Raw genomic sequence first — 72089 nt, forward strand, 5'->3', positions numbered from 1 at the left:
GGCCGGCTAAGCCCCTGCACCACTAACTACCACTAACTACTAAGCCCACACACTTGGTAAGATCCCACACGTCACAACGAAGACCCAACTTAGCCAAAATAAATAATAAATAAATAATGTTTAAAATAATAATATTTTAAAGCTAAAGGAGTTATATTCTATTTTTTTTTAAGAAAAGAAAAAAAGTAATTGTGGGAATCCATTTGGATGGGTAGTTCTAGAAGCTTCTGAGAAATGTTCATATGAACCAAGAGCTAAAGGATAAGAACGAGCCAGCCTTGCTGAGAGCATTCCAGGGAGACGAAGGGAGCACGTATCAAGGGCTGGAGGCAGTAAAGAGTCCGTAGAGTCCTACGTGAGGAAGGAGGCCAGTGTGATAGGAATATGACTCAGAGAAAAGAGTCTTCCATGGATGTCAATGTCAGTATAGACCTGGATGTTGATGGAGACCATTTGGTTTTGCCTGCCCAACTTCCTACTCCCTTTTTCTGGGTTCAGAATATCATCTTCCTTTGAATAATTACTCTTCCACTATTCTCATGCCATGAGGTTGAGTGGGTTGACCCTGTTCCCAGCACCAGAAGTGAGCAGGAAAAGCATGCTTGGCTCATGATTCCCTGCCTGCCTCTACTCCACATCATCCCACCAACTAACCCACCCACCCACCCCACCTGTCTGGACACCACGTTATTCAACTAGGCCAATAAACAAGACTTCCACCAGAACTTCTGGTAAAGATGTAAGCTTGGGTTGTGGCTGGGGACCATCACATCACAGCAAGAGGAGGACGTGCCTTAGAATAAACCACCCCAGGGCAGAGCAGAGCTGAGAACGCGTCCTGCAGCTATTGTCTGAGCCCCAGGATCCAGCTGTACCTAAACTTTTCACCTTTGTGAGTCATGAGATTCATTTTTTTTCTAAACCAAGTTTGAGACAGAGTTTCTTCAACTTACAACTCATGCATGATCCACCCGTACACAGCCATACTGACTGCCAGGCGGCAAACTGACCAAGAAGGGACAAGAGTAGACCCTTCCGGAGGCCATCTGGGCATCAGGAGAGCAGGAGCCAAACTTCCACCCAACAGCATCCGGATTTTTGGAGCAATTGATTACACTGAAAGTTTGGCCATCTGTATGCTGCATCCCGCTCACAGGTCAGGTTCACCTGAGATGGATAGAGGCACCCACACTTCGCGTGTGTTCCCTCCATCTGCCAGGATCACTGTCATACTCTAGGTCTCAGTTCAAATGATCCTTTCTCAGACTGGCTTCCAGGAAATCTACCCGAGTCGACTCTACACTTCTTCTTTTAAAAAATAAATATTTATTTATTTATTTTGACTTACCAGGTCTTAGCTGCAGCATTGAAACTCTTAGTTTCAGCATGCAGGATCTAGTTCCCTGCCCAGGGATCAAACCTGGGCCCCCTGAATTGGGAGTACAGAGTCTTAGCCGCTGGACCACCAGGGAAGTCCTCTCACCAGTTCTTTTCTATCCCATCAATTGGCTCATGGGTTCACAGCATATTGCCATGGTCCATAATTATCTTGTTTACTTATTTGCTTGTCCCTTTAGTCTGTCTCTCCCAAGGCAAGTTTGAGGAGGACAGGGACATGTCTCTTCTATTCAGCTCCCCTAGCTATTGTGTCTCTTGCTCCTAAACACAGTCGGAATATAGCAAGCGTTCAATAAATACAGTCTGCCCATCTTTTGACCCCAGACCTACTCTCCTGACAATTATTCCAAAAAGGCTACTCAAAAGAAATCATTTAATAGAAACACAGATAGTCCTTTCAAACAAAATTATTTCAAAATCAAGGTCCTTAGGTGAATAATGCCATAACCACAAAGTGGTTACTGCAGTCTGAGAGAATTATAAAGATTTAGGAAAATGTCCTCAAATAATATCAAATGATAAAGGACGGACTAACACATTATCTGGATTGTGCTTGTATTTAAAAACAAACACCTACCTGTAATCAAAAGCTAAACACACGTGGAAGAGTACAGGAAGGGAGGGGAGTACAAAAATAAACAGGTGATGTGGAAGGTGTATGGATCCAGGTCTTTTTTTTTTTTTTAACAGTACTTCTTATCTCCTTCCAAGTGCATTTAACAGTAAATGGGCAACATGGAATTGTGCAAAACGACCAGATTCAGAATAAAATACTATAAGACATAGGGCTGTAGGAATAATGTCGACCACAGAACTCTCATGACATTTACACAGGATCCTGGATTTAGAAGCACCCAGTCCAGGTCTGGTATAAATGTTTCTTCCATAAAATTTAGTAATAAAAGAACTACAATAAAAGCATAATGCTGATAAGCATTATCATCTGAAGGTAGGAGGATGGGCTCCACTCCTACCTGTGTGACCTTGGGGAAAATGCTTAACATCCAGAAGCCTCCGTTTCCCCACGTGTAAAAGGAGATGATGATAGTATCTACCTTGTCCAGTTCTTTTGAAGCTTCCTTGGATCTGGCAAGCACTCAGAAGAGATCATCGCCATCACCGTCAGCATCAGCAGTAAGAGTCGTGAGGAACAAAGCTTCAATCAGGCCTATATTATTCCATCCCTTGATCTGGTCGAGGCCCGAAATCCCTTTACTGTTGTTAACTGGGTGCAGAGAAAAAGGCTTCAATGGACACAGACGTGTAGGAAGACATGAATCACTGACCCTTCAAGAGAGGGGATTTTTTTTTTATATTATTCCTATGTCACATCAAAAGGGCACTTGACTCTCGTAAAATGCTTTGCAATCACTTATTCGCTGCTGGCTGGGAGTCGAGTGGGGGAAGCCTAAGTCATCTGCCCTCTCTCCTACAGGCCTGCTGTGCTCCTGAGCTCCGAGATCGGGCGAAGAAGCAGATGCTGCCCATGCCCAAGAGGAGCTGTCTCTCCAGGTACAGAGATGCATGAGAAACCACTGAAGGGGCAGGACCGCTTTGCACACGATCCATCACTGTCTTGAGAAGCAGACAGAGATCTAATCCATCCCATGTGCCAACGATTCGTCCTCTTAGCGTTGCTCCCAGCTGTCTCTGGCTCTCCCTGTCCTCACCCCAAGCACCTTAGAGCAGTCCCTGGACCTCCCTGACCTCGTTGGAGGAACAGGTTTATAGTCAACCTGCACCTCTATTTAAATTCTAGCTCCGCCTCTTCCTAGCCGTGACTCTGGGCAAGTTATTTCAACTCTCCAAGGCCGTTTTCTGCTGAGGCTATTACAAAGATTAAATAACATTTGGGGATGATGCCTAGCACAAGTTCTGGACATAGTGTGTGTTTGAAAAGTGACAGTTATTAATTTTTTAAAAAAAGTGACAGTTATTAGTAGCAGCAGTAGCAGTAGTACGAAGACTCGAGAGAGGATATCAGAAGCCAGTTAGGAAGTTATAAAAAATGAGAGAACGAAAGAAAGGAAGGGAGGGAAGGGCAGGGGATGGGGGGCGGAATGGGACCACAAGCTTCCCCAGTGTAAACCCAGCCGGTCAACCCCCTTCCTTTACAGGATGAAGTCCATCCTCTTGACAGGCCCCACGTGAGGGGCTCCAGGGTCCAACCTGAGCCTCCCTCCCAGGCTCCCCTCTTGCTGCTCTCAGCACTCGGACACTCTGCTCCAGCCGCACCGAGCCCCTTGATGCTCTTCCAAAGCATCATGATCTCTCATGGCTGGGCTGGGGAGTCTCATCTCTTGCTCCCTCAGAGCCTGTGTATTGCACTCAGGAGACACTTAGACACTGAGCTTTCAGGAGACACCTAGCTGTCAGTCTGCCCTACTAGTTCCTTGAGTCCCCTCTTGCAGATTTGCATCTGATTGATTTCCCTCTCCCATGTACCTCTTGCTGAGCTCAACCTGCCTTGGATTGAATGGATATATGACTAACCGTGCATTGTGAGGCTGAAACAATTCTGGTAACTTCCCTGGTGGCTCAGAGATAAAGAATCCCCCTGCAATGCAAGAGACGCCAGAGATGCAGGTTCAATCTCTGGGCTGGGAAGATCCCTAGAGGAGGAAATGGCAACCCATTCCAATATTCTTGCCTGGGAAATCGCATGGACAGAGGAGTCTGGTGAGCTACAGTCCATGAGGTCGCAAAGAGTCGGACATGACTGAGGAACTGGACACACACAAGGAAAGAGTGAACAATTGTCAAGGAGACCCTGGTTCAACTGCTGGGTCGGGAAGACCCCCTGGAAAAGGGATAGGCCACCCACTCCAGTATTCTTGGGCTTCCCTGGTGGCTCAGCTGGTAAAGAATCCGCCTGCAAAAAAAAAAAAAAAAAAAAGAATCCGCCTGCAATGCGGGAAATCTGGGTTCAATCCCTGGGTTGGGAAGATCCCCTGGAGAAGGGAAAGGTTATCCACTCCAGTATTCTGGCCTGGAGAATTCCATGGACTGTATAGTCCATGTGGTAGCTAAGAGTCGGACACGACCGATCGACTTTCACTCACTCGAGCAAAGGCTCTGCATTTACCAAGGAGCCTTGTTCCTTACAACCAGCCGCAGCTCTGCCCAACAGGGTGAATCAGGTCATCTGCCTTCCACCCTCGTGGGTGCCCACAAGGAGCACCCACAGGCCTCAAGCCACCACTCTACCCTGCTGATTTTCCTCACCCGAGCTTGAAGGAAAGCAGAATGAACAGCATGTCTGCACATGCTAAAGGTCAGAATAACCATCCCCCATGCTCCAAAGGTCCTTCAACCACTCTTTTCTTTTTCCCAACCACTCTTTCTGAGGCTCGGGAATGGAGGAAGGGGATGAAAAAGAAGGAAAGTGAAAGTGAAATTTGCTCAGTTGTGTCCAACTCTTTGCAACCCAATGGATTATACAGTCCTTGGAATTTTCTAGGCCAGAATACTGGAGTGAGTAGCCTTTCCCTTCTCCAGAGGATCTTCTCAACCCAGGTATCAAACCAAGGTCTCCCGAATTGCAGGTGGATTCTTTACCAGCTGAGCCAGCAGGGAAGCCCAAGAATACTGGAGTGGGTAGCCTATCCCTTCTCCAGTGGATCTTCCCGACCCAGGAATCGAACCCGGGTCTCCAGCGTTGAAGGCGGATTCTTTACCAACTGAGCTATCAGAGAAAGAAGGACCAGATATTAATGGGGTACTCCTCTGAGAAGCAAAAACACAAGTTTCAAAGAGTTGGAATCGAAGACCTGTGTGCTGAGAATTACACTATCACAAAAATGCTATTTGCTTGCTCGTGACATAAAAACAAATTTATTCCCCCAATTCACATCTTCATTTCTCCCCAGAAATTGATCACAAGCTCAAATCCTTCGGGGCTTGATATGATTATCCCTATCCACCTGCAAAGACATTTTCCTGAAGATTAGATTTATTGTTATCTTCTATAAATACAGTGCTTTGCAGATAATGAGGTAGGAGCCAGTTAAAGTACACTAGAACATGTACAGGAGAACTGAAGATTATCACTACTGTTCCTGGGCTGGGTCATAAAGCTGAACAGATGCCCAAATGAACGCCAATAATCACTCTGCATAAATGATCATATATGCCTATTTTATACCTCAATGTGAATGTTTGGTTTTCTTTAACTATGTAAAAAGGACAAGATGTGGCCATTAACATTTCCCACTGTAACCTACTCAGTGGACATATCTATTGAAATCAATGCCATATAAACCTAGATTTTCTAACAACAGCTGGAATAAATCTCTCCTTCCCTGACACATCTCAGAAGACTTGAAAATAACTGACGTGACACATGTGTGGCTGCTGAGGTAATGAGATTCCTATAAGGGAGTCTGTGTGTGTAGAACAACCAGAGTGTTTGTCAATTAGAACAGGACTCCTCAGAGGCGGCCTGCCCACCACCCATTGTGCTCCGAGGGGCTGGCATATGGGAGGGAGGCGACAGGTTTGGATGAATGAATGAGTGAATGAGTAGGTGGAGTAGATCGTTTCAAACATGAGCCTGCTTATCTCTAGGATTCACTTGAAAACGTAAAGTTGAATTTTAAAAACATATCCTTTCCTCTCCCTAATCCTAGGGTTGCCCCTACACCCATTGGTCAAGCACTCACAGTTTAAAGAACATATATTAAATAGGATGTTTTCAACAGCAAAGGATAAGTCACCCAATTTAAAGTGGCTTAAAGAGTTAGGACAAGTAGGGACTTCCCTGGTGGCTCAGTGGTAAAGAATCTGCCCACATTGTAGGCCACATGGGTTCATTCCCTGGGTTGGGAAGATGCCCTGGAGAAAGAAATGGCAATCTGCTCCAGTACTCTTGCCTGGGAAATCTCATGGATAGAGGAGCCTGGTGAGCTAAAGTCGATGGGGTCGCAACAAGTTGGACAAGACTTACTGACTAAACAACAACAACAAATGATCTCAAATACACCAACTACTGGGGCGTCAAAGGTTGTTACAGAAGAGGTCCTTCCCACCCCCACACACTATTAAGCATGAGTGCCCATTAAAGTAAGTTTTCAGTTGCATTATGCAAAGGTAGAGAATCTTATTGAACTCAGAGTAACCACAAAAGGCAGGTGTAGATCAGAGCATGTGTCTTAGTAAGGCTCCCCTAAACTTACACAGCTGTGTCACTGACTTTTCTTATTCATAGCTTGTGTCACTAGACTAGAGGAATTTACATCTATGGCTTCTGTTCCAAGGGAGTATTCAAACCAATCACGAGTGAGTCTATTTCCTCACCTGCAGAAGAAAGCAGAGTCTATGCTCAGAAGTCCTCAAACATCACTCTGCCTTCAGTATCACAGAACACCAGAAAACCCATTTTCTCATATTTTATTTGAGAATTTTGATACAGAATGCTAGCACACTGATGACAAATCCATTTTTTCCAATTCAGATAACATGAAGATGAAAGAGGTAGGGGGAGTTTGAGGTTAATTTGACAACTTCATCAAGGATCCAGAATTTTTCCACATCGAATATATCAACTTTGTTCCCAGACTGACTCCCTTCATGGTCACAAAATGGATGCCTCAGTTCCAGGCATCATAGGAACAGAAAAATATCCAGAGACAGAACAGAGACTAATCTTCTAGTTCCCTCTTTTGAAGAGTTGAAGAAACCTTTCCAGGGAGCCTCCCAGCAGCTCCCCCTTTGTTCTATCTCTTAGGCCATAGTAGATGATACACCTGCCCTAAAATCCATTGCTGAAGAGGCAAAGGGTGATTACGGTAACTAAGTAAATGAATGACAATTCACTGGAGGTAGATACCTTCCACTACCAAACTGAGATTCTGTTAGAAAGGGGGAGTAGGCAAAGTCCAGGCAAGTAATAGGACCGGTACAAATTGTTCCCCATAAACTGGGACCTTTCTGATTTGAAGCTGTCTGGGTTCTAGGCATCTCTTCAGGCAGGGAGGCTATGGGCTCCCTGAGGGCTTAGGTACTTGGGTCACCCATGTCTGCTTCTGGCTCCTCTAGAGGCCTCAGCCAAGTCTGTGGTGGAGGAGTGGGGGGGAGCGCTGGTGTGATGATTTCTGGCAGGGCGGCCACTGCTAGTTGTTCACCTGTCTACAACACTTCCCCAGGCTTCCGCATCTCGCAGGATATGATAGGAAAAGATACAGTCAGGGTACAAGAGCAAAGGCAGCCACTTTATTGGGTACCTCCGGGACACACGGCATTTTTTTTACACACCAGATCATTTAATTCTCACAGTAACTGCCAGCTAAGTTGTCACCAGCACTCTGTCATAAATGAGGAAGCTGAGGCATGATTAAACAACTGCCAATATCCCACAGCTAGAAAGTGGCAGAGCCAAGCCTCAAGCAGCCTGACTCTAAAACCTGCAGCCTCTGAATGCAGACGTGTTACCCTCCAGTGGGGGACGGAGTACCAAGCCACCAGTGATAAGAAAGAGACACACACAGAAATTGTGAAGTCAGTATAGGAACATTGCCAGAAAAGCTGCAGAAAGAGTTAATAACGTTCAGGAACCCAGAGGTTGGCATCACATTATGACCCATGAACAGATCACACACGCACAAGGTCCAAACAAGGCACCCTCCACTCCCAAAGCCGCATCCATGGGTCATCACAAGTGGATTTCATAAGACCTCCTAAACCAGTGTCACTCGCAGAATGGTCCATGGACCCACGATGGGACACTAACTATTTGTTTCCAACTTAAGATAAATACAGAAAGGAAAGCAAGTAGAAATCTTTATAATGCTTTGACACAGCTGTGATGCTCAAGCCCACAATTAACAGACTCTCATGGAACGGGATCTGTTTGAGTATTGAACGCTGCTTGCATCTGCCACACGCTGCATTCTAGTACTGGCCTGTGATGAATTTTTAAAATGTTTACCGAAAGTAAATTAATAAAATTTTTTAAACCTCACTTCTTTACCACAGAGCACTGGAAAAGCACCGCCCTAATGTTCTCTGGGTAGACATAATTACTCCCATTTTACAGGCGAAAATAATGAGACTCAAAGAGACTGAGTCACTCGCCCAAGGTCAACACCAAGGAGCAGGAAAAGACAAACTCTCTCATTCAACCAACAAACGAGAACCGTGAGGTCTCTCAGCTCCTGGCAGTAGAAAGGGTGTTGGCAAGAGGAGCTGTTAAAAGGTAAAAAGGTAGAGGCTTATTTAAAAAAAAAAAAATTTTCCTCTGCCTCTTCCTTTGCCAAAAGTCCAGCTAAGATGCCTCAGGGAAGAACTGTCTATAGAACAAAAGGGAAATGGATGGCTTCATTCCTGACAAAGACCAGTCTTTTGCACCCTGATGTACAGATGGGCTTACTAATTGTTACTGCAATTGCACATCCACAAATCAGGAAGGACTCTTGAAAATCCTCCCAGTCTGGCTCTAGAACTCACCAGCCCCATCACTGAGCCTAGGACCAACCCGACCAACCCACCCACCTCCTCAGAACTTGGCCCTTCCTAGAGTGGTCTACTGTGACCTCTTTTTGGTCCCCAATGGGAAAAACTCTGCTCTGCCTGAAAGCATTTTTAGAATAGATTATTGTTAGAGCAACACTCTGGGTTTCAAGAACTAAGAGGCCTTCAGGGTCATTTTCCTTTTTCATATTTTTTAACTATTAATCTTTACAGATACTATATTTATTGAAAAAAAAATTCACATATCAGGTAAACTTGTGTAGTTCAAACCTGTGTTGTTCAAGGATCAAATGTGTTTGTGTGTGTATATATTATATATATATATAATATTTTTTATTTATAGATCAATAAAATAAAATCTCTATTTTCATATATATTTGCTCTTGTTAAAAACTCTCAATTCCTATTTTCTTGAGTATTTTTATCTTCCAAGGATGTTGTTCTTATGGAAGGCTTTTTCAGCATCTATCAAATTTTCTTAGATTTTTTAATATTTTTTCTCATGGGTTTTTTTTTTTATTAAAGTATAGTTGATGTACAGTGTTTCAGGTATACAACAAAGTGATTCAATATTCCCTGATAGCTCAGTCAGTAATGTAGGAGACCCTGGTTCGATCCCTGGGTTGGGAAGATCCCCTGGAGAAGGGAAAAGCTATCCACTCCAGTAATCTGGCCTGGAGAATTCCATGGACTGTATAGCCCATGTGGTAATAAGAAGTCTAACATGACTGAGCAATTTTCACTTCATTTCACTTCATAACTGATATATATATATATCAGGTTGTTTTTCATTATTCAAGTTCATTTTAAAAGAGGGGCTATATAGTGGGGCTGCTCAGAGGTCTCCTAAAGATACCCCAAGACAGGAGCAAAAGTAGAGGATGCCACTGGGGACTGGAAAACCGTTGCCACCCAGGTACCTCTTGCTCCCTCTCTCGTGGAGACCCCCAAGAGAAGGCAGAGTCCCAGGAAACTCTCTTGCACTTATTGTCTCAGCTTCTCTCCACCTGTCGGCCCCAGTCTCCTTTTCCTCCCATGATCCTCTGTTTATCTATTATTTTCCTGCCAATCAGAGTCGTCTCCCAACCTCAACTCTACCTTGTAACTTTGTAAATGCAGTACCAGTGCCAACCAGATTCATCTCTATTCCCAAGTCTAACTTCCTAGAAAAGGACTCTGCTTGGCTGAGCACATCTTTGTAATCGAGGTTACTAATCAGTGGTCACCAGCCTACCTGAGAATCAGCTGTCCTGGGGTCCAAGGTCAATCTCTGAACTCAACAGCCATTGACATTAAAGGTCAGGTGTGTGATATGGAGAATGTCTGCTTCTGTGAAGGAAGCTTTAAAAAGGCAAGCCAGCACTGCTAACATGGTCTATGTAGGAATAAAGGAGAAACAAACGCACTCCTATTCATCCTTCAGTTCCCAACTCTGGTGACACCTTCTCTGGGAGGTCTTCCATGATTTCTCCAGGTTGGCTTTTACTCCTTATGTTCTAGCAATTCAGTGCAAATCCCTCTATAGGAACACTCTCCTTGTTAACTAGAAACTGCTTTCCTGGGGTTCTGCCTTCTCCATCAGACAATGAGGACTCTAAAGATTTGGACCATAACCTGTGTTTCCTCAGTGTGTGGCATGGCATCGGGTACTGGGTAAGAAGGAGCTTAATAAATGAGCCAGGAGTAAATGAATAAATGAACACCTGAGTCAGCGCCTGAATGAAAGACTGGACAGCAAATCATGCTATTCATCTTGACAAATCTAAGTCCCTCTGCATCCACTCTAGATAAGGGGGTGAACGGAGAAGAGGAGGAATTAAGAGGTCGGAGGATTCTACCAGGACAGGTAAAAAGAAAGAAAATGAGCCCCCAAAAAAGTGACTAAGAAGTAGGTAAACTGCTGGCTGTGTTGCAGCATCTTTTATTTCCAGGCGCTTCATTTCAGGGTTGTTAGATTCCTTGAAATAGCATTTGAGAATAAAGGATTAAGGTTTGGATTCAGTATCCCCGTCTATAAAATGGAGCTAATAGCAGCTGCTTTGATGGGTGGCTGAGAGGATAAAAATGAGGTAACAGGTGAAAAGTGCCCAGCAGAGCACCTGGGGCAGATATAAAGTGCTCTTGGGTTCTGGGAAGGGTTTTAGACCTGCTGGGAGCATCCAGGCAGTCTCTCAATGGCAGAAGCTAGCTTGTACCGGGACTTTCGTAGGGAAGCACTGAATCTTGATGAAATTGTTCTTCCCCTTAGGGCTTAGGGCACCGGGGAGCGGACAGCAGGGTGTGCTGCCCAATGACAGCAGGAGGCTGGAGCAGGCCAATAACAGTGTTACGACGTTAATCATTAAAGTGCTCTGTCTGTTTTTGTCTGGGGACGAGGCAGGCCGATCTTTGTTCTCCCTCTATTAAGATGAAAGGTGAGGTGCTACCAAAGGTGGTGACTCCAAGCTGAGCCAAGAGGATGGCAGGCCTGCCTGGCCACCTGCGAGGCAAGGCACTGTCTCCCTCAGTCCCCAGCATTCTTGGGGTCCTCGGAAAGGACAGCTGAGTAGGGAGGAAAAGGGAGGGAAGGCAGGTAAGTTCCTCCTCCCGAGAGGCCAGGCTCCACCCAAGCAAATGAGAGTCTTCCTTGCTGGCAGAAGAGAGTTGAAAAGCAAGAATAAAAAAAATGTTAAATAATGTTAAAAATTAAAATAAATGTTACAATTTTTAATTTTTAAAAACAAAAATAAATTTTTAATTAAAAAAAAATTGAAAGCAGGTGAAGATCTATACCCCAGAGACATGAACCGTATCTTCACGCAGAAACTTGGACACAAACTTTCACAGCAGCATTATTCACAAGAGCCAAAACGTGGAAACAAGCCAAATGCCCATCGACCGATGCATGGATGATCAAAATATAGCACATCCACACGGTGAAGTATTATTCAACAGTGGAAAGAATGGAATACTGACACTACAAGGGTGAAGTTTGAAAATATAACGGCAAGTGCAAGAAGTCAGTCGCCTTCCCCTAAAAAAACCCCACACATGCTCTGATTCCATTTATATGAAATGCCCAGAATCAGCAAATCTATGGAGACAGAATGGAGATTAGAGTTGCCAGGGGCTAGGAGACAGGGGGCTGGGGAGCAGACCCTAATGGGTACATTAGGGCTCTTGTCAGGTCCCTGTTGACTGAGACTCCCTAGAGGCTCTGCTGTGGCCTTCTCCTCTCTTTAAGGGCCTTCTGGCTGGCTCTGAGCTCTGTTGGCACTGATCTGAGTAGGAAGCTTGGTGAAAGAAGAAAACATGATGCTGTTAGTAACAGCAGAGGCTTTAGACTCAAGCATATCTGGATTCCGGGCAGACTTACTTCTACTTCTTCCTGGCTAAGTGCCCTGGGGATGGGGCTTCTCACCTCTAACCTCCACTGTTAGCCTTTTACAGAAGAGTAAACGGAGGCTCAGACAGTTAACGTCAGGTGCCCATACTGCCAGTTGATGAAAGAACCTGGATTTAAACGCAAAACATCCAGGGACTTCCCTGGTGGTCCAGGGGTTAAGACTTGGCTTCCACTGAGGGGGACACGGGTTCATTCCCTGCTTGGGGAACTAAGATCCCATGTCACACAGAATGCAGCCCCAAAATATAAATAAATGAACCCAATAGATCTGGCTTCCAGAGCTTTTGATCTTTACCACCACACACTACAACATCTCACAAGTCTGAAATTGGACAATAATGTCTGTGTAGTGCATGTTTTGTGAGAACTGACAGAGCTAGTCTACATAAAGCATCTTGGTGCTTGAAATACAGCATCCGACACATGGCACCAAGCCTGCCACCTTACATCCCTGGCGTTTAAAGCACGTTCTGCTGTTGGAAGGGATTTTTTTTTTTTTTTTTTTTTTTCGGATTTCCAGGTGAGGTGTGTCTAGGGAGAGATGGATGACACTAACTGTCTGGTATTCTCTGAAGTTCCCATGGGGTCCTGGGACTCCCCCTGCAGAACAGACCCAAGAGTTGACTCACGCTTTCAAGGGAAATTGCTGACATCAACTGCAAGGGACCTGGACCTGACAAGAGCTCTGAGCTGGATAAGGGCTTCAGTGGCTAAGCGGAGGAATGGGGAGGGCTCCCAGGAGGAGAGCTGAGGGTCCAGTCCGCTTGGCCCTGTCAGCAACAATGGTTCTCAAAGTCAACCTGGAGGCAGAAGGAACTTTCAATGAGAAATTGTAAAGGAGCCTAGAACCCCAGCTTGGAAATGAATGAGAGGGTATGGCACTTAGTCAAAGGAGAGCTGAATTTCCCCCTTTTGGGAGCAGGAGTTAGGAAAGCAGCAGAGAGACATGGAAGGAACCTAAAATCATTTCTAGCACTTACCAGGAAGGAACTTCTAACTGTTCCCAGACTCTGTTCCTCTATTTGCGACATGAAGCAAATAACACTGACCTTACAGAGATCAGAGCACCAGATACATACAGCAAGTGTCAAGCACAGGGCAGGCACATAATAATAATAATAAAATCTATTTGATTATTTATTTACTGTGCTAAACTTTACAGGTGCATTTGATATTCTCATTGAATCCCCACAACCACTCTATGAGGGAGATCTCATTATTAGCCCCATTTCGCAGATGAGGAAACTGAGGTTTAAAGAGTTACAAGATTGCATGTTCAAGATCATACAGCTAGGGAGCTGTCAAGCTGGGATTTGAAACTGGGCAGTGAGATCTCCGAGCCTCCATCTGAATTGGTTCCACTCTCCCTGCCTCTTCTCAAGAGATCACACAATCAACCCAACGCCAGTTCACAATAATGTGGTCATTCACGGCAACTTGGACAGTGTGGAGGGATAGCCGAGACCATTTATTGACTTTAGACAAGACCAGCTCCTTCTTTACAGAGGTGATGCAGCATTATCTCATCAAATCCTTGCAACAGTTCTGTGTTGGTGTTATTCAGTTGCTAAGTCATGTCCAACTCTGTGACGTCATGGGCTGCAACACTCTAGGCTTCCCTTGTCCTTCACTATCTCCCAGAGTTTGTTCAAACTCATGTCCATCGAGTTGGTGATACCAGCTCTGTGAGAGATGTAATACATTAACTTCACCGTGCAGACGAGGAAACAGAGGCAGAGCAGTGAAGTGAATCATTCAAGGTTATGGTCAGGCAGTAAGAAGAGGAATGAGAGCCCACTTCAGCCTTAGGTTGGGTTCCAGGGAAATAGTTGCTAGATAATAAGTTATCTCACCTCTGGGAGGCCAGGCAGCCTTGTGTCTACACAGGAAAACAAAAGTAGATAAATGCAGGAATTCACAGCCCTATAAAAAATGAATTAAGATAAAATACGTGTACCCTTACTACTTAATGAGGGAGGTTTATGAACACAAATGCATGACAATGACTCAGAGGAGCATAATTATCTTATCATAAGTTAAAGGCAATCAATTTTCATTTCTAAGTAAACATCATATTTCCTTGATCCCAAAACACACCTTTTTTTTTTTTTTTCACATTTGGTCATTTCTGAAGTCCAGGGATAGGCACGTTGAATTTGTGTCTTTCTTCCCTCCCATAAAAGCTGGTATTGAAAAAAAAAAAAAAAAAAAAAAGCTGGTATTGAATGGAGACTGGGTCAGAGAATGGATGTTGCCTTAGAATCGAAGTTCCTGCTTCTTGCCTCTGTCCTAGGTGAGGGCTCCCCTCCTCCTGTCTTCATTTCCTTCTCTCAAGTCAAAAAAGGAAAAGTGGGCATCCTTGTTAGGAACAAGAGGTAGCTAGGGGACTCATGGAAAAATTAAGTGGTTGGGGATAGCATAAATAGAAGTCTTCTCTCCCCCAGCCCAGGACTCCCCCTATACCCTGATCCATAATGCAAAGACATGGGAATGGTTGACTGAGCCTGGATCTACCCATCCTAGGCTGGAGGAGTGTGGTCAGTGGAGAGAGGGTCTTTGTGAATCCAGATGCTCCAGACCCCTCAGCAATGCTACAGCAGAACCTGGTCATCAACCTGAGATTCTGGGTCCCCAGAGTGGATGCTTCTCATTCTACTGCTTCTGACTGGTTCTCTCAACATCCCTGTGGGGAAGAACCCTCCCACTGGCCCAGGAAAGGTGATGCTGTCCTCCCCGAGGCAGAACAGGCTGCGTGCCCCGGGCAAGTCATTTATCCCAAATGCCCCCAGCCTCACCCTGCCCCAGGCTCTTTCTCTGGATTAACAAGGGGCCTCCTTCAAGGACCTTCAGTCTTAAATGTGGGATTGACCGTGATCATGGGCCCTCAAGGTTCTCCTTCTCTCTCCTGAACTCTTAAAATATAAAAGAAAGAAAAGACTCAAAGAAAGTACCCAGTCAGGAATCAGAAGCGCCGGGTTCAGTCCTGAGCCTCACCCTTCCTTGTCTGTGAAATGGGCACAGCCCTTGCCTATCTCTGAACCTGATTTCCTACTTCCTTTCCAGCCTGGTGTCTGAGGCCTACAGGCTGTGACCCCAGAGCTCCCGGCAGCCTCTGCCTGGGCAGGGACTTCTGATAAAGCCCCTGGGCTGTAAGCTCTGTGGGGGCAGCCTCTGGCCTGCCTTGTTAATGTGTGTTGAATTGAATCACTCAGAAGCCACACTCTGGCCTCCTTTTAAATAGCAGACCCCAAAGACAGACAGATAGAACCTCAGTGTAGGCCTGTTAACAAAACTCTGGCCCAAGGAGCTTTGCCTCCACCCTTGGGTGCAGAGCCAAGTCTCAGCCCAAGCTGTGGGGGATGGTGTGGGGGGAGGGCAGGAAAGGGAGAGCAAGGGGGTGGATGAAGTCCCCAAGAGGGGACTTCCCCAAGGATAAGTCTCATCAAGGCAAATGGCTGGTGGCACCCAAATCAGCTGGGAACCACTGAACCCAGCCAGCGCTCAGCAAGCACACAGCTCCCCGGGGCAGTGGGTGCTGGGTGAGAGCCAGGCTACTGGATTCACTCTGCCGCCTACAACCCGTCTGACCTTGGGCCACAACTTCACCTACCCGTAAAATGGGAGTAAGTAGTACCTGCCTTCTAGAGCCGTGGAATGATCAAAACAATGCTAGCACAGAGCTAATTCTATGGTATTGTTCGCTGCTATTGCCTGCCCGGAGGCTCACATCCACTATTATCTCATAGAATCTTCAGAACAAGCCTGGGAAGAAATAATTGTTTTCTAGACGAAAAACCTGAGGCTCAAGTCACACTGCAGCTTTGCAGCAAGGCTGGGATTGAAAGGTTCCCTGTTTTTGTTCATTTCAAGTTCCATGGTCCCAGGTCCCCTCCCAGGAGGAGGGAAGAGTAAAGTACAATGTCATGGGAAAAGGAAAAGAAAAATAATGAAGGGAAATTGATGCCACTGAGAAAGGCTCAAGGTGGGAGAAACTGGCTGGTGAGCAGGCAGATGGAGCATCTTTTCCCACCGTGAGCCCTGCCTCCCAGGGAGGATGCTGGCTGCAGGCTGAGGGTCTCTCAAGAGCTACAGGTCTTTCCCAGCAAGACTGCTGGGAGTCTCTGAGGCTCAGGAAAATACCACAGAGCAGCATCCATAAGGGAGGAAGGAGAACAGGAGGAATGAGGGACTGTCCTCAGGCCCTTGGACAGCAAGGAGATCCAGCCAGTCCATCCTAAAGGAAATCAATCCTGAATATTCATTAGAAGGACTGAGGCTGAAGCTGAAGCTCCCAATACTTTGGCCACCTGATGCGAAGAGCCTACTCATTGGGAAAGACCCTGATGCTGGGAAAGATTGAGGGCAGGAGGAGAAGGGGATGACAAATGATGAAATGAAATCACCGATTCAGTGGACATGAATTTGAGCAAACTCTGGGAGATGGTGAAGGACAGGGAAACCTGGTGTGTTGCAGTCCATGGGGTCGCAAAGAGTCGGACACAACAACAACAAAAGGAGAGGCCCCAGGCTGGCCCCAGGCTCCTCAGGTCCCAGATGTTTCATTCTGGAGAGGGGACTGGGGTGGGGGTGGCCACATGGGCGGGTGGACAGGCAGCATCCCTTCCCATCCCAGCCAGCAGCAGGCAAGCCTGTGGGGAGGCAAGCAGGAGTCCAGAGGGCGGGCAGCTGTGACCACAAGCCAGGCATCTTTCTAGCCACAAGGCTTGGCAAAGGGCAACCAGACTGCCTTCTCAAACTGCAAAGAGAAGGTGTCTCTTCAGCTCAGAGGAATTCCTGCCTAGTGCCACTGGTCTATTCCCAGACTCGCCAAACATTGGAGCAGGAAGGGGTTTCCTGAGGTCAGCCAATGGGACCTTCTCATGTGTGGGGAGGAGAGGAAGGTCACCCAAGACGGGAAGGTGTAAATGAGAGCAGAACCTGGGTGCTCCAACACCAACGCCCAGTCCCATGGCCTTCGGGGGAAGTTGCTGAGACTCAGCTCTGAGTCTTTTGGAGAGCCAGAGCTCTCCATGACTCTGGCTGTGTTCCCAGCCAGCAATCTTCTGGAAGCACCCTACAGCTTGTAGATTCTATAGTTCTGAGATAGAGGGTGACCGGCATGCACCCGGGTGTGCGTGTGTGTCTATTCATTCAACAGTAAATATTTATCGAGGTCCTTGGGCCAGGCTCCACTTCAGGCCCTGGAGATAAAGCTGTCCACAGAAGAGATGAAGCCTCTCCTCTTGGGGGCCTGACATTCCAGGGAAGAGACTTACAGTCTGTGAGGGTCTATGTAGAAGGACCCTCGTGTATCACTGGTGCCCAGAGGCTGGTAGTTCGGGAACGTCCCATCCATACCATCGAGAGTCACACCCTTCTCCAGGCTTCCTTGTGCATCGCAGCGGACTCGGACAAATCTTGTGAAAGCATTTCCTGGGCCCTCATCCCACACCCTGACCCCCTGCTCCCACAGCACCCCAGACTGCTTCGTCTGACAAGCCTTGCAATCACCGATTCTGTTTGCTGACTATGTGAACAACCTGAAAAGAGCCTGCATCACCGTCTCCTCTGGTCCCCAGTGCCTGGGAGACAGGAGTTCCCTGGAACCTCTTGTTGAGTACAAGTCTGATTGAATGAAACCATTGATTCTGAGCTCTGATCGCTCATCTGGAAAAAAACAGGCGATCACTATCTGGATGACTCCTGACTGTCCCACAGATCAGATGAGACAGGAGATGAAAGGACCTTGGAACCAGCAGGCTGTTCTGCCAGTGATAGTTCTTATTATCCCCCATAAAAATGGCACCAGTTAAGTGCCTCTCTCTGGGAAAGGACTCAGCGGTGGTGATCCCGGCCCTGGCGGGGCCGTGTGTGCTGGTGCGGGAGTGGCACATGTGTACACAAGGCCCAGGGATGCTGTGAGGAGGACCGGCCACCCAGGCCAGCGGGGCCCTGCTGAGTCAGCCCACGGCAGAGGGCAAAGGGGAGGAAGGGAAGGAGAGCAGGCACCGAGTCGCCATGGCCATCCATCCATCTGTCTGCCGCAGCCAGTAACCTCCAGGCAGGACGGAAGCACTGCCCGGCCGTAAATGACTGCTGGCTCCAGGCTGGCCACCCGCCCTGGCTGCCCGCACGGAAGGGCCGGACTTTACCCAGCAAATCGGGAAGGAACTGGAACCTCTGAACTTGGGACTTGGGCTCCGTCGATAAGGCCAGTGGACAAACAGAGGGCCGGGGCTGAGGTTCCCCTTTATACACACAGAAGCCCGGCTCCAGGCTGATACTGCCGAGATCTTTGCCCTTTAGTTCAAACAGGAAATCTTAAAATGGAAAATGAGCTGCTGTAAGGAAGGGGCGCGGCCACCAGCTCACAGGGAAGACGGAGCAGGTTGTTCCCAATAGAGCTTTGAACGGGGAGGGATCCAGCCAGCGGCACTGGGCAGGTGAGAGCAGCCTCAGAATGCCTTCCTTATGGGGTACAAGGCCGCTGGAGGGCCAGGGAGAAGCAGAAGTCTCATCTGAGCCACAGTACACCACCTCTTCCTCGTGGGGCTTGTGGGGCTTGAGTTCACCCGTAGGAACCTCAGTTTCTCCATCCATAAATTGGGTTAGTAATGCCATCCCCATCAGAGAGCAAACAAGAGGATCCGAATGAAGGCACGAGTGTGTGCTTGCAAATTGCAACGGGCTTGACTGGCATCCTGACAGAGCCCTCGTCCCCAACACACACACCCCCCTGCACCCCACCAGCCCCAAAGGTATTTCACAATTGAGAGGGGAAATCCCAAATAACATCTCCTGCTCCCCAAGCCACCCCCATACACCCCCGTGGTAACAGTTCAAAGAAGAGAAAATTGAGAGAAGATAAATAATTAGAGAACCCCAGCAGTCTCCCTGCTGAGGTTTCCAAGTAATTATTCATCTGTAAATTACCCCCCTCTCGCCTTAATTCTATCTCCAGATCCTTTTGACAAGGTAAATTCATTTATTTACATCTCTAACTATCCTGCTTTGGTAAACATTCCAACAAGCTTGGATGGCCCATTAAAGAAACAAAAAGTTGGAAGAAGTAAGGCCGACAGGAGAGAGAGAGAGAAATTAACTCATGGTCATTACTGGCACTTACAGAATTAACCTTGGAGGGTAATTAATGAGGACTCCAAGCCAAGGCAAACCTCAACCCCTGCCAAAAGGGAGCCCGTCACAGCGGGGTGGGAGCTGCCGGAGGCCCCTGTTCCACTTGGCCCATACCTCCCACCAGCAGTAAGGCTGGAGGGGAGATGACTGGAAGGTTCCAGGCACTGGTGTGGGCTGCACTTTCATTTTCAGGAAGAACACTCCTTATCTGGTAAAGTCACTTCCCTCTCATTCACCGACCCCCAACCCTGCCAGACCACCCCCCACCAAGGCCTGGTCACTTCTGGACCTGGCACATTTTAGCTGCTGAATGAATGGGTCAACGTACTGTTCATTCTGGTGTCTTAGGGCATGTCAGATGTGTCCAGTTCCACAGCTGTCCCTCTGATGAAGGCCACCATCCTCCCTTCCCTGGACCAGTGCTCTCAGCCTCCACACAGAATTATCTCCTTAAAAAGCAAATAAAAAAAAAAATCAAGCAAGGTAACACACTTTGGTTCTGACCACCAAGGAGAAAGTTATGGTTAAGACAGGGAGCCCTGTGTGATTCTCTGGTGCTTAGGTGGTTAGGGTCTTGCAGGAGGTCCAGCGGTAAATAATCTGCCTACCAATGCAGGAGACACAAGAGACATGGGTTTGATCTCTGGGTAGGGAAGATCCTCTGGAGAATGAACCATAGTCAGTGGTTAGGACTCAGAGCTTTCACTGCTGGGGCCCAGGTTCAATCCCTAGTCAAAGAAGTAAGATGCCGCAAGCTGTACCGCCCCCAAAAAGACAAAGATCCCTGGGCTTGAAGTCTGGGACTGAACAGACCACCTGTGAGGTCTTGGGTAAGTTACTTGACATCTCTGAACCTTAGCTTCCTCATCTAAGAAGAAAATAACAATAATATCTATTTCTTTACAGTTGTTGTTTGTGTCATAAGTTAGTGAAGGGATGCTGAGCACTTAATACATACTAGCTATCAGCAGCAGCACAATTATTATTGTCATCATCATCACCGTCATCATCACTGCTTAAAATGCCTTCACTGTTTTCCCACTGTCTTTGGATTAAAAGTCAAGCTCTTTAGTTCAGCACCTGGACCTGCTGGCCTCCCAGCCTCAATTCTCACTCCTTCCCCACTCTTTTTAGTCCAGCCACAGAAATCCTTGTTGTTATTATTCAGTCGTTAAGTCATGTCTGACTTTTTGCGACCCCTTGGACTGCAGCACGCCAGGCCTCCTTGTCCCTCAAGAAGTCTTTGCAATTTCCCAAATGCTCCTTTCTCTCTCCACCTCAGATCTCTGCCTTGCCTGCTTTCTCTGCCTCCCAGGACCCAGACACGCACAGAGAACAAACCCAGAGGAAAAAAAAAAAAAGGCTCCGTCCCACAAAGAGGCTCCATCCTCAGAGACTTACCCAGATTTGGGCAGAGAGTATGTGTGAAGCCGAGTTGGACCTTGAAATCAGCCTTTCTAAGTTTATTGTCTTCTAAAGAGAGCTTTCCAGTTGCTTTGAAATATCCAGCAATTCTATGAAAAAAGAAGGTAGACATGACCACCTGCTCCTGAAAATGAAGAAACTATGGTCCACAGAAAGCCAATGCCTTGCCCACGGTCACAACTCAGCAGCTGCAGGAATAGAATCTTCAGTCATCCCAAACAGCAGAATGGGAAGAACACCCACCTGAAGGTAGACCTGAGTTTGCATCCCCAGGAAGACAGTGGACAAATTTTCAGCTTCGAGTTTCTTCATCTATAAAGCAGAGATAAGAATGACTCTTTTGCAAGATGCTTTGGAAAGATGATTTGAGATACCTGCTGTAGGAGAAAGGGCTCAGTGCCTGCCTGGCTTTGGAAACAAGAGCAGAGGGATGGGAGGAGAGGGGGACTGCACAGAGGGATGTGGAACTGGCCAGAGGAAAACAGGAGAAACAGCCTCTGCCTCCATCGCTGGGCTCAAGGACCTTCACAGCCTTCAATTCACTCTCAAAGGTCAAGAGCAAATGGCATCCTCAGCAGAGAGGCACGGGGCAGTTAAGACCAGAAGTGGAGGCAAGATTGGGGCTGGGGACACTGGTCTGGGGGAGCCAGCATCCATGAAGAAGCCCCAGTGATGGGGTTGGGTGCAACTTCCTAGGAGAAAGCTGAAGATGGATACCGCAGGCACACCTGGGACCAGGAGGCAGAAGAGACTTGAAAAGGGCGGGACCTAAGACACGACAATGATTTTGGAATTGTTCCCACGACCACCAGCCCAGAAGTAGCAGCTCTATTTAATCAACATTTTCTTTCTTCCAAGTGTTTTCTAAGAGAGTTTTATTTATTTCACTAAAAGAACAAATGATCCCGCCAATGCTGGTTCATCTTAGGGGAAAGTAAGAAAAGTTCACCTCACTGTCCAACTAGAACATGGATTTCTCAGGAACAAGGTTTAGATCCAGAGCCTGGCCCCAGCCTCAAAATAGTGAATGAATGAGGAAATTAAAGAAGAGTGAACACTAGGATGAAAGAGGAAATACCTAGAGAGCCCTTAAGTTCATGTTTTCTTCATATGAATATTATTATATTCATATACAATATTATATTCATATATATATGAATATATACATATTCATATACATATATGTGAATATATATAATATTATACATATAATATTATATAGTTATATAATAATAATAATTTGATGATTATTATTATTTTACCTTATTTTCCAAATGACTGAGTAAGCTATTACACAAATAGAAAAACAGTTTTGAGTTAAACTAACCTGAATTAACTCTGGCCTTTTCTGCTTACTTCCCTGAGCCTCAGTTTTCTTGTCTGTTCAATAAATATTCTTTTTCATTTGGAATTAGCATTGGGAAGATTCAAGATTATGTAAATAAAGGGCCAGCCATGTTTTTCACTTAAAACATGAAAACTTGTCTTCCAAACCATAAACCAAAATTCACAAGCACAGTATATATGCTGCATTCTCTGACCACGGAGCAATTCAGTTGAAAATAAACGAAAAGATAACAGAGAATCTTATGGTTTTGGAAATTTATGAGCATACTTCTACAGAAGTCAAAGATCAAAGAAAGAATTAAAGTAGAAATTAGAACATAGATAGAACTGGTTGTCAATGAAAATGTTACATATCAAAATGGATTGAACACAGCTAAATCAACACTCAGTGAGGATATGTAGCCTTAAATGATTAGTTGAGCAAAGAAGAAAGGTTGAAATGCCATGAGCTAAATACTTAATTTAAGGATTAAAAAAACAACTACAGGATAAACCCAAGGAGAGCAGACACAAGAAAGAAATAAAAATAAGAGCAGAAATTAACGAAGTAAAAGATAAAAATAAAATAGCCCCAACAAAGTCAGAAGTTGGTTCTTTATGAAGTCTAATAAAATTGATAAATTTTTGGTGAGAATGGTCAAGAAAAAAATGACAAGGCTTAAATAAATAAGCTTAACAATAATAAAAGGGGAAAATAATAAATAGGTAGAAATTTAAAAGATGAGTCAAAGCTATGGTTTTTTCAAGTAGTTACGTATGGATGTGAGAGTTGGACTATAAAGAAAGCTGAGCGCCAAAGAATTGATGCTTTTGAACTGTGGTGTTGGAGAAGACTCTTGAGAGTCCCTTGGACTGCAAGAAGATCCAACCAGTCCATCCTAAGGGAAATCAGTCCTGAATATTCATTGGAAGGACTGATGCTGAAGCTGAACCTCCAATACTTTGGCCACTTGATGTGAAGAACTAACTCATTGGAAAAGACACTGATGCTTGGAAAGATTGAAGGCAGAGAGATGACAGAGGATGAGATGGTTGGATGTCATCATCAACTCAATGAACATGAGTTTGAGCAAGCTCCGGGAGCTGGTAATGGACAGGGAATCCTAGCGTGCTGCAGTCCATGGGGTTGCAAAGAGTCGGACACGACTGAGCGACTGAACTGAACTGAAAAAGATGAGAAATACTCTGAACAACTTTCTGCCAGTAAATGTAAATTTTAGACAAGCTAGAAAAGCATAATCAAGGAATTCCAAAGCAGTCCAGTGGTTAGGACTCAGCATGGGCTCCATCCTGGTTGAAGAACTAAGATCCCTCATGCTGCACAGTGTAGCCAAAAAAAAAAAGTGTAGTCAACCAAAATTGTCTGAAAAATTAGAAAACCTGGCTTTTCCTTTAACCATTAGAGATATTAAATCTATAATTTAAAACTACCCCCTTAAAGAACTGACAGGCCCACTGGTTGCAAAAACAAGCTCTAACTTAATATCAAGGACAGGTAATTACAGGAAATTCCCTGGTGGTCCAGTGGTTAGGACTCTGTGCTTCCACTGCAGGGGGCAAGAATTCCATCCCTGGTCAGGGAACTAAGATCCCTGAACAATATATTAGCAAATAAACTCCAGAAATTATAAAGAAAGATCATACACATGACTAAATGTGGTTTATCTAAGAAATGCTATGTTGGCTTAAAGTAGATATTTATTATGTTACTCATCATCATAACGCATTAAGTGAGAGAAATCACAATATCATATGAGGAGACATAGAAAGCTCTAAAAATTCAACACTACTAAATCTTTGGGAAAAACAAATTAGCAAACTAGAAATAGAAAGAAATTCCTTAACTTGAAAAAAGGATATTTACAAAAATCCAAAGTAAATATCATACTTGATGGTGAATTATTAGAAGAATTTCCTTTACAGTCAGCAAAGAAGGAGCTATTTTGGTTTAAATTTGATTTCGTTTAGAGGTCGTACTTCATGCAATTAGACAATACAATTTTTATTTAAGTATGAAAATTATCTTTATTCTCAGGGAGGGGGGATCGGGATGGGGAATACGTGTAAATCTATGGCTGATTCATATCAATGTATGACAAAACCCACTGAAATGTTGTGAAGTAATTAGCCTCCAACTAATAAAAAAATTAAAAAAAAATTATCTTTATTCCCAAATTATATGATTATCTACCAAAAAAGTCAATGGAAACTATGAATTATTAGAAATAATAAGAAACTCAGAAAAATTGTTATCAGACAAACAAAACTCAAAAAATTTCATTTAAAATAATTATACTTTTATAACCCAACACTCTTCAGTTGAAAATACAATTTAAAAAATACAATTTATCATGATAGCAAAAATGATTTTAACAAAAAAGTGCAAATCTTTATGAATAAAACTATAAAACTTATTAGATGACATTTTAAAATATTTAAATGGAAAGAGAGAGTTCATAGATAAGAGATATTATGTTCACAGACAGAAAGTTTCCATAAATTGATGTCAAACATCCCCAAACTTATCTACAGATTCAATACAATTGAAATCAAAATACCAGCAGAGTTCTCAAGGGACCTTGAACATCTCATTCGAAATGTAGGACCACAAGCAAAAGGCCAATAGTAATTCAGACAATTCTGAAGAATAACAAATATCAAAACTTGCCTTTCCAAATATCAGAGCTTATTATAAAATTATGAAAATATGGAGGGGACACATCTATACCTATGTCCAATTCATATGGAAGTATGGCAAAAACCATCACAATATTGTAAAGTAATTATCCTCCAATTAAAATAAATAAATAAATTTTAAATAAATAAATAAAATTATGAAAGTTAAGATATCCATATGTGGGAGAGACATATATGCCAATTGGGAGATAACAGAGCTTAGAAACAGACCTATGCATTTATAGATACCTAAAATAGGAAAGAATTTCATGGCAGGTCAGCAGATAGACAGGGACTATCCAATAAATGGTTATGGAACGATCAGTTACGCATACAGAAGGTATAACAAAATTTTTGATCTCTAAGTCACCCTTACCAAAAAATCAGTTTTGGGTATTTTAGTGACTAAAATGAAGAGCAAAACTTTAAAATGTTTTACCAAAAAAATATAGAATGTATTATTGATGGTTTCCGGGTAGAAAGGGAATTCTTAAATCAGAGACTCTAAAAAAGCATTAACCTTTATCAAACGGATACGTTCAACAACTTCTGTCCCTCAAAATACAATACAGAAAAGTGAAAAAGCAAAAACTGGGAGGAAATATTTACAATGCTGGCCAAGGAAAGGTAGTTAGAGTATATACAGTACCATTATATGGTACTTTATGTATCGAAGTTATACAACCATGCTTATCTTTAAATGGCAGATGTCTCTTTCCCTCTTTTTGTTTTTGGTAGTTTCTAATTTTCTACAATGAACATGTATGTCTTTTATAATCAAGGAAAGAAAGAATAAATACTTTATTTAACAAGACAGACCCCCTAATTGTGAGGATAAATACCAGGCAGCTGAAAGGAGAAAGAAAAAACAAAACAAAACCCACTAGGTATAAAAATAACTTTCCCTGGGTTTGATCTTCCAGCAGCAAGCTACAATCTCAGGAACTCTTTCTCCCTTGAGCTTTTCTGAGTCCCATGCAACAAAATAAGGCAAAATGTGCCTGTTGAATTATATTGTTCTCAGGTAGAAAAGAGAAGCCTTTTGTGCATTTAAGGGATAAAAGCATACTGGTCCTCCCAAGTGTTATTTTTAGTTTTACTATAATTCGGTCTCCTAAAGGCTCTGCAGCCAAGTGAACTCGGAAAGTTTGTTTTTCCTCCTTGAAGCATCATTTGTTGCTCTGCTTCTTGTGGAGGTGAGTGCCATTTAATCTCACTGCAGGCAGGGACTTCCCTGGAGATTAGCATGTTCCCTGGCATTCACCTGATTTGGCCCCAGCCCCTCGCTGGCCTCCACAACTGCTACATTACTTCCTGGGAGGAGATTCGGAACTTGGGGCAGTGAGGGGATGACAGCAGCAGAGAAGCTCAGCTGGGATTGTACAGCTGATGCAGACGTCCCCTGATGCAGACGTCAAAACTCAGACACCAAGAGGTGAGTGATCCGCCTTCTGTCACCTGCAGGGAACCAGGTATGGAGCCAAATGTCACAGGCTGTGACCAGCTTGGCCTCGAGCCTTGCCCTGACACGCCCAGATGCTGTCTTTTAGCCCCTTGGTGACATCCCACCGACCCAGATGCCAAGAGGCCTTAAAAATCTTCTCGTGGGCAATTTATGGAGAGAGGAGGAAGAGCTGGAGAAGGAAAGGAGAAAGGAGACAAGAAGAGACTTATCTCCGTAATAACAGCCAGTGCCTTCCGCATGCCAGACTTTATCCCAGACAATTCACTCTACAGTATATCATTTAATCCTCAAAGCAACACAATGGATTTGGTAATTGGTTTTGTTTGTTTGGTTTTGCCTGTTTTTCAGAGAACAAAACTGAACTTCACAATGTTTATGCGTCCTGCCCACGTTGTTCAGTCACTCAGTCGTGTCTAACTTTTTGTGACTCCACAGACTGTAGCACACCAGGCTTCCCCGTCCGTCACTGTCTCCCGTAGCTTGCTCAAACTCATGTCCAATGTGTCGATGATGCCATCCATCTTGCCCACAGTCGTGTGCTATTAAGAGCAGGAAGTAGGACTTGACCCTAACATTATGTGTTTGGGCTTAAATCTGAGCTATGATTCCTTCTACTGACCGCTCCCCAAGTACCCATCACAGGTGCCTGGGGAGTTGAGGTTTTTCCTCCAAAACAGAAAAAAAAATAAAAAGGTGTATGTGTGGCCAGTTGTGTCTGACTCTGCGACACCATGGACTACAGCCCACCAGGGTCTTCTGTCCATGGGATTTCCCTAAAGAATACTGGAGTGAGTTTCCATTTCCTCCTCTAGGGGATCTTCCCAACAAAGGGATCAAACCTACATCTCTGGTGTCTCCTGCACTGGCAGGGGGAATCCTTACCACTGAGCCACCCAGGAAGCCCACACGTGGCTTGGCTGCCCCCAAATATTCAGGGGCTTCCTGTTTCCTGAACTTATCTATCAGGATTCCACATCTACCTCTACAGTCTCTCCCTAGGATGACCCCTACCCATCTACCCAAATCCCAGGTCTGTGCAGGAAACCTGGTCTACCTCGGGCCTCCACCCTTCCAAGTTCAAGGCTGTCTCTGGTTTTAATTGCCAGGTAGCTTCTCTCCTTTCTCCAGTTTCCTGGAATGACTTCTTTTCAGCCCAATAAGTCAAGAAGCCATCATGGACTCCATTAAGTGCATTAACTCCTTCATTCGACCAGCAAATCTTATTAAGCAGCCACAATGTGACAGATCCTGTGACTTAAATCCTGAATAAACACTCCAGTGAAACTCATAGGGAAGTTGAGAAAGACTGTTCTGAAGAACTGGTGATTGATCGAGGATCTGAAAGTTGAGCAAGAAAAGTTAACTAGAACAATTGGAGGAGGCGGGTGTTACTAAGAGGATCAGACCAAAGGAACCACCATGAAACAATACCCAGACCAGAAACAAAATGTCAACTAGCTGTGGGAATAGGGCCGAGTTATTCTACCAACCTTTGTGAACCTCAGTTACTAAATGATGTGTTAGTTGCTCAGTTGTGTCTTGCGACCCCATGGGCTGTAGCCCACCAGGCTCCTCTGTCCTGGAATTCTCCTCCAGGCAAGAATACTGGAGTGGATTGCCATTCCCTTCTCCAGGGGATCTTCCTGACCCAGAGATGGAACCCGGGTCTCCTGCATTGCAGGCAGGTTCTTTACCATCTGAGCCACTAGGGAAGCCCTACTAAATAATAGGGTGTCATTATCCAGTCAACTCCAGATCCCTGACGTCACCGCCATCTGTTATCCCTGCCCAAACCTCCACGGAAGAAAGGGACTTCACTTGTCTTGCTCACTACTCTACCCACAGCACTGAAAAAAGTGCTAACTTGGGAGTGTTTGTTGAATGAAAATCTAACGGCTTTACTCATCTGTTAGACCAATGGTTCTCAAAGCCTGATTCTCCAAGCAGTGGTGGCCTGGATCTTGCTAGAAACACAAATTCTCAGGCCCCATTCTAAGCCTACTAAATCAGGAACTCTAGAGTGGGAGCCAAGGAATTTATATTTTTCACAAGCCCTCTCCCCACCCCTCCCTCCGCCGTGACTCTGATGCCCACTTGACTTTGAGAAAACACTTATCTGGAGATGAGCTCCTAGAGTGCAGAGGCTGGCTCGTTGAGCTCTAAGCACACGGTGCTGAGCAAGCTCATCAGCTCTAAAAATTGGTTGTCCTTCCCAGAACTCAAATTCCAAGCAAAACTCAAGCCAACCTGAAGAACGTCAGAACCATATCTGCTCAGGGAACAGGGCCTCCTCCTTTCACCAGCCCCCCAGAAAGATGCTCCTACCTTTGCCAAGGATGTCCTTCCCTTCTGGGTGTAGTCAAAAGAAAGAAAGAAAGTGAAGCCACTCAGTCATGCCCGACTCTTTCCAGCCCCATGAACTGTAGCCTATCAGGCTCCTCCATCCATGGGATTTTCCAGGCAAGAGTACTGGAATGGGTCGCCATTTCCTTCTCCAGGGGATCTTCCCGACCCAGGGATTGAACCCAGGTCTCCTCCATTGTAGGCAGATGCTTTACCATCTGAGCCCCCCAGGGAAGTCTCCTAATGATCTAGTGGTTAAGAATCTGCCTGCCAATGGAGGGGATCTGGGTTCAATCCCTGTTCCAGGAAGATTCCATATGCCTCAGGGAAGCTAAGCCCATGTGCTGAGTCCAGGCTACTGAGTCCAAGCACCCTAGAAACAAGAGAAGCCACTGCAATGAGAAACCCATGCACCACAATGAAGAGTAGCCCCTGCTCACCACAACCAGAGTAAAGCCCAAGCACAGCAACGAAGACCCAGCACAGTCAAAAATTAGAATATTTATATTTTTTAAAGTCTCCTTCTCTGGAAAGACTTTGAAAGCAATTCCTGGAAACGATCCCTTGATGTGTTCCTGGGTTACAGAGTAGATCCTTCATTATGGCCAGCATCCCATGGTGGCACATGAATTAATTTAGAAGCATGTCCCTTTAGACATGCACTGTTCAACATGGAAGCCACATGTGGGTATTGAGCACTGCCAATAGGATTAGCACAAATCAAGATGTGCTGTGGGTGTAAAATCCATACCTGATTTGAAAAAAGAAAACTGTAGTAGGAATAAAAGAGTGTAAATTATCTCATCAACAATTTTTATAGTGACTACATGTTGAAATGATCATTTTTTGATATATTGGGTTAAATAAATGTATTCTCAAATTAATTTCACCTGTTTGAGTTTTCAGATGAAGTTATCCTTTATGGCTCACTTTTTTTTTTTTTTTGACTGCTCTTGGTCTTGGATCTACATTGCTGCCTGCGGGCTTTTCTCTAGTTGCAGAGAGCGGCAGCTACTCTATAGTTGCAGAGCACAGGCTTCTCATTGTCTTGTTGCAGGATATAGACTCTAGGAAGTGCGGTCTCAGTAGGTGAGGCACATGGTCTTACTTGCCCTGCAGCTTGTGGGATCTTCCTGGAGCAGGGATACAACTCATGTCCCCTGCATTGGCAGGCAGATTCTTAACCACTGGACCACCAAAGAAGTCCTGGCTCGCTTTTCTAGCTCTATTGGGCAGTACTCTCTAGACATTGAGAATTCTACTGTGGTGAAGGCCAGGGCTCACTCACCTTTGGATCTCGACACCCATCCCCTCTGTGGCATGATCCCCTCTGATCCTTAAGAAATGAGTGTAGAAAAGTAAAAGAATTCAAAATACCTCAAGGCTTAGAAACCAGTGTTGATCTTCTTAAACATTGATGCATTGATATCAACATCTGGGACCAATTCAGCTTGTTCCAACTCAAAGTCAAAGAAGGAGGACAAGCTTGGGGAGTTTAAAGGCCCTGGTTCTGGGCTGACCCCTAAGCAGTCAGATGATCTCATGAGCAACTCAATCTCCTTCTGAACGCCAATAATTGCTGTCTTGCCCATTCTGTGAGCTTTGTGGGAGCTGAATGAGAAAATTCATGGGAGCCTACGGCAGAGCCTCTCAGCATCGAAGGCCTTTTAAGACATTCCCCTCCATACCTCCAGTTGTTGTCTGGCTTAGATTTTCTAGAAAGCTACAGAGTGTGCAGACATTGTGTTCCCGGGATTTATGGCTTGGTTTACAATGTTTTGGGTGAGGCCAGAAGCTTTACATGCATTATTTTTCTTTGTTTTAAAACTAAATTTGCTTTCTCTCAAAGAGAAGAATTCAAGAAGGAGGAGGAGACTACCAAGGTGGAAAATCTCTGGCTCCTTCCTTTCCACTTGATTACCCAGACAGCGTATTTTGGTCTATGCCTAGGGAACTGGAAGGAAAGTTACCTTCTTCAAGTAGCAGGCTTATCTTACACCAGCCTCATGAGTATCAGAAAATTCAACAGTCTAGGAACTTCTCTGGTGGTCCAATGGTCAAGAACCTCCCTTGTAATGTAGGGGTCGTGGAATCAATCCCTGGTTAGGGAACTAAGATGCCACATTCTCAGGAGCAACTAACCGCTAATGCCACAACTCCTGAACCCGTACAACACAACTAGACAGTCTGTGTACCAGTGAAAGATCCCAAAAGAACCCCCAAATCAAGGCTCACAGGGCTACAGAGCTCATTCACAGATAATTGCAGAGCAGCAAAAAGTTTGAGTTCCCTGATATATATGGTTGTGGGCTGTACTGGGTCCCCCCAGATTCATAAATTGAAGCCCTAATCTGAGAATCTGACTCATTTTGTGACTGTTCCTTGCAAATTAGGCCTTTAAAGAGGTAGTTAAGTTAAAATGAGGTCGTTAGGGTGGATCCTAATTCAATCTGACTGGTGTCCTCATATGAACGGGTTCAGGACACACAGACAGACACAGAGATCACGTGCAGTTGCAGCAAGAAGGTGACCATCTGCAAACCAAGGACAGTGGCCTTAGGAGAAACCAAACCTGCCAACACCTTGATCTCAGACTTCCAGTTCCAGGACGGTGGGAAAATGAAACTCTGTTGTTTGAGCCACCCAGTTTTTGCTTCTTGTTGTTATGGTGGTCCTGGCAAACTATTACACAAACATTCCCAGCTGAGGTCGTGTGTCAGCTCTCAGACTGTAAACAAGGGTCCTTTTCATGGTCTCTTTAGCCACATTTTTTTCACATTTTTTTGTGCTTTGGGTTATGATTTTGTGCTTATGATTTCACTGTTTAAAATTAGCCCTAAGAGCAGTGCTAAAGTGCTATCTGATGTTCCAAAGCACAGAAAGCTGTGATGATGTGCCTTATGGAGAAAATAGAAGTTAGATAAGCTTCATCCAGGCATGATTTATGGTGCTTTTGGCTGTGAGTTCAATGTTAATGAATCAGCACTATATATTAAGTAAGGTGTTTCTGAACAGAAACACATTACAAGGTTGTATATTGATCGGTTGATGAAAATGTTGTGACCAGAGGCTTGAAAGAACCTAACCCTGCATTTCCCACAGGAGCAACAGCACAACAGTCACTAATTCAGTTTTCATGGTGACTTTGTAGACCATTAACAGAGAAAATAATGAAAATCACCTGGATCTAGCAATTCCACTTCTGGGTATTTATCCAAAAGAAATAAAATCACTATCTCAAGAGTATATTTTCATCCCTATGTTCATTGCAGCATTATTTACAAGACCCAAGATATGAAAACAACATATCCATCAATAGATTAATGGATTAAAAAGATGTGAGATATATATATAATGGAATATTATTCAGCCATATAAAAGAAGGAAGTCCTTCCATGTGCTAAACATGAATGAACTTTGAGGGCATTGTGCTAAGTGAAATAAGTCAGACAGAGAAAGATAAATAAATACCAAATGATCTCACTTATATGCTGAATCTTAAAAAGACCAAATTCATTGAAACAGAGAACAGATTGGTGGTTACCAGAGGCAGGGGATGGGAATGGGAAAAACAAATGAAGGTGGTCAAAGGTACAAATTTCCAGTTATATGATGTTATGTGCAATAAGACAATTACAGTTAGCAATACTATATTGCATATTTGAAAATTGCAAACAAAATAAATCTTTTTAAACATTTTTTATCTATTTATTTATTTTGGCTGTGCTTTGTGGCTTGTGAGATCTTAGTTTCCCAACCAGGGATCGAATCCAGGTCCTTGGCAATGAGAACACAGTAATAACCACTAGACCACCAGGAAATTCCCAAGAGTAGACCTTAAAAGTTCTTATCATAAGAAAACAAAATTGTAACTGTGTGGTGATGAATATTAGCTAAATTTATTGTGGTAATCATTTCACAATATGTATATATATCAAATCATTATGTTATACATCTAAAACTAATACAAGGCTATATATGTCAATTATACTCAATAATTTTAAAAAATGTTTTAATCAGCTATACATGTCTTTAAGTAAGTGATTTCTGAATTCTGCTCTTTTGAGGCATTGTTTTTTCTGTATATCAACCTCTCTGGTCTCATCTCTTTTGAACTGACAATCACCAGCATACAACCCAGTGAATTTCAGCAGATGTGCTCAGAAAGAGAAGGAATAGCTGATCATTTCTCATTGTTGTGAGTAGGAAATCACCGTGATTTGTTTCATATTGTTCAAGGAGGGGTTATGTTGGTCAGACATAGGCATCGGTCATGTGGACTGAAGAATGGAAATTAAACCCTTAATTGGGCAAATTGGCTCTAAATGTCCTATTATTAAAAAGAAATAAAATTCTGTGTCTTTACCACTGTACTGGCATATGGAATCCAATACAAGATATCCAGACAATAATAAATGAGACAGCCTAGCTCATTTACTAGCTACTTGGTATGAAAGGACACTTGCCTTGAAAGAGGGAAACCTTTGACCCTACTTTCTGAGTCACTCATCCGGCATCTCTCCTGCCCAATGGAGAGGTCAGGGGTTATGGAGTCAGACAGACACAGGTTAGAATCCTGTCTTCCCCGCTCCCTGGCTGTGCAAACTTTAGCCTCAGTATCTTCATCTGTTCAGTTCAATTCAGTTCAGTTTTCAGTCGCTCAGTCGTGTCTGACTCTTTGTGAACCATGGACTGCAGCACACCAGGCCTCCCTGTCCATCACCACCTCCCAGAGTTTATCCAAACTCATGACCATTGAGTTGGTGATGCCATCCAACCGCTTCATCCTCTATCATCCCCTTCTCCTCCTGCCTTCAATCTTTCCCAGGATCAGGGTCTTTTCAAATGCTCTTCATGAGGTGGCTAAAGTATTGGAGTTTCAGTTTCAACATCGATCCTTCCAGTGAATGCCCAGGACTGATCTCCTTTAAGATGGACTGGTTGGATCTCCTTGCAGGTCAAGGGACTCTCAACAGTCTTCTCCAACACCACATCTCCTCATCTATAAACTGTAGCTAATACAGTAAGTCCCCCACACAGGAACAAATTCCATTCTGAGAGCCCATTTGTTCAGTCCAATTTATTCCTAAGTCCAACAAAGTTAGCCCAGGTACCCAACCAATACAATTGCTCTACAGTACTGTACTATAATAGGTTTATAATACTTTTCACACAAATAATACATTAAAAACAAACACAGAAAATAAAATGTTTTTAATCTTACAGCACAGTACCCTGAAAACTATAATAGTATGGCACAATGGCTGGCATACAATGGCTGGTATCATGTTAGCAGGCAAGAAGAGTTACTGCCTGGAGGAGGGAGAGGGGGTGGGAGATGGTAGAACTAAAGGATCATCAGACATGAGACAGAGGGCAAGCTGCAGTTCCACTCATGCCTGGCGCTGGTGGAAGGCACATTCGAGTCTGTTCACATGCAGAGGACTTCAGATCCCCGGAGCAGGAATGGCAACCCACCCCAGTATTCTTGCCTGGAGAATTTCATGGTCAGTGGAGCCTCGAGGGCTACAGTCCAGGGGATCACAAAGAGTCAGACACGATTGAGCAACTAACACTTTCACTTTACTGTAATACCTATTCCATGGGTTATTGAATGGATTGAGGAAAGTTAAATATGTATTGCAATCCCTAGCACATACTGGTTGATGCAGTAAGTGAGGGTCATTTTGTGAGTGCATGTTTATTTGTGAATATCATCTCTCAGAAACCCTTTCTCCCAGGGAAGGAAGAACCCTGTGTCAACATTTCAGTCCTTTAGCTAAAGTTCTACTGTGTACCTACTGCTTACCAAACCCTGTATGATACAGGAGAAGCAAAAATGTAAAGTTCATGCAATCTGGTTCTGAAGGAACTCTCTCTAGTGTACCTTCATATCTTAAATAATAATATCTTAATATCTTGTATAACCCTGATGACACAAACAGCGTGATAAGATAGTCAAGGAATCAGGTCTAGGACTATAAACATTCCACAGAAGATATTATTTGCATGGTGGTGGGGGTGGGGAAATCTGAGAAGACTTCCTGGAGGAAGGAATGCTCCATATAAGCCTTTAATAAGAGAAGTACAGCTGAGATGAGAAAGAAGGCAGATGGGAGAAAAAGTGAGTCGCTTGATTTTCATAGGAATGTGTATCAGAGCCATGAGTGGAAAACTGCCCAGTGAAAATACATTGGGTTAAATTTCTTTCTATTACAAGAAATTCAGCTCAAATCAATTCCTCATCTGCCATGCCAAAGCCAGTCTTACTTCTTCCCTCTTTCTTTTATTACAGTGGGAGGAATTTTAAAAATTTATTTTCTAAATTATATAAATATTGAATGTTCATTTAGCAAATTTAGACAATTCAAACAAACGAAAATAAAATTATGATGATCCACGTTCCTCCTCCATGGAGATAACCACTGTTAGAGATAAACCCCTTTCTAGAATATTATGTGTCTATTTGGGTGAGAGGGAGAGAAAGAGAGAGATACAGAACATGATACTTACAAATTAAGATCCTAGTGTGTGCCTATTTTAGAGATTAATTTTTATCACTTGATTAACATGTTGAATATGTTTTCAGTGTCAGTAAACACAGAACTCTTATCTTCAACAACTATGCAGCATTCCATTGAATATATATACCATCATCTATTTAACTCATCCTTTCTTGAAGAATTCATTATGTGGCTGTGGCTTTTTTTGGTCACACCATGCAGCATGTGGGATCTTAGTTCCCCAATCAGGGATCAAATATATGTCCTCTGCATTAGGGAGCTCAGAGTCTTAACCACTGGATGGCCAGGAAAGTCTTGCCTGTGTGTTTTAAAGAGTGTTCTAATTATTATAAAATAAATATTTGCTCAGATAGACTACTTAGAAAATATAGAAATGTAGAGGCTTTCTATATTAAGTTTTTTACAAAAAATAATTTTCAATCAACATTCATTATCTAAAATAACAAGGACCTAATCAATAAACTGATTTTACTTCATATCTAAGGCATCCAAGAAATTCAGACCTTGCTAGTAATGCCTATCTGATACTGTGCCAGGCAGTGCTGTTTTCCTAGTAGCTGACTTCACCCTCCTTTCCTTCCTTTTTTTGAAGTATTTATTTATTTGACAGTGTCAGGTCTTCACTGGGGCACACAGACCCCAGAGCACACAGGGGCTTAGCTGCTGCATGCCATGTGGGATCATAGTCCCCTGACCAGGGACTGAACCCAGTCCCCTGCATTGGAAAGTGGATTCTTAATCTCTGGACCACCAGGGAAGTCCCCATCTCCCTTTTTAATTAAAACAAAAAATCCAGATACTTTAATGCAGACTACCCCAGACTTGCATTATGTAGAAATCAAGTTGTCTTAGAATACATGTGGGCTTCCCTAGTGGCTCAGATGGTAAAGAACCTGCAGTGTGGAAGACCTGGGTTCAATCCCTGGGTCGGGAAGATCTCCCAGAGAAGGGAATGGCAACCCACTCCAGTATTCTCCCTGGAGAATTCCATGGACAGAGGAACCTGGTGGGGTATAGTCCATGGGGTCACAAAGAGCCAGACATGACTGAGTGACTAACACTTTCAAAGGACTTTCTCCATCATTTATTTCTTTAATGCTTGCAATTTTATTCAGTAAAGGTGGTTAAATTTGTATCAGAACAAAGTAAAAAAATTTTTAAGACATGAGAAGTTGCAAGAAAAATAAAATCCCTCATCTTCCCACCCACTGTTAGTATTTTGATGTATTTCTCTCTAATCTTTTTCTATGCCTACTTGGGGAACTAATTTTACACAGCTGGGATCATAGTATGGATATAATCTTATATCCCACTTATTTCAATCATGACATCAGCATTTTCCATTTATGAGCTCTTCATAAACAGTTTTAATGACTGCATAATATTCCATGGAGCTGCTATGTAATCATTTACATAATGCTTCCCCTATGTTTGAATATTTAGTTGTTTCAAGCTTTCCTCTATGATACATAAAGTTTCCATCTTGATGCATAAATCCGGGTCTGCACTTTAGATTATTTCCTTATGAGAAATTCCCAGAAGAGAAATGACTAGCTCTAAGGCAATGAACATTTTTCAGGCCTGTGATACACATTGCCAAATTGCTTTCCCAAAAGGACTGTACCACTTCACACTCCCACTGACACTGTTGCTCATTCCGTTTATAACAACATCATGTGACTGAAACGGCCAATAGCAAGGTTTAAATAAACGATCATACATCTCACCAGTGAATTATACAGCCCATGAACTTGATTATGAGGCCTGCATAACAACATGGAAAAATAGTTATGTTGCAGCGTCAAGCAGGAAAAGCAGAAAACAGAATTTATGTAATTGCTGCTGCATTAAAAATAAAAAAAATTAATAACTGCATAATGATGAGAGCTGGAAGGATAAAACAAAACAGGAAACATTGACATATAAGGATCAATGTGGCAGGGTAATGACTTTAAGATTTATCACTGCTCCTCCAGTTTTAATTATTCTCATTTTCGGTGTTATTTTCACCCTATATAGCTATAGCACTACTTCATATTTCAAAAACTTAGCACACAGGCAAAATATTCAGGCTACAAGATGGCACAGGGCAGGACTTCTCAAAACCAAGCTGCGCCTGCCGACGAATCCTAGCAGTTTCCAAAGCCAGCCCCAGCATTTTCGCGGCTAAAGGATCATGGTGGTCTTTTCTGAATTCCCAGAAATAATGAAGTCAATGAATGGAATTTTCTCGAATGTAAACTCTCCCATGATTTTTTCCTCCAACCTCTGGCAACGGCCACCACTCTTCTGCCGGCAGATGACAAGAATGAAGACTTCACAAATAGTAACAGAAAACCACCAAAACAGCTGGTCACATTCTATGGCTCCTGCCATTGTGGTTGGACCATTTTGCCCTAGTAGGGAAGAGAGTCATATTTTCTGCTGGCAAAATTGTTCCAAATCTTGTGCTGGTGCGAATATCAATATGTTATGGCGATCATTCAGGAGCACTGTGATGTCAGTTGCCAGGACTCACCATCCGGAAGACTTGGGCAAAGCTGAGTTCTGACCTTTTCTCCGCCCTGTTCTGAGTGGGAGAAACACAGAAGATGACTTAACCCAGAGCTGATAGGGTCCAATTACCTAAGCTGACTGGAGAAGCAACAGCCTTTTTGAAAACCAACTCCCGGTTTCCCAGTGTCTGCTTGAATACTTGCCTGCCTCCAGTCTGTCTCTGAGCTTCCCTCATAGCTCAGTTGGTAAAGAATCTGCCTGCAATGAAGGAGACCCCAGTTCGATTCCTGGGTCAGGAAGATATGCTGGAGAAGGGATAGGCTACCCACTCCAGTACTCTTGGGCTTTCCTTGTGGCTCAGCGGGTAAAGAATCCGCCTGCAATGCGGGAGACCTGGGTTTGATCCCTGGGCTGGGAAGATCCCCTGGAGAAGGGAAAGGCTACCCACTGCAGTGTTCTGGCTTGGAGAATTCACAGGGTCAGACACAACTGAGCGACTTTCACTTTCAATTTCAGTCTCTCTGCATCGGCCTACAGTGACTTGAAGAACAGCTACTTAACATCTTTCTACTTTAGGGGTGTTCCAGGGACCAGAACCTCAGCATATCTTTGGAACTTGTTAGAAATGCAGAATGACAGGCCCTGCCTCAGACATGGAGTGGGAATCTGCATTTTAACGAGAAACCTAGGTGATTCACAGACACAGTACATTTGAGACCCACTGGGCTAAACCACAGGACTGATGTCATTTCTTCTGCCCAGACACTTAGTGGCTCCCTGTGGCCTAAAGGAAACCATCCAAGCTCAACAATTTCATCCCAGCCTACCTACTCAGCCTCTTCTTAATTAATTAACTCCCCATATTCAATACTTTCTGAGTACATAAAGCTTTCTCAAGCCCAACACAGTACAACTCTGCATGTGTAGTTTTCGCTGCAAGAATGCCCTTTTCATAAATGGTGAAATCACACTCAATCTTCAAAACCCAGCTTAAAACCTCTTCCAGGAAGCCTTCTGGGACCCCTCCTCCCAAGACACTCCCCACTCATCCTTCCTCTAATCTCTGAGGCCCTCATGTGTGTGCTTAGTCGCTCAGCTGTATCCGAGTCTTTGCAATGGTCTGCAACACGCCAAACTCCTCTGTCCATGGGATTCTCCAGACAAGAATACTGGAGTGGGTTGCCATGCCCTTCTCCAGGGAATCTTCCCAACCCAGGGATTGAACCCAGGTCGCCCACATTGCAGGCAGATTTGTTACCATCTTAGCCACCAGAGAAGCCCAAAGCCCTCATAAACTCAGTCATCTGTGTGCATACATGTGTGTGGCAATTTCCTGTGGGTACCTCAGTAAAGACCCTGATGCTGGGAAAGATTGAAGGCAAGAGAAGGGGGTGACAGAGGATGAGATGGTTGGATGGCATCATCGACTTGATGGACAGAAGTTTGAGCAAACTCCATGAGATAGTGATGGACAGGGAAGCCTGGCGTGCTGCAGTCCATGGGGTCTCGAAGAGTTGGACATAACTTAGCGACTGAACAGCAGCATCTCAGTAGATGTCTAATCCCTATTCCCAAAATGAAAATGGATGAATGAGTGAATGAATGAATGAATGGTGCTACCTCTGGCCCCACCACAGAAGCACTGATGTGACTTTTCCCTTTGGAAAGTGCCCTATCTCACAGGGACATTGTGAAAATCAAATAAGCTTTGTTCTAAACCCAGCACTTCCCAAGGGCTCTGCCTGGGGCTACAGCCCCATCAGCATGACCCAAAGGGATATTAATACAAACAGATTCCAAGGCCCTACCCACAGAGATTCTGATTTGGGAGGAATTCTGCATTTTAACAGGCTTCCCAGGTATGTTGGTAAAGAATCTGCTTGCCAATGCAGGAGACACAAGAGACACGGGTTCAGTCCCTGGGTCAGGAAGATCTCCTGGAGTAGGAAGGGGCAATCCACTCCAGTATTCTTGCATGGAGAACCCCCATGGACAGAGGAGCCTGGCAGGCTATGGTCTATGAGGTCGCAGAGAGTCAGACACGATTGGGCACTTGTGCACTGTATTTTAACAAACTTTTCTGGTGGTTTCAGTAGAAAGCCCCATCTGGAAACAGCAGGCCCATGAGGCTTGTGAAGTTCAGCTCACACCCCTTGACCCAGGTCAGGAATAGGGTGAAGTAAGAGTGTATAGTTCCAGGAGGCCCTCACATTCAAGGTCAGGGAAGTGCAGGGTCTGAGCCTGAGAGAACGAGCCTTTGAACCTTAAAACTATGCGCCCAGGTGCCTCTCTGGCTGCACCCAAGTGCTGGTCCTGCCCTGACCACCCAGAAAAGCAGGCCCAGGTCCAAGGTATACCCTCGCTTGTACCCAGCCCTCAGGAGAACCCAGCCGCGTGGAGAACTCGGCCACTGGCCACAGGCAGACCCAGGTAAGCCGAGGACAAGACGTTCTCACAGCTTTGGAATTCCAGCCCCGACCACTGCAGCCCCGTTCACAGTCTGTTTTCCCTGAAGTGAGGAAGAGGCAGGCTGATTCCAGCCTCATGCCCCATGAAGTCTGACCACCTCGGGGCACCAGGGTCCTTTGAAGAAGCTGGGGCTTGGCACCTCGAGCAAGATTCCTCAGTTCTTCAGACCTGAGGCCAGCCTTGAGGATTTCTGCTGGTGGCACACCACCAAATGGGGATGTCCCCAGGATGGCCAATCATGAGGGCAGGCGAAGGTTTACTTTCCAGGCTGCTCACCTTCCCTTCTACTCCCCAGAGCGCATAAAGCTTGCTCCCTGATCTCCTTTGTTTCTCATGGGCTGTGTAAGGACTCCGTGTCAAGCTCCATGGAAGGCACATTACACGTGTATTTCTTGTGTATCATCACTATGAACCTGCTATGATGCTGAAGCTGAAGCTCCAATACTTTGGCCACCTGTTGCAAAGAGCCAACTCCTTGGGAAAGACCCTGATGCTAAAAAAGATTGAAGGCAAAAGGAGAAGAGGGCAGCACAGGATGAGATGGTTAGATCACATCATGGACTCAGGGGACATGAATTTGAGCAAACTCCAGGAAATAGTGAAGGACAGGGAAGGCTGGCATGCTGCAGTCCAGGGAATCGCAAAGAGTCAGACATGACTTAGTGGCTGAACAACATGAACCCACCAGGTAGAAACTATTTCACAGGTGGGGACACTGAGGCTCAGAGAGGTGAGGGAAGTTGTCCAAGATCACAGGGCAAGTCCATGGCAGGGGTGAGAGTGAAGCCCAGGAGCTCTTCCTGTTCCTCCCCCTGCATCTCTGAATTTACTTTTTCACATTTTATGCCCCTGCTTTGTATTTCCACGCTCCTTCCTCTGTTTTCCTGGATCTGTAGATAACAGCAATCAGAGGCCTTGAGTTTTGGCAGTTTCCCTGGAGGGTATTTCCTGGAGTCTAAGGCTGGATTCTTGGGAATTCCCTGGCAGTCCCCGGATTAGGACTTGGCGCTTTGCTTTCACTGCAAGGGCCCTGGTTCAATCTCTGGTCAGCGAACTAAGATCCTGCAAACTGTGTGGCATGACTAGATTCTTTAGAAGTTGTGGTGGGTTTGTGTATGTGTATGTGCAGGTGTGTAAATGGGTGCACTGTGGTCTCTGGATATCTTCTCAAAATAATGTCCTGCCATTAAAGGAGACATAAGAGATGTGGCATGGGTTCAATCCCTGAGTCAGGAAGATCCCCTGGAGAAGGAAATGGCAACCCACTCCAGTATTCTTGCCTGGAGAATCCCATGGGCAGAGAAACCTAAGGGACTTAAGTTCATGTGGTTGCAGAGAGTCAGACACTGAAGTGACTTAAAATGCACACAGTAAATGACCTTTGATTACAAAGGAAAGCAATTGTGCAAAACCTCAATTATCAAAATATTAATGAGCAAATTTGTGATGTACTAACACAGGCTTCTTTATTATTGCATTAAATATAAGCTCTCATGTGAGTCTAATTTCTAAGTAGTCATAGCATAAATGATTTAGAGAAATCTGCAATAATTATCATTTGAAATGAAAAATACCTGTTATTTCCAGATAAAGCACATACACACATGTACACAACTAGCACAATCAGCAGAGGCCAAACAGAACAAAATCAACTACCTTCCAGAAGGCTAATAGGAATACAAAAGGGGCTGCCTTGAGTTCCAGCCCCAAATTCTCCCTCTGATATCAGCTTAATGCTTTTTCACTTAAAGTGCTCACAAACAAATTGTCACAAGGTCTCCAGGATTGCCCAGAAAGAGGGGAGCATGACCCTCTTCTTGAAAAGGTGGGAAATGAAGGATCTCATTCAGGGTCACAGCTAGGAAAAGAGGGAACCAATGAATTTGCAGACCTCTCCTGCCCTTTCCTGCATCCCTGCACCTTGTCAGCCCAGAACCAATAACAGCATCACGTTTGAGCGGGGAGGCAAGAAAGGATATGTAAGTTTCTCAGGGTTGCATTCTGATTCTCCCAGAACTGTGCAGAAGCTGACACTTACCCAAGCAACCTACTTCACAGGCATCACCGAGAAAAACTAACTTCCAAAAGCAAGCTGAATGGGAATGAATCACATAACAATCCAAGACATAGCAAGAGAAGACAGGAATCCGCTGAATAGCAGGCTGGCTGGCACGGGTGCCAGGGATCAGATAGGTTCGCTGAGTGTGAGCTCAGATAGTGGAGCATCTCAGATAGCAGAGAAAGAAGTTGGCAATTTCTCTGATTCACAAAAAATGGGGAGTCACTGAAGGTTTTGTGGGAGAGAAGAAATCCATCGAGCACTGTGTTTAACGCTCACAAAGCTCAGCTCAGGGCAGTCAGCACCTTCTGGGTTTGCTCTACACAGGTCTTTCATGGGGCACTGGTCAGGGCTAGGGGGAGGGAGCTGGGCATGGACAGTTGGGGAGTGATAGAGAGAGAGTGACAGAGAGTGATAGAGAGAGGAAGGACAGAGCCCCCATCACCAGAGAGCAAACGATCCCACAGCACCACCAGTATCAGGACAGAAAGGAGCTGCAGGAAGACTTATTGGGAAAGGTGAGTTCTGAATAAAAGACTAGATGATAAACAGGCATCACTGACTCAATGAACATGAGTTTGAGCAAGCTCCGGGAGATGGTGACAGACAGGGAAGCCTGGCATGCTGCAGTCCTTGGGGTTGCAAAGAGTTGGACATGACTGAGCGACAGACAGCGAAGTCGGGGGGGGGGGGGGGGGGGCGGGGGGGGGAGGACATTGAGAGCAATGGGAGTCTCTTTGGAGGAGAGAGACTGCCAAGCTGCATCCGGCTGTGGTGCAGACCCTTGCTGTCTGGCCCCCAGCCCCACTCTGCATACTTCTCCACCTTACTCGGCACCCCAGGAGGCTGACCTTTACAGACTACATCAAAGATAACATTGACTCTGACTTCTGTTTGGGTTCAGCCTATAGAAGACACCAGCAGGGGGTTGGAGAGGATGGGGAGAGAGCCTAGGAAACTGCCTTCCTTCTCTTGACCCTTCAGGTCTGGGGGAGTAGGCAAGACGCCCCCTGCTATTAGTACTAGTATTAGGGCTATTAGTACTGCCCTATAGCTGTTGGGCTTCCCCAAATCCCACCCAACTCTTTGTAAAAGTAATTTTTAAAAAAATACCCTCCTTGGACTTCCCTGCTGGTCCAATGATTAAGAATCTGTCTTCCAATGCAGGGGACACGGGTTCGAGCCCTGGTCAGGGAAGATCCAACCTGCCCAGGAGCAACTAAATAAATATTAAAAACAGGTATGTATGTATAAAAAGTAATACTCCCAAATTTATTATGTCCTGCGAGGACCAAGTGTGATACAGTAGGCCTGGAGGAGGTCCATTATCTAGAGGCCTTATAAGGAAAGCCTACACAAGGGGAGAAGCAAGGTTGTTTCTGTATGAATGCCCAGTACTCTTGAGTTAGCAAAGTCCTTTCCCAGTCATGGATTTCCTCGCAGTTCACAACCACCCGGTAAGCATCAGGTGAGTCTGAGCTACCAACTCCACCTCACAGAGACAGTAACGAGGCCCAAGAGTATGTGGAGACATGACCAAGAAGCACAGCTAGTCAGGAGAGAGTCAGGGCCTCGGCCTGATTTTTAAATTGCTAATCCAGTCCCTTTCTACCAGGACAATTTAAAGCAGGCCTGGGATGGAGGAAGAAATTCAGGAGACCTTATACACACACACACACATTCACCAAGAATTAGTGATTCATTCAACAAACATTTATTGACTGCATTTCCAGACTTGTATTGGAAACTGACGGATCAAAAAGATTAGATACAGGGAGAAGGAGGATGAGTCAGAGGAGAAGGGGTGGCCATGTGGAGTGGTGGACGGAGAGCAGGGCCTGGGGTCAGAAGACCTGGCCTCCAGGCAAGTCTATGATTTGTGGCCCTGACATTGTCCATTGCTAAACTCTCAGGGAGTCTGCAGGGGGCCACGACTCCTGGTTTTAGACAAAATGGTCGAATCACTTTCAGGTGGCGACTGCAGGGTTGAAATCCCTTCAACAGCTCCCGATGTCTGAGTATGATAACCATGACCTGTGCTGTTTTGCTCAGTTGCTTAGTCAGGTCCAACTCTTTCAACCCCATGGACGGTAGACCTCCAGGCTCCTCTGTCCATGGAATTTTCCATGCAAGAATACTGGAGTGAGTTTCCATTCCCTTCTCCAGGGGCTCTTCCTGACTCAGAGATTGAACCTGCCTCTCCTGCATTGGCAGGCAGATTCTATACCACTGTGCCTCCTGGTTCTCGCTTATCTCTCCAGTCTTGGCTGCTGGAGGCTCTGGGATTCTTGCTACCTTGACACTGGGAGCCACACACAGTCCCCCATAATTACACTTCCTCTCTTACCCACAAGACTTTGCACTAGATGTTCCCTCTGCCTAACAGGCTTTCCCCTATCATCATTCCACTTTCCTTACCTGGAAAATGCTCACTCAGACTTCTTGACTCAATTCAGGCAGTTACCGTATCCTCAGGAGTGACCAGTACATACCAGGTACCAAGAAAGTCTCCAGTTTTTTGTTTTTTTTTTTAAGGGGGAGTTAATGATTTGATTGATTAAGAAAAATAAAATAGCTAGCATATTGTGAGTATATTCTGTCTTCATGGCATAATAATAGAAATATCATACAAACTTTGTGGAACTAGAATCTTGAAAGTGGTTGAAAAATAAGTGGCTGCATGTTTGGATAGATGAGTGCGTAGATGGATGGATAGATGAACTGAGGATGGGTGAGGCAGATGGATGGTGAATTAAATGAGTGGCTTCATGGATGGATAGTTGGATGAATGAAATAGCTTGCTTGAACTTGATCAAGTTCAGTCATCTTAAGGCAATGAGAAAAGGCAGAAGTTGAACTGGGAAGACTGGGACTGCAGAGCTTGGTATTAAAAGAACATTTGGAACTTTGCTAGCCAATGTAAAGTGTGCTTGTGGACAAGGAGCCATTTGTGCAAAGGCCTTAGGAAATTCAAATCTGCTGTCCCAGGTGAATCCCTAAGGATAATGCCCATCTTCAAAGAATGACTGACTGACAGGACTTAACTTAATGGAAGCCCAGCAAGGTTAGGTCAAGGAATAGAAATCTGTGACTTCCGGGAACTGACAAAGACATTTCTATGACTCCAATGACAAGACAACAATGAACAAAGAGATGGAAGTACAAGGAGCATCTATAAGGAGATGTTAAACCAAGGTGGATCAGTGCTTTACTATACACCTGAAACTAACACAACATTGTAAAAAAAAAATAATAAAGTAAAAAAAATTGAAAAAAAACATTGTAAAAAAAAATTGCATTAAAAAAAAAAAAACCCAAGGTGGCAATTCCTCGCCTAGTGTCAGAGTTTCAAGATGAAATTTTTGCCCACAGCATCAGGTCCTAAGCCAGCCTGCGTCCTCCTCAATCCCTCGACAGGCTCCCTCTACCATAGGCTTGCTCAAATCCCAGAGGCTTCTGACAGCTGAGTCCCACATTCCACAGCTCCTTGGAAACCCGCAATTCACAGTACTCCCGTCCCCCAACCTTTAAGTCCTCTCCTTTTCCTTCCCCCGGTAAAGGGTAATCAGTAGCTTGTCAAATTCGTGCCTCTAGACCTTGCCGAGGGCTGGAGAGAGCTCCCTGGAGACCCATCCAGTGCACTTGGCCCAGGATTACTAGGGTGGGGCTGGATTTCCTTTGGAGCCAAAGATGAAGCATCAGCAAGAGTCTGCTTTCTATGATGGCCTGCGTGCTGAAAGAGGAATCTTTTTTTTTTTTTCTTAAGTACAAGAATGACTTTTCTTTTAAAGTTAAAGGGAGTGAGAACTCAGACTTAGCATGGAAAGCCAGTGAGGTTTCTTTCCAAGGTACTTCTGCCTCGATCAAGCCCTTTCTCATAGTTTTTATTTTGATCTCTTACAGGAGCCTTCTGAGTAGGCTCTCCCCTTTGATTGTATGATAGGATTACCTGGAGAGTTGTTGTTGTTGTTTAACCTGGAGTGTTTTTTAAAACCCTGACACTCTGGTCAGACCCAAGAACAATTACATAGGAATCTGGGGGATAGAATAGGTCCAGGCCCCAGCTAATTCCAACTGGTCCTCCGTGGTGGCTCAAATGGTAAAGAATCTGCCTGCAGTGCAGGAGACCCAGGTTTGATCTCTGAGTCAGGAAGATCCCTTGGAGAAGGGAATGGCAACCCACTCCAGTATTCTTGCCTGGAGAATTCCGTGGACAGAGGAGCCCAGCAGGCAACAGTCCATGGGGCTGCAAAGAATCAGACACAACTGAGCGTCTAACACAACACAATTCCAATGTCAGCCCAGGTAAGGACAGGTACTCTGGGTGTCAGCATCATTTTGCCAAGCCTTGGGAGCCTCCACAGGGTGAGATAAGCTGATCTGAGGTATCACCACTAGTCGGGGGAGCTTCAAAGCCAGGACCTCTGTTCACTCACAGACCATCAGTCACTCTATTCTTCCAGGAGTGGCTCTCAGGGTCCCAGGAGACAAATGGTTACTAACAAACACAGCTGATGCCTGAACAACACCAATTTGAACTGCACAGATCCACTTATATGTAGATCTTTTCAGTAAACACATACTAGAGGACTACAACACCCATTGTTGGTTGAATCTGCAGATGTGGAACCACAGATCCAACAGCCACTGAAATGATACATTCGGCGCAATGAACAATAAAAATAATTGTAACAAAAAAAGGCTGTGTGAAAGTCTTTACATCTTCTGGTAGTTATCAAATCCCATTAAAGTCATAGAGCGGGGAAGATGCAAGTTTCTTCCATCAACAAAGTGATTGGTAGGCTGTTTCTTTGCTTTTGAGTATTCTATTCTACCAAGTTTTGCCTGTTTCCGCAACATTATTATATCTGATAGGTAATTGAATGTATGATTTTCTGCTTGTCAGCCCTTGCCAAAGACCCAGCTGAGACAATTGATACTTGAAACAATCTAAAACAATGCAAACATTTTCCCTGGAGTCTCTTGAAGCTATTCCTACATCAAACAGAATACCAGAAAGCCACACAGCTTAACGCTGACGCTTTAATTCATCATGTAGGGACTTCCCTGGTGGTCCAGTGACTTAAGACTCTGTGCTCCCAACTCAGGTGGCCCAGATTCGATCCCTGGTCAGGGAACTAGATCCCACACCCTGCAACTAAGAGTCCGAATGCTGCAACTAAAGATCCCTAAATAAACATATGTATTTTTAAAATTCATTGTTTAAGTGCATCAGAATCTGTCATTTCTTTGGCGCTGGAGAAAGCCAAAAAAGAACACTCCTATTTCTTTGGTAACAGTTTTTTCCAGGGGGGTACTTTTTATTTCAATGCTCCTTAAAGTTTTATCTTATAACTTCTCAGAGTTTGCCATTGAAGGAAAAGAAAACGACTACTGATGAGCTGATTCGCTCTTATTTATTGTCCAATGTGACCTATAATTCATCCTTTTGCATTTTCCCCTTGATTGCTAGGGATCTTGGTTCTAACTTGTATGTATTAATACAATAGATACTTTTACACTATGGATCTGGACCAACTTACTTCCCCACTACATTTCATTGCATTTGATCCTCTTCCTTATTTTGACAGCTCTGGTTTATGCCACCTCAAATCTCTTTTAGAAAAAAAAGGAATAAAGCAGAGCATAATAATTGAGTAATGAACAAAGGAGGATACCAGTACCCAGACTTAAGTGTAACCGCATCTGCTTTCTGAATTAAATAGAGGATTCAAAACTAATTGCTAATTTTGAGTGCCTGAAACTTAACAAAAGGCTATTGAAAGAGGATTAATGGCTTTACTCACATTAGAGATAATTATCTTCAACAAATACTTTCTCATTCAAAAATTTACAGACTTTAGCACAGTACCTGACTTACTGTCAGAACTCAGTAAATATTTGTTGGATAAATGAAGGCAGGGACAAACAGCCTTCAAGGTCATCAAAGAAAGCTCAGTTGATAGAAAATTTGAAACAATAAAAATCTTTCAAAAAGATGATGACTATGATCATTAGTTGTTGGTGTATAGTGTAGGCTTCCCAGCACCAGATCTATACAAAGCACTGAGCAAAACAGCATATTTAGGGCTTCCCTGGAGGTCCAGTGGTTAAGACTCCATGCTTCCACTGCAGGGGGCACGGGTTTGATCCTGATCAGGGACCTTCCCACATGCTATGAAGGGTGGCCAAAAAAAAAGTTAACAAAAATTCAGCATATTGGGACTTCCCTGGTGGTCCAGTGGTTCAGACTTCACCTTCCAGTACAGGGGGCATGGGTTCGATCCCTGGTCAGGAAGCTGAGATCACACATGCCTCGTGGCAAAAAAAACTCCAAAAAATGTAAAACAGAAGCAATATTGTAATAAATCCAATAAAGACTTCTTTAAAAAAAAAAATCCAGCATAATAGTACTCCACAAAGCCTGTATCATTATACCCCTTTCATGATTCAGAAGCCAAGGCTTAGAGTAGCTAAGCAGAGCTAGGAAATGTTGGTGTTTGGATTCTGGTCTGCTGATGCCACAGTCCACATTCTTTATCACCATGCTGTACTTCAAATATTTTTGAATATTTTTTACCACCTCTGTAACTTGGTCATGGGTCAGGACAAGAGATTGTAAACAAAACTTAAATGTGGGTTTTTTCACCTTGCTGATTTTTTTTAGACAGTTTCTTCCATCTGCATCCACAAAACAGGAGAGGGAATGATAGAGGGGAGGATATATATGTATATGATACGATATATGTATGTATGGTATGATATATATGTATATGATATCATTATATATATGAATATGTATGTTTCATAAAGCTTGGAAGTCTTCATTCAATCATAAGTTCCTCCTCCCTTCAAGTGTACGAAGTGATTTTTCACATCCATTATTTGAAGATGGGAAGAGCAAATCACTTCAGTATTCTTGCCTCGAGAGCCTCATGAGCAGTATGAAAAGGCAAAAAGATACACCAGAAGATGAGCTCCCCCGCCCCAGCTCAGTAGGTGTCCAATATGCTACTGGGAAAGAGTGGAGAAATAGCTCCAAAAAGAATAAAGAGGCTGCACTGAAGCAGAAACGATGCTCAGTTGTGGGTGTGTCTGGTGATAAAGTAAAGTCCAATGCTGTGAAGAGCAATATTACATAGGAACCTGGAATGTCAAGTCCATGAATCAAGGAAAATTGGAAGTGGTCAAAAAGGAGATGGCAAGAGTGAACATCAACATTTTAGGAATCGGTGAATTTAACTCAGTGAACTAAAATAGACCATTATACCTATTACTGTGGTCAAGAATCCCTTAGAAGAAATGGAGTGGCCCTCACAGTCAGCAAAAGAGTCCAAAATGCAATACTTGGGTGCAGTCTCAAACACCAAAGAATGATCTCGGTTCATTTCCAAGGCAAGCCATTCAACATCACAGTAATCCAAGGCTATGCCCCAACCATGAATGCCAAAGAAACTACAGTTGAACAGTTCTATGATGACCTACAAGACATTCTAGAACTAAAACCAAAAAAAATGATATCCTTTTCATCAGAAGGACTGGAATGCAAAAGTAGGAAGTCAAGAGATACCTGGAGTAACAGGCAAGTTTGGCCTTGGAGTACAAAATGAAGCAGGGCAGAGGCTAACAGAATTTTGCCAAGAGAACATACTGTTCACAGCAAACACCCTCTTCCAACAACACGAGAGACAACTCTACACATGGACATCACCAGACAGTCAACACTGAAATCAGATTGATTATATTCTTTGCAGCTGAATATGGAGAATCTCTACACAGTCAGCAAAACAAGACCGGGAGCTGACTGTGGCTCAGATCATGAACTTCTCATTGCAAAATTCAGGCTTAAATTGAAGAAAGTAAGGAAAACCACTAGACCATTCAGGTATGACCTAAATCAAATCTCTTACGATTGTACAGTAGAGGTGAAAAATAGATTCAAGGGATTAGATTTGGTAGACAGAGTGCCTGAAGAACTACAGATGAATATTCGTAATATTGTACAGAAGGTGGTAACCAAAACCATCCCAAAGAAAAAGAAATGCAAAGAGGCAAAATGGTTGTCTGAGGAGGCCTTACAAATAGCCGAGAAAAGAAGAAAAGCGAAAGGCAAAGGAGAAAAGGAAAGATATATCCATCTGAATGCAGAGTTCCAGAGAATAGCAAGGAGAGATTGCTATTGCTAAGAAAAAATTTTAAGTGAACGATTCAAAGAAATAGAGAAAAACAATAGAATGGGAACAACTATAGATCTCTTCAAATATTGGAGATACCAAGGGAATATTTCACGCAAAGATGGGCAAAATAAAGGATAGAAATGACAAGAACTTAACAGAAGTAGAAGAGATGAAAAGAGATGTCAATAATACACAAAAGAACTATATTTTAAAAAAAAAAGTCTTAATGACTCAGGTAGCCACAATGGTGTGATCACTCACCTAGAGTCAGACATCCTGGAGTGTGAAGTCAAGTGGGCCTTCATCACTATGAACAAAGCTAGTGGAGGTGATGGAATTCCAACTGAGCTATTTCAGATTTTTAAAAATGATGTTGCTAAAGTGTTGCACTCAATACGCCAGCAAATTTGGAAAACTCAGCAATGGCCACAGGACTGGAAAAGATCAGTCTTCATTAGGGCACTCAAAGCTGGTGCACTGGGACAACCTAGAGGGATGGGATGAGGAGGGAGGTGGGAAGGGGGCTCGGGATGGGGGATGCATGTATACCCCTGGCTGATTCATGTCAATGTATGGAAAAAACCACATTATTGTAAAGTAATTAGCCTCCAACTAAAATAAATAAAGTTTTAAGAAATCAGTTTTCATTCCAATCTCAAAGAAATGCAATGCCAAAGAATGTTTAAATTCCCGTACAATTATGCTCATCTCACATGGTAGCAAGGTAATGCTCAAAATCCTTCAAGCTAGACTTCAACAGTATGTGAACCAAGAACTTCCAGATGTACAAGCTAATTCAGAAAAGGCAGAGGAACGAGAGATCAAATTGCCAACATCTGTTGGATCATAGAAAAAGCATGGGAATTCCAAAACACATCTACTTCGGCTTCATTGACTATGCTAAAGGCTTTGGCTGTGTGGATCACAACAAACTGTGGAAAATCCTTAAAGAGATGGGAATACCAGACCACCTTACCTGCCTCCTGCGAAACCTGTATTCACGTCAAGAAGCAACAGTTTAGAACGAGACACGGAACAATGAACTGGTTTTAAATTGGGAAAAGAGTACATTAAGGCTTTTTATCATCAATCTGCATATTTAACTTCCATGCAGAGTACATCATGCAAGATGCTGGGCCGGATGAATCACAGGCTGGAATCAAGATCACCAGCAGAAATAACAACAACCTCAGATATGCAGATGATACCACTCTAATGGCAGAAAGTGAAGAGGAACTAAAGAGCCTCTTAATGAGGGTGGAAGAGGAGAGTGAAAAAACTGGCTTAAAACACAATGTTCAAAAAACTAACATCATGGAATCTGGTCTCATCATTTCATGGCAAATAAATCGGGGGGAAAGTGGAAACAGTGGCAGTTTTTTTTTTTTTTTTTTTTGGTCTCCAAAATCTCCGCGGACAGTGACTGCAGCCATGAAATTAAAGGACGATTGCTCCTTGGAAAAAAGGCTATGACACACCTAGACAGCGTGTGAAAAAGCAGAGACATCACATTGCTGACAAAGGTCCATATAGTCAAAGCTATGTAGCTATGTTTTTCTAGTGGGCATGTAAAGATGTGAGAGTTGGACCATAAAGAAAGCTGAGCACTGAAGAATTGATGCTTTTGAATTGTGGTGCTGGAGAATAGTCTCGATAATCCCTTGGACAGCAAGAAGATCAAATCGGTCAATCAACCCTGATCAAACCCTGCCCAATCAAACCAGTCAATCAACCCTGAATATTCATTGAAAGGACTGATGCTGAAGCTGAAACTCCAATACTTTGGCCACCTGATGCGAAGAGCTGACTCATTGGAAAAAACCCTGATGCTTGGGAAGATTGACGGCAAAAGAAGGGGGCAGCAGAGGATGAGATGGTTAGATAGCATCATAGATTCGGTGGACATGAATTTGAGCAAACCCTGGGAGATACTGAAGTACAGGGGAGACTGCCGAGCTGCAGTCAATGGAGTCACGGACACAGCTTAGCAACTGAACAACGAAATGTCATTTAACTCTGAAAACCTATAGGGTCGGTTCCATCATTTCTGCCTTCCAGGCGAGGAACCCAGTCCATGGAGAGGAAAGGATCATGATGGCGCCTGGACAGTCCCCAGCCAGCCTGGCTCCAGAGCGCAGGCGCTAATCCTTTCTCACAGCTTCCTCATGCTCTCAGCCTGGTCCCATAAGACTCACAAGATGGCATGTGTGCTGTGCTGAGTCACTCAGTCACGTTCGACTCTTTGCGGAACACGGACTGCGGCCCACCAGGCTCCTCTGTTCATGGGGATTCTCCAGGCAACACTCCTGGAGTGGGTTGCCACGCCCTCCTCCAGGGGATCTTCTCAACCCAGGAATCAAACCCAGGTCTCCTGCATTGCAGGCAGATTCTTTACCACCTCAGCTACCAGGGAAGCCCAGATGGCATGTAAACCATGAGAAACGTATGTGCATCCCAAATGTACAATCATAGACACATTTTGGGCAGAAGTGGAGGCTTTAGGTATGCAGAGGTCAGGAATATTTTGGAACAGAGATGAACCAAAAGGAGTTGGGCCTCTTACACTGACCTGGGCTGAGCTGAGGATATGCAGATGTAAGGAAGGAAGGGCCTACACTGAAAAAGCAACTGTGTTTGGATTCAAGTGGAAGAACTATTTTTTGTTTATACGATATTAACCTGTTAGCTAAATTTCTGTCAACTGAAACCACCAAACTTTGGGACCTCCTTGGTGATCCAGCTATTAGGACTCCCCATTTTCATCGCAAGGGGCCCGGGTTCGATCCCTGGTTGGGGAACCAGACCCCACATGCTACAACCAAGACCTGGCACAGCCAAATAAGTTAATTAATTGAAAAAAAAAATACCACCAAGCTTTTACTTGCAGCTCACACAGCAGAGCCCACCCACCCCACCTTCAGATTTCCGGCCTTAAGCGGTTAAGATCTGCCGCACACATGCAGCCCCTCCCAGCCTTCCCAGGATTCCGAGTCTCTCTTTCAACACCTTAAATTCCTCATCTCCCTTTCTCCTCTTAATCACCACCCCAGGGAGGCCTTGAAAAGAGTGAAAAGGGGCAGACCAGGGCTCAGCTTCCCTCACACTTCAGGGGGGCCAGCTGGCGAATTCGGCCATTCCTCTAGATTTTCTGGCAAGTTCTCCAGGGAGCCTGCTGTTCCATGCCCCGACGCCGTTCTCTCTGCCTTGAAAGCCTTTCTTCCCTCCTCAGCCTGCAATTCACTCTCTCAGAAGTCAGCTCAGTCACCAAACCAGAGTCCATCTTCCTCCTTGCGCTCATGGCGCTGACCACATTTGAGTGAAATCATTGCTTCTCACCTGTCCCACTAGCTGGGTGTGTTTCAGGTGCTGAGGTTTACACCTTACTGTTTTTGCCTCCCTAGCCTGGGGCCTTGCACACACTGTGTGCAGATTAAACAACTGCGGTCCACACCTCAGTTCTACTTAACAGTAGACCCCACTCATGAGAATTCATGTTGGCAATGGGCATCCTAATTTGCACATGACTTCATATGACACCACCTCCCCGATGCTCAGCGTGGCCTTAGGATCTGGGTATCACCAAGAATGTTTTCAGGTGAGGAAACGGAGACTCAGAGAATGACGATGGCCCCAGGTCACACGGTGAGAAGAGGTAGGACTGGAATCCTGGCCTCCTAGCCTTTCCTGGCCCCCACCCCTGCCCCCGCACACCACTGGCCCTCAAGGGACGTTCGCAAGTCTGTGCTACGGGTTGTTTCTCACATGTTGCCATGGACATCACTAGTCCAGTCTAGGTAACATATACAGCTCACTCTTACTAGAACAGCCTCGCCCTCTGTCTGCTATTTCTAACTTGATGTCACCAATAGACTCCGTTCCTGGACTGAGCTCATCTCTTTTCGTAAAGCAGGACTGTCTGGACAACTGCTCTCTCCTTCCACCCAAGCCGAAGCAAGTCCTGGGGAGTGAAGGAAGGGTAGAGATCTCCTGCTAGAGAAGGGAGATTCCAGTTCAGAAAAAAAAAAAAAAAAAACCCTCCCAGGAATTCCCTGGCGGTCCAGGGGTTAGGACTCCGAGCATTCACTGACGAGGGTACAGATTCAATCCCTGGTCCCACAATCCCAGGGTTTTTTTTGTGTGGCATGGCCGAAAAGGAAAGAAAACCACCTTCCTGTGTGCATCTGGGCCTAAGAACCTTGCTCTACTCTGCCACCCGAGGGAGGTGAACTGTCAGAGGGGTCCATGCTTGCTCGTCATGCCCAAGAGGTATCCCTGGAACTGGCATGCAGACATTAAAATCCTAATTCAAATGCACGAGGAAGATTGGTATTTAGAAGAGACCTGCTGGCATTGATTAAACTAAGGGAAGATTCCTGCTATAAGGAGAATCGTTGGCCCAGAATAATTCATTTATACCTAATGGGTTTGCTTCAAAAAGGACCCACCAGCTCCCACTTCCACGCTTGGAGTACTAGGACATGTGATCTTTCTCGGGTCCCCACTGCCTGGAATCAGAGCTTCATTTCCTCATCCTGCTTCCTTTTCCTCCCCAAACGTCTGTGCAGATCTGAGGTCCTGGCCTGGGAGTTGAGGAGGGGCCTTGGCGTGGTACCCCTTTGGGAAAAATAAAAACACACGGCTGGCAAAGCCTGTAGCGGATGATACATAAGGAAAGAAAGATGTGTCTACACTTCATCATGGCTCCGTCTCTAAGATCAATTTCATTTTTACATCAGGGACAGAATCCGGTGGCTCTTACTCATGGTTGCGTCATTGAGGGCAGTGATTGTGTTCCCTACACTAAGTAGCCCTTGCACATGTGTTAGACAGGGAGGGTGGTGACGGCTCTGTAACATCATTCAGGTCAGCCTCTTCCCCATCCCTGGTTGAGGAAACTCCCACCCCTATTTCTCTCAACAGCTGGCTCTAAATCTCTACCCCTTCCTCAAACTCACAGCTGCATCCATCCCAAAAGGCTCCCTCATCCTCAGCAAAGAAGACATCCGGTCCTGGATTCTCAGGGTTCCTCAGCTACCCTTCCAGTCCTGTCTCTCTTCTTCCACTTGAGCCTGCCATCTCCCCAACTGTCCCCTCGGTGAGTTTTATCCTCTCCCTGAAGTGTCTGGAATGGACTCTTTTCCACCAGCTCTTCCTATCAACAGTCAACCAAACTCACATCTCTCACACAACAAAAGTAAAAATCCCTTCATCCCATTTCCCCTCTAGTTAGTTCCTCAGAGCCTGCTGCAGTTGGTTCAACTGTCCCACAACCCACAAGCTAGCATCAGACCCATTCTGCTGCCGAAACAGTTCTTACCAAGGTCACCGTGATCTTCTGCTGACCAAACCTAGTAGTCAGTCTAAGTACCAACCTCCTCCCCACTCACAGCCACTACTCTTTCCATCATATCCCCTAACATTTCATCCTCAAATTCCTAATTGCTCCCACAGATGCCAGGCCTCAACGGCTCCTTGAACAAGACCAGCAGATGTTCTGCCTGTAGACACACCTGCCCCTGGGAAGGCACAGCAGAATCTTGGAGGCTCCCAGACACAGTCATGTGACCTGAAAGTTTAGCAGAGTTGAGCTACCATGTGTTAGAGCATCCATCTTCACGTATCCCTAATAGAGAAAGCTGCCAACTCTGATGTTGAGATCCTGGGAGTCTCTGCAGTTCCCACTTTCCAAGATTCCAGGAATGACTCAATCCTCCTTTAGATATGTTAAAATTCCAGAAAGCCTTGCCCTGGTCAGCAGCTTTATCTCTTTTTTAATTTGCATATCTCTGGTCCCATTCCTACTTTGCTAGTTTATGTTCTCCTCTTAGAATGTGACCTCATTTACAAGTGCCCATGACACTGGCATGCTGGTGTTCTGGGTATCACCAGCAAGGGATCTGTGACTGGTATGAGGTCATCCACCTGGAGTTAGTGATGTTTTCACCTGCTGACTCTCAAACTGTCCCCTGATCCCTGCTCCAGCTCCCTCCTTCAATTCTTCTCAAAAGCCTCCTCAGCTCTTTTCCCATCCTATTAATACAAGGCCCCAGCCTCAGTTCAGGCAGAAAAAAAATGGGTTACCCTCTGGGCTCCCTCCCATAACTATAAACTTTATCACACTTGAGTATTGATTACTCTTGACATTCTATTAGGGCCATTTAGGGCTTATTGTCACATTTATTTTCATTGTAAAACAGTGTTAAAAAGCAATTTATGATTGACTGATACCTACACAAACATCCAGAGCCATTATGTCAATAACCTGATAAATGTTTCACTCACTGGTTTCCAGCTGCTATGGGGAGAGCTCTTACCATTTGCCAGATGCTCAGATGCTGCCTGGGAAACAGATCTATAAGACGCATTTGACAGGACAGAGGGGTGCAGTTAATCAACAATTTTAGGGCTGTTGAATGTTTCCTATTTATTGCTTTAGAAAATAAGAAAAGTATGCTGGATAAAGGGTGAATTAAACTTGGATTCATCTTGGACAAATTGAACTCTAGTCATGACAGTACCACTGCCTGGCACTGTGCAGTCTCTGGGACTCAGTTTCCTCATCTGTACAATGGGCACAAATAACAAGACTGCCTGTCTCACTGGGGATTGTTGGGCTAAGAGATGCGAAAGGCTCCCATGAGCTATAAACTCAGACTGTGAATCAAATACCTTGGCCTTGACCCAACTGGGTGACTTTACAAGATGCCTGCATTATGTCACAGAATTCCTTGGGATACAGTGATATAGGAAATGACAAATAACTTTGAAAAGGCAGGAATCTGAGGCAAGTCTTGGGTAACTCAATAGCAGTAACCCTTTATACAGAAGCACATCGAGAACACATATTCCTACCTCCCCTCCCCAGGAAGATTCACAAATAAGCAAGCAAGAACTTCAGTATCTACTTTGAGCCAACCACCGACCCCGCCCAACCTCGGCCTCCTGGCCTGGCAGCGCAAGTCTCCTGAAGTACGGATGACCTTGGGGTGGTTACTTCAGCACTTCGCCTCATCTCATCTGTCAACTGGATATACTGAGAGAGCCCTTGCCACATGTCGGAGCATTAAGTGAGATCATATGTTTGAAAAAATGCTGGTAAACATTTAACTATCTACAGAGCCGTCTGCATGTTAATGATCAGCATATTTACAGTAAATGTGTGGGATGAATATGAAGGAAACCCCACTAGGCAGACGCAGAAGTTCTTTTCAAAAAACCTGATTTGGAGTAAATCTCTCTATAATGGATGGAGCTGCAGGGAAGGAACATGGATAAGGGTCAAGAAAACATAGCTTTGAGATTTTAGGCTTGAATCCTGTCTGTCACTAGTAGTGACAATTTGCATAATCTTAGGCAATTTATTTAATCTCTCTGAGCTTTGGGTTTCTCCTCTGTAAAATGAGAATAATAATAGCACTCACTTCACAGGATTGCCGTGATGATTATTCAAGATTATGCACTTTAAACAATTCACACAGTGTCTGGTTCCCTGTAATAGTTAGTTTCAGTCGGTAGGTGGGTTGGAGAAAGGAAGACAGACTATTAACTGGTAAATTATTTATATCTTGTTCCATATGGTGGCTCACTCTCACCTAATGAAATATATAAACAGTATACATATTGGCAAGAATCAAACCATCATACTGATCTTCCCTGGTGGAGCAGATGGTAAAGAATCTGCCTGCAATGTGGGAGATCCAGGTTCGATCCCTGGGTCAGGAAGATCCCCTGGAGGAGGAAATGGCAACCCACTCCAGTATTCTTGCCTGGAGAATCCCATGGATCGAGGAGCCTGGCGGGTTACAGTCCATGGGGTCACAAAGAGTCAGACATGACTGAACAACTAACCCCTACCTGCTAAAGAAATATTGTCTTGCTTGTAATGATGGAGAGATGTGGATTGACTTTTTTTCCTTTCTTCAGTTCTTGTCATAAAGTTGTTTACAAAAGAATACAGTTTTGACACATATACACATACGTATACATATATATGTATTAATATATATAAAGTGTTATGCTCAGTCACTCAGTTATGTCCTACTCTTTGTGACTCCGTGGGCTGTAGCCCGCCAGGCTTCTCTGTCCGTGGGACTTTTCAGACAAGAATATTGGAGTGGGTTGCCATTTCCTCCCCCAGGGGATCTTCTTGACCTAGGGATCAAACTTGCATCTCCTGTGTCTCCTGAATTGGCAGGTGAATTCTTTACCCCTGCGCTACCTGGGAAGCCCCTATATATACATATATATTTTTAAAATAATTTTATTTATTTATTCTTGACTGTGCGGGGTCTTCGTTGCTGCATGGGCTTTTCCCTGGTTGCAGTGAGTGGGGGCTACTCTTGGGTGGTGGTGCGCAGGCTTCTCATTATGATGGTTTCTCTTTTCGCAGAGCACAGGTCTAGGGCACATGGGCTTCAGGAGTTGTGGCTTCCAGGCTCAAAAGCACATGCTCAATAGTTGCAGAGTACAGGCTTAGTTGTTCCTTAGCATGTGAGATCTTCCTGGATCAAGGATCGAACGCTTGTCTCCTACATCTGCAGGTGGATTCTTTACCACTGAGCCACCAGGGAAGACCCTAAATACTTTTTTTTTTTTTTAATTTAAAAAGAAAAAACAAACCTTACCCTGAAATGTTGTGGCAGTTGGCTCTATAGATGCCTTCAAGACCATAAGTCTTAAGTAGGTGGAGATAGAAATCTATACCTTGCAGGGAGAAAAGTTAGAAAGTGTTAAAGTATTTGAATCCCAGTGCATTTGGGAAAGCTTCCATAGCGGCCTAAGAGCACCTTCTTGAACACAGAAGGTACTCAAGGACTGGGCTCTCTCCTTTCTCCCCCATGAGCACCTCCACCAGCATCACAAGCTAATTAGCAGCTGACTCTCCCCCAGGCTCCTTTCATCCAGGGCAGATCCTCTTCTGTTTGAAGTTCAGGTCTCTGATCAACATTATCTCCCTCCAGAGCCCAGCCTGGATCATTCTATCTGATCATCCCTTTTTCTTTTCTTCATAACACTTATATACTATCTAGAAGTATCTCATTTGTTTACATGTTTATTATGTGCTTTTCTTTCTCTAGAATATAAACACCATCAGATCAAGGACCTTATCTGTCTCACTTGGCCACTGTATCTCCAGCAATGGAACTCTGGCCAGGCACTCACTCAGTATTTAAGAATAAAGGGACAAATGAACACGTGTCAATTGCCAGTGATGAGGGGATGAGTAAGGGACAGATAAGCAATGCCCCACCTCCCAGCTGACTGACATGCACACATACCTGGGCAGAAATTCAGGCATTTTAGCCAAAGAGCAGATGGCAGCCAAGGCCAGGGTATAGGTAGCAATTGGCACAAGAGGCCCTGGTCATAGTAGAAACCTGTAAGTTTCAGCAACATCAGCTTTGTGTAACTTTGGACAGAAATCTGCTGGTTAGGCACAGCCACATAGATCTGGTGTCTGGGCTTTGGTGCAGGCTTGGATACGAGGCCAAAAGTCCATGTCCTTCCTTGAATTAAAAAAAAAAACAACAAAAGACAAAATCTGGCTCAAGGGAAACAAATTCTTGGGAAATAGCACAAGCTTACTTTGATTCAACCCACATTTACTGGGCCAAGTTCTGTAGCAGGAAGAACAAGATTCAGAGTGTATATCTCGTAGGGTGACAGGACTAGAATGGGAATAACTAACAAAGCAGAATAAGGAGAGAGTACTGAAACAGTCCTTACTTCTCCTGGAACACCGACGAAGGATTCAGAAGCTCCATTTAAACCTAAGTCCAGGCTCTCCATTCTTGTAGAGTGGCAAGTGCCATCAGAAGGCAAATCCACAACAAAAACAGCCCTTGAGAACCTCGGCTGTTCTTGCTCTCATTGCAAAGATTGTCCCACAAGGTCTGACATCCTTCTCCAGCTCTGCAAACAGTGGCAGGCCTGGGGGGCAGATTGACAAACCACTTCCCACTATTGGCTCAAAGCAGGACAAGATCTTGAACCACTCAGTTCCTGGGAAAGAACGGCCAGTTCTTCTGACCACAGCCTGGGCGGTTCTAGGGGCTGCTGCTTAGACTTGGCAGGTGAAGGCGGGGCTCTGTGCTCCAGGAGAAAAATATCCCCGGCATCTCCTTTAGCCACAGGCCGGCTCCTGGAAAGGTTGTACCTAAGGGCCTTTGTGGATCTTTTTAATCATTAAACAAAAAAAGAAAGAAAGAAAGAAAAAATGTCTCTCCCAGCCCATCGTCTTGCGAGTACACACCTGGTGCAATGGTTTTTGGAAAGAACTTTGGGGTCTACACATCTGACTTCAGTTCTGCTTCACTCACCACTTTTCTTAAGCAACTACCCTTCCCCTCTCTGTACCTCAGTTTCCTGATTTGTCATCAGAGGGACCAGTGGTGGTCTTCAAACTACAAGTTTTAATCCAATGATAAGCAATAAAATCAATAGAATGGGTTACAACCAACATTTTTTTTTGAAAGGGAAATAGAAGAGTTTAGACTATAAAATATCTGAATGCATTGCAATTAATAGGTAAGTATTGTCTTATAGAACTTATATTTCATCTATTGACATGCTTACCCTGAGAACAAAACAAAATGTTTTGCACAGTGGGTTACTGTTTTGTTTTGTTTTTTTAAAGTTCAAAACATACTATTTGAGTTTTCAAGGCTAGAACCAGTAGGTCCAATTCTACTCCTGGCCTAATTGCCAATTTCCCATTGTTTGCCACAGCTCCAAGTGAACCTGTGATTTGGCTCATGAGTAGATATACCTAATCTCCAAAGCGAATGAGGGTGCTCTCAGAAGGGCTGCACCATGACCCGTCCTCCCCAAATGACAGGACTTTCCTGACTTCTCACAGTGCATGTTGGCTGGGTTTGTTTTTCGAACTTCATGTAAACGGAGTCACAGTACGAACCTAACTGTGGACACGGTGACCTAGAAAGGAGATGCTCAATGCTGCATTTATTGTCCAGCATGACATCAGCCAGAAAGCATTGCGAAAATAATAATATTATGATTATTGAGTGAAGGCCTTTTGGGTGCCAGACTCCGTGCTAAGGGACTTAAAAACATTCAAGTTCATTCTCACAAGGTCTATGGGAGTGGAGGTGTCTGCTATGACCCTCATGTTTCAGAAAGAGAAACTGAGGCACAGGGACATTGCAATGGGATACCCTCAAGGTCATGGAACCTGCAAATGGTGGAGCAGGGCTGGAACCCTTATCTGTCCCCCCTAGACTCCTTTCCATTACAGCTTTTTCCACAGGGCTGGGGTACTTCCCAATGAAGTATCTTGGAGACTGCTTGGAACCAGTCCTGTTGTACAAGGGACCCAGTCTTCTCCTGCCTGCCTCTCACCCACATTTGGTGGAATCGAGTTGGTTTACACTGCTGAGGAGGCAAGCAAGCTACTCTTCATGAAGCCAGGGGGTTCCAGAAGGCCTGAATTAGCCGAGAGGTTTAATTTGGGGATATTCTTACTACACAAAATTTCTTTCAGAACATTTGGTCCTTTGGGACTTCCTCAAATTGCCAACGATTAGACAGAAAATTCCATCTCCTTCTCCTTGGTTGCTTCATAGTATGCAGCAGTTCCCCTACCTTAACCTACAAGTGATTGCCTACTTTGGCAGCCCCTTACTAACCAGAGAAATTTGACTGTTTTTTTCTTTTTTTTTTTTTTGAGGGGGATGGGGAGTGCTCTTGTTTCCTTAACAAATGCAATTACATTTCACTGCTTCATTGGTGAAGCCACATTTAACCAATGAGATTGGTTGGTAACTTGTTCAGTCTACTCAAGAATAGAGGATGAAAAGATCCATATATCAATTTTCCTCATATTAGAGATTTTAAGAATCATTTTTTGGTTTTGGGTTTTTTTTGTTGGTTTTTTTTTTTTTAGTATTAGCCATCCCGATTACAACATACCTACTACTCCAGAGTTACAAGGAAATTAGTCAGGCCTTAAAATTAAACTTTAACCTTGGTTCAAATTAAAACTACAATTTGCCACATTAGTTTCATATGTTTGTATTTCCTGGCCTCAAAAACACTACTGGCCCCTTGACTACAGTAGGTGAAATTCTACTTAGCACTCAAAAACCAATATAACTTCCTCCACACCCCAGGCAAAGCTAAAAGAGTGGTCCTTTCGCTTCCACAACGTTCTGTAAAATGGAGCCTTGTACCTCCAACTCTTAATCACCACCACCACCCCCAAACCCTGAACTCCCCTCAGGGCAGTAACCACATTGTATTTATATTTGTCCTAATATTTACCCCCAACACTGGCAGGATCAGGTTTCCCCCTCCCATAGCAAGACTTCAGTATACATTGTCCTTGAATTGAATCAATTTCTAAGGAAACCTTTTATTGAAATATAAGATGCAAATGAAAAGGCCCAGGATCATAAATGTTTCAATGTTCACAAAGAGAAAGAAAATGTATCAAGTGCTTTCCAGCCCCCCAAACCCCCTCCCCCCTCCCCCACCCACCCCAGAAGGCCTGCACCCTGGCCGTTCCTCCAGCAACGACAAGACAAGGAAGGCCCTACAGTAAATTTGCTTGTTTGCTGTTGTTGTTGTTGTTGTTTTGAACCTTGTATAAATAGAATCACAGTGTGAGCTCTCTTGGTTTGGGCTTATTATATTAAACATCATGCTTGCGAGATTTAACCTCACTGTTTTGTAGCGTGCTGGTTAATTTATCCCCATTTGCTGGCCAGCATTCCACTGTGGCTGTGCAGTTATATATTTATCCATTCTACTGCAGATGGTCACTTAGCTTTTTTCCTATTTGGAGCTCTTATGAATAGAGTTACTATGAACATTCTTGGATATTTCTTTCTGTTAACCATTTACCTAGGAGTCCTATTGTTCAGCTTTGGTGGATGCTGCCAAATACTTCTTAAGGTTTTTGAGGTGGTTGTGGAAACTGAAAAGCTGCTTCTAAAATTTATATGGAAATACAAAAGGCCAAAAATATTCAAGACAATCTTGGACAAAGCTGGAGGTCTTACACTACAACATATTATAAAACTACAGGAATTAAGACAGGGTGGTTTGGGCACAAATAGGCCAGTGGCTTGGAAGAGAGAATTCAGACACATATGCAAGCATAAATGTTACTTGATTTATGATACAGGTAACATAGCCATGTAGAAAAGACATAGTGATGTTTTCAATAAATGGTGCCAGATCAATTGGATAAACACATTAAAAAAAAAGCTTAACCACACGTAAAAATCAATTCCAGATGGATTATAGATCTAAACATCAAAAGGAAAACAATAAGGTTTTGTAAAAAAAAAAATTATGTATAAAATTCACTAGAATATGAATATGACTGGAAGACTTGAAGTAGGTAAAAATTTCTTATAAATAGGACGCAAAAAGCTCTCATCATAAAGGAAAAATTGGATACACTGGACTACTTCAAAAATAAGAATGGTTCCTCAAAAGATACCATTAGGAATTGAAAACACAGCACTGATTAAGAAAAGATGTTTGCAAACATAGACCCAACAAAGGACTTGTAAATAGAATGTATACTGAACTCCTACATGTCAATCATAAAAAAGAAGGAATAAAAAAGTGTGCAGAAGGAGGAGGAAAAGGAAAAACTTGAATGGCCACTTAAACACATGCACACACTATGGCCAAATGGCTAATAAACATATGAAAAGGTGAATAAGGTAAATGCAAATTAAAACCCTCAAGAGACATCTCTGGACTCAGGAAAACTGCTAAAATTGAAAGTCACGTGGTACCTGCTGTTGGCGAGAATGTGGAGTAACCAAGCTCTCCTACACCGCTGAGGTTAAGGAGCAAATACTGGTCTGTCCACTGAATTTTTATCAGGATCTGCCCCAATTTTTCCCTCTCCCCAGGTCCCAGGAGAGTGGACTGGAGTGAGCGGGTGGTGGTTGGAAAGCATGTACAAACCTCTATTTATGCCTTTTCTTCGTGCTGCGCGTTGACTCAGGCTTCACACACTCCTTGAACCGTATTTGCCGCTAGATCCTTTGCTAGAGCCCGCGCAGACGTTAGAAGTAAGATCCATTTCGAACCAGGGTGGCCTCCCTCACGAGCTCCTGAAACAAACAGGCACATACTACAAACAACGTGTAATTCTTATCTCATCCAAAGACCCAAAGCTTTCTGATGCCTCTTAAATATGTCCCCAAAATGAATTCCTAGAATTCAAAGTTATGCTCATTTTTATTTCCCTACAGGTTCAAGTTGCAAAATCACCCTCCTGAAAGGTTGGATCAACTTTCACTCCCACAAGAGGCAGAAACATGCCTCATTTATCAACGTACTAGGTGAAAAACAGCATTTTGTTTCAGTTAGCTCTTTGATCACTAAAAAAGCTGAACTTTTAAAATCTGTTTATTGGTCATTTTTATTTCTTCTTTTGTAACTAGAAGTTCACATATTTTGTCCATGCTGCCAGTAATTTTTTCTTATAATTCTGAAAGAGGGCTCTATGTAGCAAGGATATGAACTTTTCACTTGTTACATATTGTACATATACTGTGGATATTTTCCCCAATATTTGGTGTTTCCTCCTTTAATTTTATTTATAGGGTTTTTTCTTATACAAATGAACTTTAAATGCTATATAGTTAAAAAAAGAAAAAAGAAAAATCTGTTATAACCTTTGTATTTTTACAAAGTATTTAGGAAATCTCTTTCCATTTCAAAATTATAAAAATGGTTATACATTTTTCTAATATGGTTACATTTGTTATCTTTAAATATTTGAATCACTTGGAGCTCATTTTGCATCCGTTAAGGCTCCAGTTGTGTTGTGTGTGTGTGTACATTCTTTTTTTCCAGAATGGCAGCCAGTAGTTCCAGCACCATTTATTGAAGGATACATACTTGACCTAGTCATTTGTCTGTTTTTTGGGTAATAGTAAGATTCACTATCAGATGGATCTCCCTGGCCTTCCAGGTGGCAGATTGACCCCAAGCCACCAGAGTGGAGATGTGGTCTAGTAGGAGGCTCAGTTGCATCAAACAGTGTAGAATAGGTGAGTGCTGGAATTAAAACAAGCACGGAGGGAGGTGAGGAGTGAGGACTGACTGCTCTCGTTCCCCCGCTCTGGTCCCCTATATTCACTTCATCTAGCTGTCTTTCCACATCTGTAAGCTTCAGCAACTATTCCAGGAGGGAATAATTAATCCCGGTAGCTAATCCCAGAGACTCTGGAGTCAGGTTACTGTATTTAAATCCTGACTTCACCACTTATACCAACCTTGTGATCTCAAGCAAGTGTCTTCATATTTCTGGTCTTCAGTTTACCCCTGAGAAGTGGGGCTCATAGTAACACCCATTGCAGAGCACATGGAGGAGGGTTTTAAAGAACTAAGTCATATGCAGCCCTTAGGTTGGTGACTGGCACAGAATAAACTCATAGGGTCAACATTGTTATCAGTTAATTTTTAAGGAAATTCGTGACTGTCTAGTGGAACAAGACATTAGTCCTCCCTTGGGCTGGGCCTGAGCCTAAGCAGAGCAGTTAGAGGAGGTGGAACTGACAAGCCGATGGGAAGGTTTTCAGGTCAAATGGTTGAAGGCACTGGTCTAGAAGATGTTTTCTTTAGGGAGCCTCTATTCTTTAAGGCACACTTATGCAATAAAGCTCACAAACGAAGGACTAGCATATTAATTAACCTTGCCATGGATTGGGGCTTCCCTGGTGTCTCTGACGGAAAAGAATCTACCTGCAATGCAAGAGGTCTGGGTTTGACCCCTAGGTTGAGAAGATCCCCTGGAGAAGGAAATGGCAACCCAGTCCAATATTCCTGCCTGGAGAATTCCATGGACAGAGGAGCCTGGTGGGCTACAGTCCATGGGGTCGCAAAGAGTTGGACACGGCTGAGCGACTAACACTAATACTGTATTCTACCACCTTCACCCACTTTTAAACATAACTGCTAATTAGTTTAGGTAAAGTTTTGGTCAGAAGTGGAACCACTGGTATTTGTCGTTCCTTCTCATATTTTTCAGAGAATGAGACAATAGCTGTAACTGATTGACTCCATCAGAGGCAGACCTTTAACAATTATTTCATATAATACTCTGTAATATATCCAAGGTTGTCATTATCATCCCCAAGGTCAAGAAGAGGAAAGGGAGTTTCCTCGAAGTGAGGAGGTAACTTGCATGCAGTTGCCATAACTAAGAACCAAGATTCAACCCAGGTCTCTCTAACCCCAGGACTCAAACTCTAAACTCAATGAAGAACACATGGATATTGAGCTGGAATTTTGGAAGCTGGGAAGTCCAGCTTGGCAGATGGGAGAAATTAACTTTCTGAAGGATTTAGTGCCTTCTATTTATTTACAAAATGGTCATGCCTGGAAGGACTTTGGGAGGAATCTATCCAGAGTCTTCATCGTACAGATGGAAAACCTGGAGCCCACAACAGGATGTGTCTAAGCCGATTACACATGGACATCTCTGCTGAGTCTTGGTCTCCTCACTCTGTACAATAACCTCCATGTAACCTCCATGAGGCCTCAAGATAGAAGGGGAAACATGCTCGGTGCTACACAGACTACATGTCATCCTGGCCCAAAGAAGCTTACAACATCAAGGAAGAAAATTCATGCCGACAAAAACAGTCAAAAAACAAAGATCATGGCATCTAGTCCCATCACTTCATGGCAAATAGATGGGAAAAAAGTGGAAAAGGTGAAAGATATTGTTTTCTTGGGCTTCAAAGTCACCGCAGATGGTGACTGCAGCCATGAAATTAAAAGATGCTTGCTCCTTGGAAGAAAAGCTATGACCAACCTAGACAGCACATTAAAAAGCAGAGACATCACTTTGCTGACAAAGGTGTGTGTAATCAAGGCTATGTTTTTTCCAATAGTCAAGTATGGTTGTTAGAGTTGGACCATAGAGGCTGAGTGCTGAAGAATTGATGCTTTTGAACTGTGGTGCTGGAGAAGACTCTTGAGAGTCCCTTGAATAGCAAGAAGATCAAACCCAACAATCCTAAAGGAAATCAGTTATGAATATTCATTGGATGGACTGACACTGAAGCTGAAGCTCCAATACTTTGGCCACCTGATACGAAGAACTGACTCATTGGAAAAGACCCTGATGCTGGGAAAGATTGAATGCAGAAGGAAAAGAGGATGAGATGGTTGGATGGCATCACCGGCTCAATGGACATGAGTTTAAGCAAGCTCCGGGAGATGGTAAAGGACAGGGAAGCCTGGCATGCTGTAGTCCTTGGGGTCGTGAACAGTTGGACACAGCCTAGTAAAAGGGTGAACAACAACAACAAGAAGTAAAAGGGTGAAAAGCACTTTGGGGTCTTTGGAGCACTTTATCCCTCTGACCAGAATCAGGAAAGACTTCTTGGAGGAGTTTGCATAAGAGCTGGGTCTGCAGTAGAAAATGACAGGAAGGGCACTCCAAATGGAGAAGGGACTACTAGTAATGAAAGCTAACATTTATTGAGCCACAGCATGCAGACTCCATGATAAACACTTTATACTTATTAACTCCTTTAAATCCCACAGGACACTATAAAGTGAGTACCATAATTATCCCCATTTTAGAGAAGGGGAAATTAAGACACATAAAGGATAAATAGCTTGTCCATGGACATATGGCTAGGAATTGGCAGGTTCCAGGATGAGAATACCAGCCGGAATGACTCCTCATTTCTTGATGCCTGAGGGGAGGACCCAGGGAGGAGCGCTGGGAAGAGGACACAGGATGAAGGAGTAGGATATATGTTCTTTTTCTAGGACAAGTCAACTTCTAATTGACCCTTGGCTTTTCCTACCATCTAGGGACTTCCTGAGATAGGCAAGGAGTACTCAGTTAATGAGAATCAGGAGCCCAGACCCATTGGCCTCTCTGGATCTTCCAGAAGCTACCAAGACTGAGCTCAGAGACTCTCGTTGAAGGGCCACAGAAGCCATCTGGCTCACTCTGGGGCCACAATGTCCAAGAACCCATCCTGACTGATCTCCCACCAGCTCCAGGGGTTTTCCCAATGCCAACCATAGCTGTGGCTCAGACCACCTGGAGACAGCGAGGCTGGAGATAAGAGCACAGAATATCGCAACAGCCCAAGTCCAGCACTGAGAGCTGTGTGACCTTGGGCCAGCTCTGATCCTGGCTGGATTTCCGGGAGCATCCGGCAGGAGGGATCAGCCTGACTTCATAGGCTTCTTGGGAGGAATCTGTGAAAACAAACTAATGAAGGCGTGCACAATGCCTGGCTCCCAAAAGTGCTCAGTCAATGCTAACTTCTTGCCCTTGCCTTGAACCTCCTCATCTTCTTGGAGCAGGCTAAAAATTGCATAGACTCACCCCATTCCTCAGTTTCTTGTTGTCCCTTAAAACAGATCCACAGGCCCTTGGAATGTTGACAAAGTGACTGCTAATCGCTAGAAACAGGATACAGCAGACACTGACTGGGAAGGTCTCAGCACCTGTGTACGTCCCCCCATCAGCATCCCCCTACTCCAAAGTGACAGCAGTCTTCCTTGGACAGCACCCACTTCTTCAAGGCAGGAGTGGCTTTCTTCAACTCTCTTCCACCCCAGACCTTCTCAAGTTACCATTCGAGTTCCATCAAACATTAACTGCTCATGAACACCTATCCAATATTCTTGACATGAGCTAACTCAGAGGCAGATGGGAAAGCAACAGCAGTGTCCATAGATAGATGACGGATAAACGAAATATGCTATATACATACAATGGACTGTTAGCCTTAAAAAAAAATAAGAATGAAATTCTGACACATGTTGTAATACAGATGAACCTTTTTGAAGACAGCGGGCTCTGTGGAATAACCCTAATGCAAGAGGACAAATATTATATGATTTCATTATGTGGGGCACCTAGAATAGTCAAATACACAGAGGTAGAAAGAAGCTACCAAGGGCTGAGAAGAGGGGAGGATGGGGAGTTAGTGTTTAATTGGTTACAAAGTTTCAGTCTGAGAAGATGAGAAAGACCTGGAGATGGAAGCTGATGGTTTCACAGCAAGGTGGATGCACTTAATGCTCTTGAGCTGCTCACTCAGAAATGGTTAACATAGTTTGACATCAATAATTAAACACCCACAACATCCTTTAAAAAATGGTTAAAATGGAAGCTTTATGTTATATATATGTTGCGCTGTGCTTAGTCACTCAGTCATATCCGACTCTGCAATCCCATGGACTATAGCCCACCAGGCTCCTCTGTCCAAGGGGATTCTCCAGGAAGAATACTGGAGTGGGTTGCCATGGCTTCCTCCAAGGGATCTTCCCAACCCAGGGATCAAACCCAGGTCCCCTGCATTGTAGGCAAATCCTTTACCTACTGAGCCACCAGGGAAAAGTGAAAGTGAAGTCGCTCAGTCGTGTCCGACTCTTTGCAACCCCATGGATTGTAGCCCACGGAATTTTCCAGGTAAGAATACAGGAGTGGGTTGCCATTTCCTTCTCCATGGGTTCTTCCTGATCCAGGGATCAAACCCAGGTCTCCCACACTGCAGGCAGAGGCTTTACCTCTGACCACCAGGGAAGTCCATCATGTACATATTTTACTACAGTTTAAAAAATATGTGAGCAGGTTAACAATGGATTAAAAAACTGTGGTACATCCAAACAATGGAGTGCTGAAAATTATTATTACTATTATTAAAATTATTATTCAGTGCTGAAAATTAATAAGCTATCAAGCCATGAAAAGGCATGGAGAAAACCTAAATGCCTATTACTATGCAAAAGAAGCCAATCTGAAATCTACATACTGTATGACTCCAAATATATGACATTCTGGAAAAGGCAAAACTGTGGAGATACAGAAAAGGAATCAGTGGTTACCAGGGGTTGGGGAGGGGTGGAGGGATGAACAGGTGGAACATAGAGGATTTTCAGGGCAGTGAAAACACTCTATGATATCATAGTGAGGGATACATGTCATTATGTATGTCATTCTACATATATTCAAACTCACAGAATGTGAGTTTTTTCCAAGGGTGAACTCTAATGCCAACTATGGACTTTGGGTGATTATGATGGGTGAATATTGGTTCATCCATTGTAACAAATGTACCCCTGGATGTTGATAATGAAGCAGGCTATGCATATAGGAAGTATATGGAAAATCTCTGTACCTTACCCTCAATTTTGCTGTGGCTTCCCTGGTGGTTCAGTGGTAAAGAATCTGCCTGCCAATGTGGGAAATGCAGGTTCGATCCTTGGGTCTTGAAGATCCCCTGGAGGAGGAAATGGCAACCCACTCCAGAATTCTTGCCTGGGATATTCCATGGACAGAGGAATTGTGGGCTACAGTCCATGGGGTTGGAAAGAGTTGGACATAACTTAGCGACTAGAAAACAACAACAAAATTACTCTGAAAAAAAAGTCTTTTTAAAAATAGGGGGCAGAGTGCAAATGGTAGTTTTGTCCCCAGAGTTCTTGTCTGGTTGAGACACAGAGAGATAAGCCATGTGTTAAGAGATCTCTATGATGCAGGCAGCCTCAGATGTCTCAGACTGGCCCTTCTGCTGCTCAGAGTATAAAAGGTTCTCTGGAGGCAGTGAGTCCCTGCTATATGGGGAGGCCTGCAGCCTGGGTGGGACCATCTCAGTGGGTCCCCTAACCTTCCGAGAGAAGTCCCTTCAAGTTGGGTCACAGGGCCCAACAAGTCCAGCCCTCACAAACCACACCAGCTTCAGTGCTCTATGGGAATTCATTCTGCTAAGTGTGGTTGGACTCAGCACTCCCCAAGTGACCCCCCTGCTGCTCCTGAATTTCTCACCCAGCCCAGCTCCATACTATTCAGCTTTCCTCTTTCTACCCTCATCTCCCCAATCTTCTTTGAAGAACTCATAGCCATCCTGACCTCTCAATACCCACTTCCAGAGCCCTAGGTGGGAAGGGCTATGTGGGTGCCAGAGGGCAGCTATCCACTCACACGGGCCAGTCCCAGGACTGGAGTTAGAGCTGACAGTGAGATGTCCTAAAGCACTGGGACAAAGATATGCAAAGCTGAACAGAGACAGGATAGCTCTTCCAGAGCAAAGCTGAACTGGATTTAGGATAAAGAAAGGAACCTGCCCCTCAGAAGAGGCTGGAGGCAAGAAAGGAAGGCTTGTGAGCCTCAAAGTCAAAGTGTTAGTCACCCAGTCCTCTCTGACTCTTTGGGACCCCAAGGTCTCTAGCCTGTCAGGCTCTTCTGTCCATGGGATTTCCCAGGCAAGAATTCTGGAGTGGGCTGCCATTCCCTTCTCCAGGGGATCTTCCCAACTCAGGGATCAAACCCTAGTCTCCTGCATTGCAGGCAGATTCTTTACCATCTGAGCCACCAAGGAAGTATCAGCCTGCAGGTGCAGGAAAAGGAGAGTCATTCATTCATTCATTCATTCAACAAATAACTTCTAAGCCCTTATCAGGTGCCAAAAGCTGAGAGGTATAAGTACAGATGTGAGAACACAGACGCAGAGTGAAGGCAGCAGGTTGAAGTCCTGCTCTAGTGTAGCTGATGGCTGTGACATTCTAGGGAGACCATAAGAAAGATAACGAAGACAAAGAAAAGATATGTCAGATGGTGACAAGGCAACAAGCTCGGCAAAGGGAATAGAGATTTTCCGGTGCGGGAAGGGAAGACTCCAGTATTTTAAAGGCCAGTTATGCTGAGAAGTCAGTACCTGAACAGTGACTTAAATTGAGAAACTATTTGGGTGCC

The 72089-nt window shown here is 44.2% G+C and overlaps 1 long non-coding RNA gene across 1 annotated transcript; it reads right to left on the bottom strand.

Moving 5' to 3' along the window:
- Positions 1-36481: 36481 nt before the first annotated feature.
- On the bottom strand, positions 36482-59756 carry LOC133071390 (uncharacterized). The gene is made up of 3 exons (XR_009696416.1): positions 59647-59756; positions 58993-59071; positions 36482-37736 (listed from the first exon to the last, which is right to left on the bottom strand). It is a non-coding gene; the product is annotated as an uncharacterized LOC133071390 (long non-coding RNA).
- Positions 59757-72089: the final 12333 nt, after the last annotated feature.

Source organism: Dama dama, chromosome 16 (genome assembly GCF_033118175.1).
Source record: "Dama dama isolate Ldn47 chromosome 16, ASM3311817v1, whole genome shotgun sequence".
Classification (NCBI taxonomy): Eukaryota; Metazoa; Chordata; class Mammalia; order Artiodactyla; family Cervidae; genus Dama; species Dama dama.